This window comes from Musca vetustissima, unplaced genomic scaffold (assembly GCF_032173495.1).
Source record: "Musca vetustissima isolate MV318-11 ecotype Yass unplaced genomic scaffold, APGP_CSIRO_Mvet_v1 utg7685, whole genome shotgun sequence".
NCBI classification, from domain to species: Eukaryota; Metazoa; Arthropoda; class Insecta; order Diptera; family Muscidae; genus Musca; species Musca vetustissima.
Window position 1 is genome coordinate 335,296 of NW_026887687.1, and position 70,145 is coordinate 405,440.

Consider the following 70,145-nt stretch of genomic DNA (forward strand, 5'->3'; position numbering starts at 1 on the left):
TTTAAAGGCTACATATGTACCTATTAGTTAAAATTTATAAGAAACCAAAAATTAGAAAATAAAAAATTTTATAAGGCTTGAAAGCAAAAAGTGTTCAAAGGTGCCCCCCTCTCCCCTAAATTTTTTCCAGTAAAAAAATTGTCAATACTCAGTACAAAACTGCAAACATTTCTCTCTCAACTTACTCTCATTTATTGAACTTTTAAGTTATCAAACAAACCTATTGTATTTATTTTGGTTTATGTTTAGTTGCTTGCGGTTTTACTATAAATTTCGTTTTTTCTTTTTTGGGTTTAAGAACGGATGCTGTATTTTACTATATTCATTCAAAGGAATGTCAGTTGTTTCTCATACTTTGTGTCATATTGGCAAAATATTTCTGTTTTCAATTCTCACATTCATACATTCAGTGATTTCTTCGACAATGACTCACACTTTCATTGCCAAGAAACAGTACGATATGTGGCTGTAACGGCATTTGTTTTGAATTAATCTTATTTTTCATTTCCACTACTCCCTTCTCATATTATGGCTTTTGGGTCCGAATGATATTGTCCTACTGGCCCATCCCTTTGTTTATGTTCTTCCACAGTCACTTGAAATCAAAGTAATTACAGCAGCGAAACAAATCAGAAGAATATTGACCACAAAACAGTACAACCAGCTCTAAGCTACCTACCTATCTACAATCATAACCCGTTGTGTCGGCAAGTAAATCTTACCATTCAACCAGTCAGCCTGCAAGCCAGTCAGTCACCTAGCGAGACATTTATTCAGTCAAGCAAATCCAAAAGTCAAGATGTCTGCAACAACAAAACTTGTCTTACCAATTACCAATGTGGGTAAAAAGAAACAGACAACCGGACGGACACCACCACAACAACCACAAAAAGCACAATTGTCTCATTGTGCAGAATGGAGAAGCTAAAATAGTAATTCAGGCGGAGAATATTGAGCCCCCTGTTAAAGACGATCATACAAAACTACCAACTTTATTTACTCTCTTTCTCTCGCACTCACTTTTTATCTGTTGGATACTCTCGCGTCATATCACTATGGGTTATAGTGTAATAAGCACAAAAAACCTGAGTCAAGCCATTGAAGTGGTTTTAACTTCAGACTACACTCAAGAAAAAAACATTTTATATATTTTAGGATATCTCCCATATAACTCCTCTTTCATTAATTGACATGATATCAGATTAAAGGTCAATCATTGATGATCCATTCAATGGAAATAATTTTAATCATGTCCTCTTAGAGGCAAAATATAATATGTATGTTAATTTTAAGATTTTTTCACAGAAAAATCTCGCTCCGTTCCACTGGCTAAAATTTGACCGATCATCAAGAAAACAGAAACAAAATATAGTGTTCCAAGTCATATAGCCATATATCGATGGCGGTCGATATTCTAAAAGGTGAGTCTAGAAGCTATATTACTCGACGTTGCAAACACATGGGGCCAGGTATATAACTCTACTTCTTATATCTACCCTCTAATTTATAATACCCTAATGAAAAATTATTTATAAAATCAAGCGAATCTTTATATGGGAGCTATATCTAAACCTGAATCGATTTTCACGAAACTTAGCACACGTCATTCTAGACTTAATTCAGTACGCTATGCCAAAATTCGTGCAAATCGAATGATTTCAGGGACTTGTGTCAAATTTCATCCAAATCGGATTATAAATGCGACCTGTACTTTGTTTACAATTTAACATCAACAGATGGGCGGCATTAATCGACTCAGAAAGTGATTCTATGCATATTCTCAAAAGGAACCATGGGTCTAAAGACATAATTCCCTGTACCACAGTGTGGTGAAGGGTATAAAAACCAAGCTTATAAATCTGACAGTTATTCATAAAATTATAAAAAAAAACACAACATTGATAAAATATGCCCCTTATGACTGCCAGACCATGCCAAAAATGTCTCCAAAAATATTATTTAAGAAATGTTTACGCTTAAAGTTTGTTTGTTTTTTGTTAAGTTTTCACTTGAAATTCGTAATGAACAAAATATTTAGTTTGAACATAGATTTTTCTTTGAGTGTTCAATCACAACGGCCGATTGCCTACTGAATGAATGGCTTAAACTCGCATCTTTAGTTGATGGTTGAAGACCGCCGGTGACACTTGGTTAAAGCGCCAACCGAAAGAAAGACATCTTCGACAAATAACAAAACAACAACAACAATAAGAGACAAAAATATATATTTATTTTATTTTTTAATGATTGCCACATAAATTATAAGCTGGTTGAACAACAACAGCAGCAGCAGCAGTAAGAAAACAGCATAAGGGCGCTTCTGGCTGGGTGTGTGAGCGTCTCATTTGTGATTATTTTAGTACGTTTGTGTGTGTGTGTGCGCGCAAAACGCCAAATCTACCTCAAAAGTAAGTCTTGACTGGTAAAGAAATGTTAACGTCGTTTTTCAAATTAGATCACTATTTGCGCATGCGCAAACAACTTCCGCCATGGCGTTCAAAAAAAATTTGCAATAAATAAAGGAAACGAAGAAGCAGCCAAAGTGTATGACGCCTTTTGCGTGAGTTCCTCTTCGAAACGGAAAGTTAACTTTTACAAACAAACGAAGAAGAAGAAAAAAAAACGATTTGATTGACTTCTGTTGCCATTTTCAAATTTGCACTGCCAAACAACCAGTCCGCCACCGAACAAATAAACGAATATGTGTGATCCATTAATTAAACAAAAAAATTAAAAATAAAAAAAATTGTTTATGGACTAAATTTATTCCGGTTTTATTATTGCAAAGTTGTTCGCTCTGCTCGCTGTTGTCTTGGTTTTCTTGGAACATTTGTGTGAATTATTTTGTTTTCAATTCAAATCGTGTTGAGTTCAGTTCGAGCGTATTTCGAATTTTTCTGTGCACTGTGTATTAAACTCGTTTTGCTTTACATTACCACAACACGGCAGAGATCGATTAACGATATCCAAAGAAAGAATATCATATCATAGATGCAGTCGATCAATTAATTGAACTGTGAAATAGAAAAAAATATCAAAAGGCAATTAGTGAGCGCAAGTGAATGGGACAAGTGAACAGCAAGTGCTTCTAACCAAGGTGCCATGCATGCATACATTTATGATGTTTTTCCTTGCCACAAATTGAGGCCTTCGTAACTTCGTGTAACAAAACTTTCGTTTCGAACGGAAAAGTTTAGTGGTTACATTTCTCAACAAAGGCAATTTTGAAGTTATCCAACCAATGCTATGTGCGGGAGGTGGTGGTGGTGTTCAGCTATGCATTTAAATTAACCCCAACTTTATCGGTTGCTTGCATTCATTTTGAGTTAAATTTAAGTTTTGGAAACAATAAACCCGACGACGAACATATTTTAAAAGTTCTCGACTTTCAGTGGACAGTTTCGTGTTCGGAATTTATAATTGGGTATTTGTTGCTCTCTTCGTCATGTTTTCGAATAATTTCGATTTTGAAAAAATGGCACAAGTACCTTAAAAGTGATAGTAATGCCGTTGAAAATGAAGAAGAAGAAGAATGAAAATACCATCACAGATACACATATTCATCAAGTTTATGCGTTAACAAGAATGTGCAGTTATATTTGAAAGAAAAGTTGTAATAAGTTTTAAGGTTATTAGTTGTTGTTGTCGTTTTCAAAATCAATTGGAGTTTGTTATGCGTACAGTGGAATCTCAATAATGCATACCCTGATAAAGCCATACACCATAAAATCGAACAAAAATAATATTAATCAATATTTATTAATCCCAATGGAAACAGTGCATTCGACAAGTCAATAATAACTATAAAAAAACTACTTCAATCTACAATTATATTACAAGTTCTGGAACACGACTATTGTGGGGATCATTTGTTTCCTTCATTTTTTGCAATATTTTTCCATGAGAAAGTAAAAAAAAATAATAATAATAAACGATCACATCTAAAATTTTTTCTCTTCACAAAGCAAAACTCTCCGCAAACCCCTACCCAGTGATTTTCACATTACATGTTATCTTACATATATGAAATATTTATGTCATTGTACTTCAAATGCAATTTTATCTCCTTTCGTTTTCTAGACTTCTTATGTAAAAAATAAAATAACCAATTGCCCGGGGAATGCCCTCGTATATTTTGCTTTGCAGAACTTAGTTTCATGCCTGTTTTTAATTAAATATCAACGGGTGATCATTGTTGCAGTTTTAGTCGTACAAAAATATACTTTATATTTCAACGGAAGAGAGATTTTTTAAAACAATTCAAGCTCCCTTAAAATAATCTCGATTTGAATTTAAATTCTAGAAAATATTAATGTGAATTCATTTACAACATTATTTTAGGATAGTGGGTAAGTCCGGTCGGTTGCTGATGGGGGTTTTTTTTTGTTCTCTGCTTTGTTTTGTAAGAGTCAATTGTTAGTGCAATGCGTGAAAACAAAGAATTAATTAATCAATTGTTTATCAATTTAAATGAAAAACTGGGGAGAAAATCTCTTTATTCCGACAGCATTTTCTAATTAATAGATGTATGCCCATTACAAATGTGTTCCAGTTTATTATTATGACAAATTTAATTGCAATGACAAACATTATGACTGGACTCTTTGTCTAACTGAATAGAAACTGTAAAACAGCCTGTAATATTTTTACAAATTTTGTGTGACCAACTTCGGACTCAATCAAAATTTTGTAAAAACATAACGATGAACAATGCTTAGACTATGTCGGATATTCCATTGCCTTCATAATTCAATTCAGATTTTTAGTCTTTGTGAGAGTTTATTTTCAGACTTCATCTAGGTTTAGTCAACTATAACGACCACTTTAGGTCAATTCTCTTAATAGCAAATGTACACGTTTTCAAATGTACGTAACAGAAGAAGTGCACCAATAGGCTCAATCTTCGCACATAATCTAGGTTTGGTAAATTATTCTGTACCCCTTATAAGTCTAAGTCATTCAATTCCCATCGATATTAAAATTATGTTTTTTGTGGTTTCATTTTTATCACCTCTTTTTTTTTTGTGTTTTGAATTTTGATTCGTTGCAGATGACCCGACAACACATCTGCACAGGAAGCAGGTTGTTTTTAATACTTTTAGTGGTTTCCTCGGTTGGCGTAATGGAGACCAAAGCCAAAACCGGTAAGTGCAAAGAAAATACAAAAAAATGAAATTAATACATATATCGATAAGCAAAAAAAAAAAGAGTTTGCAACAAAAAACACCACACCCTTCACTACGAAGAGGAAGAAGACATGCAAATGCTCGAAGAAGAAACCCTTTTGCAGGCAAAATGAAAGCGAAGACAAACTATTAAATAACAAAAAGCTAACGGTTCTGTTTTCGTTTTTATTTCACAGGACCCATACATGGCAAGGTTGTGGTGTGCTATATATCAACATGGGCTGTTTACCGGCCTGGACATGGTGCCTATTCCCTAGATAATTTTGATCCCAGCCTTTGTACCCATGTGGTTTATGCCTTTGCTGGTTTGGATCCGGAGTTATCGGCCATAAAATCATTGGGTGAGTAACACTAGTTTTTAGAGAAATGTCTCAGGCCCACATTAATGTTTTTTATCCTTAGATCCCTGGCAGGATTTGAAGGAGGACTATGGTAAAGGTGGCTACGAACGTTTAACCGGCATGAAACGTACCCATCCCCATTTAAAGGTGACCCTGGCCATTGGCGGATGGAATGAAGGTTCTAAAAATTATTCACGCATGGTAGCCGATCCAGTGGCTCGTGGTAAATTCGTAAAACAGGTTACCTCATTTATAAGGCGTTATAATTTCGATGGTCTCGATTTGGATTGGGAATATCCAACACAGCGTGATGGTAATCCAGCTGATCGTGAAAATTTTGTTTTACTTTGTAAAGAGTTGCGCGAACAATTCCAACCGCATAATTTACTATTGACCTCGGCCATTGGTGCGGCGAAAAATGTTATCGATCAGGCCTATGATGTTCGCCAGATATCGCGCTATTTGGATTTCTTGCATATTATGTGTTACGATTATCACGGCAGTTGGGATCGTAAAGTTGGTTACAATGCGCCGCTGACAGCACCACAAGGCGATGCACTGAGTGTGGTGAGTATAGGAATTGAAGAAAAATGGGGTTCATTTGTTATTGGTGGAATTGAATTTATAGATGAAATCAAATTTATAGATCAAATTTTATGTCAAAAATCGCCATCCGATTTATTAATAAATACATGTTTTTGTATTCCACAGCAATATACCATTGATTACCTGCTGAAATTGGGTGCTCCACCAGAAAAAATTGTCATGGGTGTTCCATTCTATGGTCGAACTTTCAAAACTCCATTTGATGGCAATATTGATGATGATACCGATGGTACTGCCTTCCAAGGGCCCTATACCCGTGAAGACGGTTTCTTGGGTTACAACGAAATATGTCAAATATTGAAGAACAAAACGTCAGGTTGGACAACAATGTGGGACCCTGAAACATCGCAAGTGGTAGCCCGTTCCGAAAAGGATGTCTTCAATGGCCTGGTGCAAGTGGTGACTTTTGACAATTCTCGTTCCATTGCCAATAAAGTAAGATTTGCCATGGATCGCAATTTGGCCGGCGTAATGGTATGGTCCATTGACACCGATGATTTCCTCGGGGAGTGTGAAATCGAAGAAGACATCTATGAAGATTACCGGCATTTGAAACACTCTGGCTTACGTCTACCCACCAGATTGCACAACAATTATCCTTTGCTGCGAACCATTAACGAGGCCATGCCCTTGGCCATTGAGGAAATTAAAAATAAACATCATCATCACGATGATGATCATGACATGCACGGTCATGGCGGGGATCATGGACATCGTAATCACGACGATGATGCGGATGGCGATCATGTGGAGGACAATGAAATTCCTCATGGCAGTGTTGAGGATCGCAAGGGAGAGAGTAATTCCGCTCTGCGAAAATTACAAAATCCCTTTTTTGTTGCCGTTGTCTGGTGTTTGTTATGCATAGTTTTTAATTAATTATTGTCATTAAGATGTGTTCTGCTTCAATTAGATTTCTCAATCTAAAATTATTAAATTATGGAATTATCAAAATTAAATTGTGAGTCGCAGTCACAATTAAAGGACTCTATATTTTGCTGTTCTGAAATTTCATCAAAATTGTGCGTGAAGAGAAATAATAACCCATTTTTAGTTTTATTTAAGATAGAATGTAAAACAAAAGAAAAACATTGGCCTTAATTTCAAGTAAAATAAACAAATTAGATATAAAAAATTACGGTTCCGTATTTAATTCATGGAATAAATATATCACTTTATTTAACTTGAAAGCTTCTGACTTCAATGAAACAATGAGACGTTTATTTTGAAAATGGTTTAAGTCCATTTTTTCTTATGTTGAGATATTTAAGGGTTTGTGTTTGATAAAGTCGACTTTTCGATTTGTCAAAATCGATTTTCAACTTTTAACGACAAAATAAAATTCTGGAATGTGTAAATTTTGGTCAATTTGGACTTTGTGATAATAAACAAAGTAATTATGAAGAAAATAGAAAGTTGATCTTGAAAAGTCGACCTTGCGTTTTCTTCAAAGATCAAAAGTCGACTTTGACTTTAAGACTTTTTAGTACAAAAAGTCGATTAGTCGCAAGTCGATTTACTTATCCTTAATTTAAACACATCAAAGTGTCATATTGTAGGGCCAATACTTTTTTATATAATCGGCAAACTATATTTTTAAAACGTTGTTCTAGTGATCTTTTTAAAACATAGCTTTCTAAGTAAATTTTCACATAGTATATTACATATTTTTGAAATTATGAATGAATTTTAAAACAGCTGACCTTCTTAGCTTTCGTATGACATAACCTTTATGCAATACCCTTAGTAGTTCAAAAATTATGGCATTAAATCCATAAGCTTAAATTATTTATTTTCGCCATTTCAACCGACTGCATCAATATGAAGGAGTTGCCAGATCGAAACAAAATTGATCATGTGTTCATAACAGAGATAGAAATTTCCAAAACATATAAGTTTTTTTTAGTTATACCGCGCTTTTTGTGCTGGGTTAAGAACTTTCCGAACTGACTCCGTACTGTCAATCTTTAATAGGGATTATACTAGGCGATTTTTAAGACAAACTAATTCTATGTAGGAATAGAGTATCATTTAAACTTAAGGCTTAACCGTTGGATTTTTCGAAATATTTTAACACATTCGAAAGTTATTGGAATTTAACCAATGCCTTAATTTTTCCTAACGACCTCAGCGCAATCTATTGATGCAGTAGATTGAAATGGCGAAAATAACAAATGTAAGGCTATGTTTTTCGTGCCATAATTATTGATCTACTCCAGTTATTGTAATATAATTTGTGTCATACGAAATCTCAGTAGTCTAGCTATTTCGAAATCTATTCGTATTTCCATAGATATGAAATGTTGTATGTGAACATTTAGAAAAAATCATTTGAACTAATTTTTTAAAATAAAGTTTGCCGATTCTATAGCAAACTCCTTATTTATGTTAATCAAGCAATTGGTTCGAAAGAAACATTCTGTGGGAGAGAAAACCCTGTGTGGGAATTTTAATACCCGGATCTGCTTCCGCAAATAAATGTTATAAATGTGTATGACATTATGAGATCATACAGTTCATTATAATCAGCAATTTATTCGATTTGACTGAAGGCATGTCATCTCAAAAGTCTATTAAATGTCTATGTCAATTCCATAGCGTATACGACAAATATTATCAACTGGATTTGGGAACATGACGTATATGATATGGAATTGACATTTAAGATCGAGTGGATTTGGTAGTCTAAACGCGCTCTTAGCTGCAAACAACGGTATAACTCATCACGCCATTACTTAAAAACTTGACCTATGACGATTTCGGACTTTTTCGATTCGAAATATACTCACTAAGTCCTTTCGTCCACATACATACATATACAATTTTCCAACCTCAGCTCCGCTCTCTGGTTTTTGGTTACGTTTGCTTAATACCATCGATTTTCAAAAATCCCGCTTTATTCGTTTTAGCTTGTGCATAGAATTAATACAGCACCATGTTTAATTTTATAAATATTTGTGATTTTTTATTTCTTTATATTTTGTTGTTGTTGTTTTTCATTTTAAATATCAAACAATTTTTACTATATATTATTATATATGTATGTATATTAATATATGGTTATCTTGTAAAATGCATATCTGATTAATTTCTTATATATATTTTTTGTGTTTGTTTTTTTATTTAATTATTATAATTTTATCAACATTTAATAAACTTATTTATGTATGTATGCACACATTAAAGCCAACTTGTATGTATGTTCTAAAGGGTATTTATATACTTTTTTTGTTTGAGCCATAATACACTAAATAATATAAGACAATACTAGATTGTTTATTAAATTATTATTATTTTTGTTATTGTACGAGTACTGATATTATTATTATTTAACATAACTATATAAATATTTATAACATTTGCTTTTTCTGGATATTCTTAAATATGTATATGTATAGTCGGGTACATTATTTATTTATTTATATACGTAAAACGTCTATGCAATGGGAGGGAAGTGTTTGATGTTAGGGAATGGACGAATCGTATTTTATGTCATTATTTATAATAAATATAAACAATTTTATTAATATTAAAAAAATACATTATTTACTAATTAATAATTAAAAAGGATGGCGAACAATGTACGATTGGACTGATTTTTTTTCTGTCTGTGATATTTTTTATATAGTGGCAGTTTTTATGGTTGAGTAATTTTATATATGAGCGATTAGTTAGTTATGTAAATAAATGGAAGGATACTGTGAATAATATACACGATGATAATGCAAACTTAATTCAAGGCAAGATTTTACTTTATGAAGTGGTGAAGTCATGATGGACGTGACAGGAAAGTATTACTTTCTTAATTCATAAAAAAAGATTTTATTCTTTGGAAAATGTGAAATTTTTAGAACAATTTTGATAATGGAGAACATTTGCTGTGTTTATCACAGAACTTAGTTGTGTTGGTTAGGAAAATATTTTGAGGAAGAACATTTTAAATGTCTAACTTAAAAGTTCTAATAAACTTAGAATATGTCTCTACTTTTAGTGATTTTCAAATTTGAGTCCAGGGGAATTTATCGAACAAACCTTACCCCCGTCCTTACTCATTCTCATCAATCCGATTCCAGTTGCTTTCAAACAAAAACCTCATTTCATAAACGATTTCGATCACTTGTGCTATTATCCGACCATTCACGATCGCTATTATCCTTTCTGGATGGTTTTTGTGGAGTTCTTGGTTTATTACTTGCCGTAACACCTGGCCTGCTAACATTACGATTCACTGGCTGTTGTTGCTGTTGTATCGGCTGTTGATCATCAATAACTTCATAATGCGCTTCGGTAAGATTTTTCGTTGAACGACGGTGGGCTTCCAGACTTTGTGATTCCGATGAATACGGATATGTGGCAACAAAATTTGTCGGTGTAACTTGACCCTGATTGATGGTGGTGTCTGCCGCAAAATCATTCAACTGATTGTGCTTCTGACCACATGGTGTCATTGGTGAGAGATCAGTAAATTCAGTCTTTGCCTCTGATTCCACGGAACACATACTCTGACACGAAGGATCTTTTGGTATGTGTGCTTCCTTTTGGGGACCTCCCTGTATTTTCATGTTTTCCACAAATCCATCATTCGCATGCGGATTCTGGGGGAAAGGAAGTCGACTGCGAATTGAGTTCTCACGTGGCCCAAAACGTTGAGCCAAATAGTCCTCATTAGTACTGCTGCTGCTACAATTGCTATGCTGATGTTGGTGGTGGTGATGGGGGTGTGGATGCCCATGCGAATTGTGATTGCCATTGGGCGGAGGTATTAATGTTCTCTGTGATGCCCTGGTATCCTCATAATAGTGATCATTCTTCACCGACATATTACAGCAGCTACTGACATCGGCAAAATAGACTTCCGATTCGGTGGGATCACTATTTTCTCCCGCTTGTTGCTCCATTTGTTGTGCAGCAGTATTGGTTGATTCACAGCTATTTTGGAATCCTGAATTCTCAACGCCACATTTATTTAGCTGCTGTTGTTGTTGCTGCTGCTGTGGCTGACCCTGTTGTTGCACATCTTCACTCAAAAGTTGAGGTTCGTGATATTCCTGTTCCTCCTCGGCATTGCCGCACACAGCATTCGAGGAGAAGACCTGTTGCACATTTACCCGTTGAGCACTTTGGGAATTTGGACCAATACTTTTGTTGCCCGGATCCAAACGTTTCTTAATCTTACGTGTGGGCAAGGTATTGGAAAATCGATCACGTTCCCTTATGTTACTACCGCAATCGCTGTCCGAAGGTGTATTTTCATATTCCACTTTGGATTTGAAATTTCCCACACTACCGACAGTGGATGCACTCGATCTGGCAATGGAATTTTGTTGACAACAGTTTGATGCAGCCGGTTGTTCCATAAATCCGGCATTTGGTGGTTCTGTAATATTGGCATTGACGATGGGCCCACCCCCGGTTTGATTGCCATTTGTGGTATTGGCAGCATGGTGATGTGGTGGCTGTATGTATTGGTAATAACCTCTTCTGGCTGGACTATTTGGATCACTATAAGGTGGTGGTGGACCCCACACGCCATAGGGCAAATTACCAGATAACACATTAAACTGTTGTGGATTACCATTGGCCACCGGATTGACATCTTCGGCAATGGCATTGCCAGCCATAACATTGCTATTCGAAAAACCATATTGTGAATCAGGACTTGAGGGAGTTTGGCGAAAACGTGAATTAGGATCCGGTGAACTACGTTGCCACCAACGATTCCAACTCCAGCCACTACCTCTGCCACGGCCCGTGGTAATTTCATGACGTCGACAAGTGTTGGTCAAACCCATCAGATCATCACCCCCAGGATTGGGGGAATAGAAGTTTCCCGGCGGCTGTGTTGACCAAAAACGTGGTTCGCTGCTTTCGTCCCAGGGATAGGCGGCAGCTTGCAGCGGCACCTGTCTATGGGCATGACATTGTTCGCAGCAACGACAGCCGTGTGGTGCTGCCGCAGCAGCTATATTTTGTGGTGGCATTTGTGGACGGGTGTAGAGGGAACGACAACGCAGCTCCAATTGTTCCCAATACATTTTTTTGCGTTCATGACTGAAAGTCGAAGGGGGGAGATAAGTTATGGGACTGGATGGTGTTAGATTTTTGGACTTACCTTAGCAATTGATAGACCAGCATACAACTGAATACAGCTACCAATACACCGGCTACAGATAAACCAAATATTGCTCTTAAGCAGGAGTAGAGGGAACCATGAACGACCCCACAATCGGAGAGTGAATCGAATACTAAACGAACACCTTCTGTAACAAATAAAAAACCATATAAGAAGTTGTGTTGATTTTCATATAGATATACATTATTCTAGGGGTCTTCTATAGTTAAACGATAAGACTTCTGTAGATAGAGGACCTACTCTATATATAAAATGATTTGATAAATCCTCCATACACGTCAGTTGGAAAAAATATAGTCTACCCGTATGATATAAATGTAACACATTCTACAGGTTTTCTGTGTATATGTCATAACTTCTTCTGTATGGAGAGGACCCTCTATATAGAGTATATCATTTATTGGTATAGAAACATATTTATTTCCTCCATAGATTAGAAAATTCTATGGAAGAACATATCCTCCTACACCACTTTATCAAAAAATATAACATTTTCAAAAGAACTTCAGCAGTAGGAGTGTTATAGAAGTTTGTCACAAGGTGTATCAGCAGGACACAAAACGAATAATTCCAATCCCTACCTTTATCCACACGATCCACTTGAGATTCTATCATATCCGAGTAACAGGTGCACGTTCTTGTCTTTTGGGCATATTCACATTCTCGCAAGGCCTGCAGACGGCTCATGTGTAATACTGTGGTGGTGACGGTGACCAAAGCACATGTCAATGCCGAAATTAGGCCACAGGCTCCGGATAGTTTAATTAAATAGCTGTAACGATTACGTCGGCGAGCCAAGCTCATTACGCAGAGGCCGGTTAAAATTAACTGAAATTATAAAAAAGAAAATCACATATTCAAAAACGATAAATTAAAATTGAAAGTATCTCAAACTTACCAAAGTGGCGGGTACAAAGGTGGGTACAGTTTCGAAATTTCCCACCGTTATGGTGTACGAATGTAACAGGAAGTAAACGCCTAAAAACAATAGGCCCAATATACAGGAGAAACCACCGCAAACCAAACACCAGACCACATATTTTTTGATCACCATACCAGGACGACCACGAGCACCTGCGAAAGGGATAAAAACAAACAGACACAAAGGATATTGTTATTATAATTGATTTTTTCGCTCTTCAGGCTCAAAATGTCAAAGGTCTAACTTAGTGGATAACCGCCATGTACTGCTGCATCACGTACTAGACCCCTGTGATGGGCATTTGGCTGCTGTGGCATCCATTGGCAGGTGGTAGGTGGTGGCATGCTGTATTGCATGAATTGCATTACAGGATAACCATGCATTTTGTTGTAAATGTCAAGGATGCTGTTGGCCACGTAAATACAACAAACAAAAAAGAATGGCTCACGGTTTAGGGGTTTCTATTTTTATTTATTTCTGAACAGGTTTCAACACTTTCGTATTCTTATCGCCGTTTTCAATAATTCTTTCACAGTAGTGGCCCTTTCATTTCTATTTTTTTAGTTTCTGATTTTTTCTAATTTTTTCCATTTGCACTTTATTTGTATCTATCCTTCTGATGGTTCTGTCATGGAATTTTGCCTTCGTTTCAAGTGAAGCTATAACAAATTCCTTCACTACTCTCTAACATTTGATATCCCTTCATCCCCCATCTCTTCGCTTTATCTGCCATCACATCACTATCATCCCTTGACTTTAGAGGAGCTTTCGAAGCCAGTCAGTCAGCTAGACAGTATGTGGTTGTTGGCCTTTAACTGCTACCCACACACCGACTTGACGACTTCGTAAGCTCTGTGGCCTGTGTCGCCAGTTAACATAATAATTTATTGGAAAGCTTTATGGAGAATATTAACATAACTTTTGCTTTGCACGCGCAGTGCTGTAGGGCGCATGTACGGAAGCAGGGTTTGAATAACTACATAGAGGAATAGAGGTATTTCAGACAAAATGGGAGTTCTTAAAGCGAGTAATTGTAATGGATGTGTTTTGATTCTTATTCATGAAACTTGACCTGACTGACCATGTAAGGTGTTAATCAGAAGCAGTTGTGTTTCCCAAATAGACCCAAGATATTCAAATGTTTTTAAAAAAATTACTTCGAAAATGATCAGGAATATAGAAATATATAAACAAAAATTCGTTCAGTGAATAAGATAGAGATATAATCCGGATACTTTGAAAGAAGTTTATTTTTTCTTTAATGTACTAAAATATTATGGGGTTTAGAAAATATATCTTTGTATGCAATCACTGCACAGTTCGTACCAAAAGATCTGATGAAAAAAGTTCAGGTAACGTGGAAGTTACCGACTTTAAAATCTATTAATATGGGGGTTTCACAATTGAGATAAATATTAATTTAAAAATCCTAATATTTCATAGATAGATTATTTGTTAAAATTTGCTACGATATATTCTGAATACCCAACATTAAAAAATACCCATACATTTTGGAACATGATATCCTTTCATGAGGATTATTTTTGGCCTGGGGTACGATTTTCTCTAAGACCCTATACGGTATACCTATATAATATAAATTTTCCCGTCAGTCACTCTCACTTACCATTCAATGATCCCGTTGCCGTTTTTGGTCTCGGTGGTGGTCTTGGTGGTAATGGCGGTCTCAAATCGGAATTACCACCCGGTACACCATTCGTCTCTTTCAGACATGCCTCGGTTATGGCCTCAGCATCACCATCACAATAAATATCTATGTTATTGGCATTGTGATAATTCAAATCATCCGCTATGGAGGAACTTTTATGGGGCAGGCCGCAAGATTTCCTTTTTTTTAATTAACAAATAAAAAATACATATATAAATTGAAGTTCGTTATCATTTGATTTCACAATAGACCGACAGACTGATGATAGTCTGGACAGTCTGACAAACATACTTATTTTTATTGCGTTCACAACGCTTCACAGTGCTGCTGTTATTATCCGATTCACTGACAGTAATCTCATCGGCGGTCAGCATAGCTTCGGATAAAACGAATTGTTGTTTCATTTGATCTTTGCGATTGGGCGATGATGTTGAGGTAAGATCTTCGTTGTCAGTTGATGTGGCTTTGCCCGCTTCACCCCCGCCGCCACCGACGACGCCACATGTACACTCCAAATCACAGTCACAGCTGGAGGCCTGCGATTTGAGTATTTTCGGTGAACTATCCAAGAGATTCTCTTGAAGGGATTCTGTCATTTTGAGGGCCTGATATGAATGATTGAGCAATGAAGTTTCCGATTGAGATTTCTGTGGCAAATCGGAATTGTTGGGCGGTTCGGAACTACTATTACTGCCACTGGCCTGCCGATGTACAATCACCGCTGCATCAATGCTATTCTGATGGGAATGCAGTCCTCGCTGGGAGTTCTGGGCTTTGTTGGTGGAATGTTGGAAGTTTTGTGACAATTGCTGTTGTTGTTGTTGCAGCATCTGCTGCTGTTGTTGTTGCTGCTGCATTGCGGTGCCGCAGGAACAGCTACATTGGCAGGTGGGTTGCAAAATGGGATTTGCATATTGATTGATGGCAGGCTGCTGATAGTATTGAATGTAGTGGTATTGGTGCGAGGGGGGATAGATGACATTTTCCACAGTGCTGCTGGCCAGTGATGGATTGAGGGAGGCCCTTTTCATGGCATTTGTGGGTACATTCATGGGTTTCCGTTCTGCTATTGAATTTTCCACTTCCATGTTGTAACAACGTCCATGAACTCGTTGCGTTTTTTGTGTGTCCGTTTAATTTTTGTTCTTTCCTTCTTTTTAATTTTTGTTTGATTAATACAATTTTAACACGCACATTTACACTTGCCCATACATATTTATGAAGTTTTTTTTTTGAAAATTAATGGAAATTTGTAATTTCCTCAGTAACAATGAACCTATCCAAAGAACGTTGAAGATGCAACATTTCCTGGAGTTGTTACATCGTTACGTTACGTTTTTTATATAAAAATTCAAAATCTTTGTAAATCTTGGGAGTTAAGTAGTGCACATTTGTTGTTGTTGTGGTGGTGGTTTGGCTTAGCTGATTGGTTGGGGTTCTTTTGTCGACAACTCCAGGCATTAACGGCTATGAAGAGCCAACATCAGAGGCTGTTGTTAAACCGGTTTCAAGCAGCTCCCTTTGGAAACCCGAACGCTTGTTGAGGAAATTATTTTTAAATAAATTTTACAATAAATCCATGGGAACACTTAATGAAATTCATTTTTACATATTTTTTTATTTAAACAAATTGAGTGATATTCACGGTCAGATTTCACACAAACAAATTTAGTTGTTTTTTCTTGTTTTTGGTTTTATTTTTTAATTGACCACCATTATGCGATCTTCAGCAATCTTCACCAATTTTATTAATCATTTGTCATGAGCATTTATTCCTTCTTTCTTCATTCATTTTTGTCGGCGTTGTTGTTGTATTTTTAATTTAGTTTGCTGAGGCTTGTTTGTTTCACTCCATTTATTTGGTTTAATTTTTTTTTATTTTTGTTGTATCTGCTTTTTAATCTTCTTGATCTTGTTGTTTCATCCAGAAGATACTTATTTTTGTTGTTGCTGGTTCGAAGTATCCAAAACCCAACAACTCTGCGGACGCTGTGATGTGATAAAAACAAAAGAAATAAACGCGTTTCGTTCGCCCGTTGGTGGGTCTGTTTGTTTGTTTCACCGAAGAAAAAAAATTATTGTTGAATTGAAATGAAAAATGAAGAACCGCCGCTGCCGAACAAATATACCGCGCTATGTCAACACAAACACACAACTCTTGAGCAACTGGTTCGTTCCCTAACTAACCAAATATTACACCTAACCGACGTAATCGTTTGCTCACTGACTCACTCCCAGTCCAGTCAAACATTCTTAAGATACAAAGAAGATTTCCAAACTGATCACCATGGTTTACTCTCTCTCCCTATGGTAACTTCTCTCTGGGAGGAAATTGAGCAACATGACCCAGGTTACTCTTTGTTATAAATTCTTTGCACAATTCTCTTAAAGGCCAATTTCGATTATTGAGAACTGAGAGTTAAGCATTTTATGGCTTAATGACATTACGAGGCTCGTATGAAACGGTGGGTGATTAGTGTGGTAATATGTACGCCATAACACCTGTTCGGAGGGCAGGTAGGTGGGAATAGAAGATTAAAAGTTTATGATTATATTTTGGGTATCATATTAGCAATTTACAAGAAAAATTAACATCTTCGTTAAACTGAAATCACCCTAATAATTCGTTAGATAAATTAATTGTGAATAATAATAAAATTGTTCCGATATAATGTTCAAAAGAATAGAATTATCATTATATGGCGGGAGTATGAGATATGTCGTTGACATTTAAATTCATATCTGAATATTTAGTCATTTAACCACCGATACATGTCACCAATATTATATGGGGTGTACAATGTTGGGACCAAATCGGACTCCCCATTCTTTATACCCTTCACCACATTGTGGTACAGGGTATTATGTTTGTAGCATGCAAAAAGAAACGAGATATACACATGGTTCCTTTTGAGAATATGCATAGACTCACTTTTTAAGCCGATTTATGCATGTCCTTCCGTCCGTCTGTCTGTCCATGTCAAATTTTAAACAAAGTACATGTCGCATTTTTGATTAGATTTTGGATGACATTTGGGACAGCTCATTTAATTGGCCCAAGGACGAACCCTATTGAAATTTGGAAAAATCTGTTCAGATTTAGATATAGCTCCCATATATATTTTCGTCCGATATATGGTAAATGGTGCACCAAAGTACCTATATGTTACCTATTAGCACGAAATTACGCACAGCGTACTGAATTGAGTCTAGAATGACATGTGACATGACAACAGATTTAGATATATATCCCATATATATTTTGGTCCGATTTTCGGTAAATAGCGCACCAAAGTCCCAATACTTCGATTTGCACGAAATTTGGCAGAGCGTACTGAATTGAGTCTAGAATGACATGTGCCAAGTATCGAGAAAATCGGTTGAGATTTAGATATAGCTCCCATTATATTTTCGTCCGATTTAATAGAAATGGTGCATCAAAGTCCCTATATATATTCTTCGATTTGCACGAAATTATAATTCCCATACCCCCCTCGTTGTAATTGTATATTTCATTCATTGGGCCACAGAGAAGAACAACTCAAATGTTTATCAAAGGTGGAGCATGAAAACCATAGTAGAAGAAATAATGAAAAGAAAACTGATCTCTTCTTTCTCTGTTCCGGTTTCTTTTGTGTGATTTACTCACTGACTTTGGCTACAGGGCCAGCATCAATGCATTCCTTTATATTGTCTTTGGTGAGCATTTTCTGGGACTACACCGTGTGTGCATTTGTCTAATCTAATTTAAGGTAAAGGTTGTTGTTGCTATTTTACGGTAACCATGAAAGAGGATCTCCTACGAAGCAGGTAACTAATAATTCAGCAGAAGTCCTTTTCTTTCATCCCAGTAATTCTTTGCCGCCGAATAAACGGCACACCAACAAAACTGAAAGTCTGCTTTGTTTCGTATAAATTTTAGACAACTCCTACTACTTCGAATGTGAATTGATTTTTTAGTCTCCTTTTGGGAATATTTTCTGGTTTTGGGTTTTTTGGATTACCTGTGTGTATGTGAAGTACACACACTAACAGGTATGGGTATCCCTTTTAAAATCGAAAAATTCTGTTTTATTTTTTCAAAATGTAAATTATGTTTATGTTGTATTTTTCATGTTGTTGTTAGAATGTTTCAATTTTGTAATTCTACAAAATCCAGCAAAATGAGACAACCATCTGTATTCCAGTAATGTTGGTACTCCTTTTAATTGCATTAAGGTCTTGCATACTGATATGAATATGGTTAAGGCATTCTGATCCCTATGTCACCACCAACTAGGGCTAATCACATTAATGTAAATTTAAAATACATTTTAACCCATTTTAAAAGTCTGTAAAGTGTTCAACGAACAAATCACAGCACATAAATTTGTTCTTATCCCCTACTCCGATACGTGATTAAGATTGTGACATATGACCAAATATCGGTTAAGGTATTTCTTTAAAAAAAAATGCAGAGAGTCATGGAAAAGAATAAGACTTTTTCTTAACCTCCCTCACACCGGCATTTTTCAGTATTTTAAATAACACAGTGGGTGTTAATTTGTACACATCGGTGAAGATATGTATGGAAATGTTTATGTTTAATGATTTGAATTTAATAATGAAATAAGTAAAACAGTTGTTTCAAATCACGATACCTCAAATGAGTACGCGTGTGGTTTTAAACGGAGAACATTGGCACATGAAAGTTGATTTTCAAAATTAAGATAGTACTTAAAAAATTGAGTGAAAATTTCAAAATCTCTCAAAGAATTCAAAGAAAACATCTTATAATCGAACTATATTTGATATTTGAGTAAAGTTACAAGGTGGTCGTTACAGATCCATACAGGTTTTCGTCCTCCGGCGCTTATAAAATTAGAATATGTGTTGCCTTCCTTCTCCGAATGCAAAATTTGCCAATTTTAAACCCAAAAGTCTAAGTCCATTTGAACAGCTAAATATTGACCTATTACCATGCAAAGGGAGATGCGTGCAATATTTCGTGATGTTCGGGTCATAATTGCGGGTCTAGAGTGACCAGAAAAAAAGGCGTAAATAAAGTATTTGGTCAATGGTGGTCTTCATTGGTCTATAACTGTGGCATATACCTCGTTTACAAAATATAAAGGACAGATCGACTCAGCTAGTCGGTATACTAAAAGGAGGACCTAGAACAGGCAGAGAGCTGACCTCTTTTACACACATATTACTCCCAAAGAGAACACGCGTGCGATGTTTTGCCTGATTCGGGTCTAGAACCAATATTTCGCTACGTTACAAACGTTTGGACTATGGAAGTTATAATATTGTTGTGTAGGGTATAAAAATCCACGTCGATGTGTGGTTCCTGAAAACATATTTTTTAAAACCCCACTCACCTTTGTGGTCCCTGGTGTTTTCTAAAGAATCAGCGCCTATGTGTGATTCACGGAAAGAAACGATGCCTATGTATTTGTTATTAACAAATACTTTTTTTTAAATGTGGTCCCTGAAAAAACTATAGTTTTAACTCATCGCATATATGTAGCCCCTTAAAAATGCAAAAGTTGCATAAAAGAGTTGCATGTATAACCCCGGCTTACGAAGCTGAAAGCACACAGTTTGTCAATAAGTAAATTTTTCAAACTACCTATTTTGAAAGCCTGGTATTTTTGAGGAATTGCCTGATTTCATTCATCATTCATTCCTAGTGTTAATTTTGTTATTATGTACTTAAAAAAGAGTGTTTTGAATAATATCGGGCGAACAAATTCTAACCTATGGCGGAATAGCTTCAGTTTGGCATTTGTTTGTCAAGATGTGATTTGTTTTTTTTTTTTAATTTAAAATTTTATTTTCAGTCGTATATTTTTTAAGCTATCGTTTATCATATTGACCGATTATCACGAAAAGATTAGCAATGTCCGGGTCATAATTGTGACCTCTAGAGCGACCAGAAAAACATACCAAAATTAAGCTGTCCAAAATTGCCCAATACCATAGAGGTCTTCTTTGGCCCGACACGAACTTCCATGCAAATTTGGTCCTTAACTGTGGCCTGCAATGTTTTTACAATGGACAGACAGGCTCACATGAATAGGTCGACTCAGTTAGTTCAGATATGAAGATCGGTATACTAAATGGTGGGTCTAGGACCCATATTTCGCTGCGTTACAAAATCTAGGGGCCAGACAAAATATATACGCAGAAGAAAATGTTAATGAACCGCCGTAACACATGTAAGACAAAAATGACTAAGAATTTCGGTTCCATTGAAAACCGGCCACCGCCACCAAACACACTCCAAAGATGTTTTTTCACTCTCTCTGGCTAGAAACCAGTATTTAAGGTTTTTATGAATACGTTCATAAAATGCAGAAATCCGGGCATTGCAAACACTTTCTGTAAACTGTTCATATAATATACGAATTATTTTTTTCTGTATAGTTGTGTATAATAAAGGCCGTATTGGCATTAAATAAATATTATCATATATTACAAAATAAAATCCACAACATTCTCAATCATAAAAATACAATTTTATTTAAACAACAAAATTTGTTAGGTTTTTTTCTTTTAACTATATAATAATTTCTAATTTGTATTTATATTTGTATTTATTTTTTTTTTTTTTTTCAGTAAGCATTTATTTGTATCAACTTAAAATTTGTGTGTTCAGATAATTGTTATGGATAAATTCTAAGAGTTTCATAAATGAGAGAAGCCATAACAAATCTCCAGGCTATTGAATATCTATGTATTTAGTCCAGTTTGGTTTATATTAAATTCTGGTTTCAAATCACAACTCCTCGAATAGCTAATAAAAATAATATAACAGAAAAACATGTGCTATTTTTTTAAAATTGTGTTAAGATTTTTTGGATTTTTGTAAATTTTCAAATTCAATAAAACTTGAGCCATTTAATTTGTGTTGATAGTTTACTTTTGCTTGGTATCAGAATAAATCTGCTAAAATTGAATTTTATAATAACTACTTAGAACATAAAACTACAGCTAAAAAAACGTTGAAATACCGTTAGAACATTTTCAGTTAGAAAATAAATACAATGTAGTAGTATGTAGTTTTGTTTTGAGTATTTTATAGTGTGGAGTTTCTAGTAGAGTAGATTTTTCAAATATTTGTGTTGGCCAATAGATTGCTAGCAAAAATTCTACGAAATATTTTATCGACTAAGCTACAAATAATACTTTTACATTAAATAATACGTTGGAATCAATTGCTTTGAAAATATATATATTTAAGTTCGAATACTGATTTAAGCACATACCATGAAAATTCCAATATCAATTAAAAAATCCATTAATAAAAGGTAAATTTTTGGAACCTAAACATATTTGCATTTAGAATTTTGGCCTATATAATATAGGGTCTTGAACGCCTTTGTTATCCTGTAACAAGTGATTCCAATATTTTAAATAAAATATATTTTATTATAAAAAAATCATATCTCCAAATTTTGTTTAGATCTATTTTGTAATCGATAAAACGCATTCTAGTTTTGGGCGCTGAGCTGTGCTGTTACCACCTATCAAACAATCGTTAGTGTCAATAACTCGTTTTGGCCCTCTTTTTAAGAGGGCGAAATTCATAATTTTGGCAAACAATTATTTTTGTTATTAATGACTATAAGTTTTGTAGTTGTTTGTATTTACTTTTTTTAACATAAGGTCATAATTCATATAAATATGTGTATGTATGAACATTAAGGTGTTCCAAAAATATATGTTATAGGATATTACAAACATCTAAAAATGTATATAAGTATAATAGGTTCTCTGCATAAAAGACTCCATGCTTTTGATGTTAGTATTTTGTTTTCGGTATAGAAAAATGGGTGAGAGAGAACATATGAAAACATCTCCAAATATAACCCATATTCTGACTTGGTCCACACATGAGTCGTTTATTATGATAGTGGTTAAGACCATTTTTGGTTGTAGAAAAATTTACAAAACATATTACGTTATTTATTCTATCATGTTTAAGAGCACAAGTCCACAAACAAAATTAATATCACTTAACAATATTTTTGAAACAAATCAAACGACTCATGTAATGGCCCCAACCTTTCCGAAATATGTTAAAGGTCCTTCTAAGCGTTCTCTTGAATCTTCCAAACTGATGGTCAAAAAGTTGAAATTCAATTCCAAAATTCTAAATTAAATATAAAGTTTCAATAAAAAACTATTTCCAAAACACCCTTATGTTAATGTTTCTCATCTTTTCTGCTAAATAATGGTATTGAATTTATGAAATTGTTTTACTTTTTATTTCCTCATTTTTTCAATGTGTATTTGTTTTCATCTTCATCTACTTATGTCTTGGGTTTCTTTATTTTTTTAGTTTTGCATTAAATAATCAATCATACTTAGCTAATATAATAATATAAATATATATTTATATATAGTATGCATATTTTATTCATTTATATTTACATATACAATTCACCACCATAATTATTTTACGGCAGAAGGGGATTGTTAAAAGCTAAAAAAATACTGTTTAATTTTTTTATTTATAATTAATTTTTTTTTCTTTTGGATGTCTTTGAGAGTTGCTTTATTTTTTCGTTTTTGTCTTTGATAAATTCATTGGACGTAAAATTCATGTAAAATAATTTAATTCCTTAAATTTGTTTAAATTGCATTTTAAATTTGTGTGTCTAATTAGTTTGTTGTTGTTTTTTTGTAAATTTTAATTGGCATTTATATCTTCACAATGTTGTGACGTTGGCTGCGGATTTTGACGATCGTGCTTCGGCTGCAGATGTGTATTGCAATCTGTCACCAGTTGACTCCAATTGGCATTGATTTTCACTGTTTCCAGATCTTTAAGCAACTGTTGTAGCTCTGGATTATCACTAATCAATTGTGGTGAACTTGTCTCCAAAAGTTTGGAAATGTTTTCCAGCTGATTGGCATAGATTCGTAAACGTTCATTTAAGCTGTCATTGTTACTGCTATTAGTGTTGTCATTTTGATTTGTTAGCTGTAAAAGAGAAAGAAAATAGATGGCATAAGGAAAAGAAATATATAAGTAAGGGGGTGTTCTAAGTTTATATTTCTGAACCAATTCAAATCGAACTTAACGCATGGTCTTTTATATTATTCTGATTGTTGTATGTGGCAAATTTCATATATATATATATATATAGTTGAAGAGAAAACACGTAGCGCAAGGTCTATTAAAAAGGTCATTCAGGAGGACCAGTTGAATATTAACTGCTTCTCAAGTTTGCGGTCAAAATGCATTATTGTGAATTGAATTCTATTATGCACACCTAAACACACTAAAACAGCTGACTATCGCTGGCTGGGCGACCTTATTAATAGATCTTAAAGTAGGTCTTAAGTTTATAAGAAAATTTTAAAGATCTATTATTAAGGCTATACGGCAATTGAAAATCAGCTGTTTTTTCGCAAGTCTAGTGTCAAAAATGTGTCATTTGTTTACGTTTTCACAATGGAAGTCAATTCACAATAATGGATTTTGACAGCAAACTTGCATTGAAACAGCTGATATCCAGACCAGCTGGTTGACCTTATTTATAGGCCTTGAACTTTTTAGTCTTTAAACAACCATTGCATGTGTATATGGTCTATATTAGACTTGATTTGACTTGATATATGCATCTAACCCGATTAAACCATCAGGAAGTCTTCTACAGAACTACGGTCTGTACATATACAACTTTTCATATTACTTTTCTATATATAAGCTCTTGCATAGGGTTTTTTAAGATAGAAAGCCTTCCAGAGGAATGTATAAATTCCAATAAATTTCAAAGTTAGTAGAACTTCTAGAGGTCGTCTTGTGATAGTGAACCTTTCTTAAAAAAAGAAGTCCTTTATGAGATATTCTATAGTTAGCGGAACATATTTTCTCTCCACAATACAAATCCACAATATCTTATATGATTTGAATATTTTCGAAAATTCTTCAGCTATGGAAGTATACATTTTCAATACATTTTTAATTCCAACATTATTAAATATATTTTTCCGAAAAAAAATATATTTTCCAATACTTACATTTATTTGTAAAATATTTCGCATAAATTGCTGAACACGATTATCCTTTAGCTGGCCATCGGATTGCCACATTTTCAATAAATTCAAAATGCCACCGATGTCGTCCTGATTATCGACAATTTCACTGCTCAGATTTAAATTCAAACCAGGAAACGGTGGCATTTCAGTGCTTGGCGATAATTTGCGATAATTAATGCACAGCGTACTCAGATTGCAAATATCCTCGGTTAGGCGCTGCACATCCATATTTTTGGAGGGAGTTTTTTCATTTTATTAAAATTTTCAATTTTTGTTTGGAGGGTAATTAATAATTTTTTAAAAAACGTAATTACAGGTATTTAATTCAGAAGTAGTTTAACTACGACCATATGTAAATTTATTTTTTTGATTTTTGTTAAAATGGTTATGATTATGTTGATGATTCGTGAAGAGGAGATTTCACTGGTGATTTTTATTTATTTATTTTTTTTTTTTTTTTTTTGATTTATTTATTTAATGAGAAAAATGTTTTCTTCGTCTATTTATGAACGTTTGGTTGGTTGTTGGTTTGTTAGGGTTGTGAAGGTGTTTTCGGTTATTTAGATGTGATGTAAGTAGGAAGAAGAAAAGAAAAAAAACAATTCAAAACAAACAAAAGTTATGGTTATTGGACCAAAACCGAACAAAATATAAATATGAGAATAAATGTGAGTTTTAATGAAATGCATGGTGTTCGGTTTAGCGGGTTGAAAAAGATGGCGATGATGGTAGTGGTGATATGATTTTCATGGTTGATGATTAATTATTGATTTTTATGGATGTCGAAGATGGTTGTGATGATGGTAGTGTGGTATGGTATTCATTCGATATATTTTTGTTTGAAAATTATGAAGGAATCAAAATTAATGTGTTTATAGTTGGTGTAGGTTCGTTCGACCGCTCGTTCATTCATTGGTTTCACAGTTGGAAAAATGCAAACATTCCATGGATTTTGTATTTGTACGATGCGTGTTGGTGATGAGGATGATGATAATGATTATGATGCCGGTGATGATGATGATAATAATTTTATGAACATGAAGAGGGATTTTTGTGATGATGATTAGTTATTAGTTGTTGCTCTTTTCAATTGGTAATGTTGCTGCCTTAACTAGTTTCAACTACTGCGTTATAAAGTTTTTAACTAATTTTAGCTATTTTTTGTTGAAATACAAAACATCCAGAATACAGTAACAAAATACATCATTACATTACATTAAATTACATTTCGACAAAAGTTTTTTTTTTAAGGGAAAAAACACAAGCAAATTAAATTATGCCAAAAATAAATTCAATTCAGAAATAAATCAAAAATGTTAGGAAAGGGCCAAAGTCGGGCAGAGTCAAATCTAAAATCTAAATTTGAACATCGTAATATTTCATCCAAACTTAGTTTATGTACGAAAATTAAAAATATCAGTCCACTTCTTGCAGCTTCAAGGGTTCTCTTTTGATATAAAATGTGTTTTGTAAGAAAATTGCTTAGAAAACATTCTAATAATTCTCGACATTATTTTTTAGCAAAATGTACCTAATTACGATGGGATATTCAAATGTATTTTACCACACAGACAATCATTGAGTTTAAAGCTGCTTATAATCGTTTAAATCCTCCAAAAATTGTGAAAGATAACTCATGGAGTGGACCGACGGGCACCATCTTCAAACTTGAAATATTACGATGTGCAAAGTTTGGATGGAATCGGTGCGACCCAGCAAGCATATACAAAACGACTACATATTGTCTTGATGGGGTATAAAACCAATATTTCGATAAGGCAGTATTTTGCCGTCGCAAAGTATATATACCCTCATTAGCCACAAGGCTGAGGATATAAATATTTCGTTTTTGTAACAGAACAAATTAAATATTTAACAACAACGTGTGTATATAGAAAATATTTTTGAAATACTAAAAACATCCATATATAAATAAAACTAAATTAAAAGACATTAAAAATAATGGAGAAATTATAATTGTTTTTTATTTCCAAAAAGAAAATATGTTGGTAATATTTTTAAAGATATATTTAATGTAGGTATGTGCATAAAAATATAAATAAAGTATATAAATATAATAATATACAAATATATAAAAGCAAATATGAATTTCATTAAAAGACAAAAAAATGATTGAAAGAAATTAAATTTGCTGGATTACATTAACTAAAAGGAAATGGTAAGTGTCGTTTGTATGCATATGTGTGGTTTGTATGTATTTTGGAAATATTTATGTATATTTTATATATATGTTATGTACGTATATACGATTATTGTAAAAAACGAGAAGTGCAATTTATAACTGAATTGAGACCAAAATGTGAGGGTGTTTGTTTTAATGGAAAATGTAGTCATTGTTTTTTTTTCAATTTTGAATTATATAATAATTCCGAATTAATTGTACAGATCCAAAGCATTCAGATTCAGATTTTAAAATAAAATTATAATCTATATTAATTTATGTTACGATTATCAATTTATATAGGCGACATTTTAAAGAATATAGTCTTGGAAACTTCTTCGATAAAATCTAACCAGAAATGTATATTTTTAGCAAGTATAAAACTTGTATAAAGGACATTATAAATATACGAATAATTTGATAATCTAACATTAAATTATTATACAAAATTTTATTTTTTAATCTAAATATGAATTTCAGTATATATTGAAATGTAAATCCCAAATGCCTTTGAATTACTTTCACAAAAACAATGACAACATTTTCCCATTTAAAAAGTACATATTATGTGCCTAAAACAAAAAATACAATTTATAGTCTTAAAAAGAAAAAAGAAAAAACAATAATTATGTTTTTTTTTTTTTAATTTTACAATAATTTGTCATTTTAAATACTTTAAAATAAAACAATAATAACAAAAAATAAATTCACACTTTTTTCTCTGTGTGATGTCTCATAAAAGGGCGAGGAAAGTTTTACTCAGTCGTCACTAAACTAATTATTAGTTACTTAATATTTATAAAAAAAAAATACAAAACAAGTTTCTTTTTTTAATTTTCTTTGTTTGTGTGCGGGTATGTTCGTGTGTTTATGTGTTTTGGAAAAAATACTTAAAAGTATGAAACAAAAATACAAACAAGCATTTCTACAAATTATGAAAAGTTGCATTTTGTTTTGTCGATCATTAGTTTTTTCTTATTTTTGTAGTTAAAATCTTACATCGATTTCATTACGGTGACGTTGAATTTCAGCTTTGGTATTGGATAAATCATTATTTTTCAACATCAGTTCCTGGGTGGCATCCATTAGCTCATCTTGCAGTTTCACATTGACATCTTGCAGATCTTTGATTTTCTCGAGCATATCTTCTTTGCTTTGTTGTAGTTTATTTCTAAAATAAAATGAGAATTAGTAAGAAATAAAAATGAATTAAAAATTATTTACAACTTACTTATCCACAATCAATTGCTGTATACAATTATCATTATCCAATTGTATGAGCCGTAGGACCTTTAACAGCTTCGTTATTAAATTATCAACTTCAATAACTTGATCGACCACAGCCTGGGTAGCTGAATACTCAACTAATGAAGGCATTTCGGCAACGGAATCATGGCAACTAAGTTCTTCGGTGCAACTGTTATCACTGTAATTTTGAAATAACAAAATAAATTAGAAATTTCTCAAAGTCGATATCAAATGTCCGAATTACTTACTTCAATTGCAAATTCATTTTATTACTATTCAGAGCACTAACTTGTGACTCCATGTTCTGACGATTGACAATGGCCTGTGACAGATTGTGCAACGAATCGTCACCAGTGGTGCTGATGTTCATCAATTCCGAGGGTATATCGATTTGTGATATCATACCCGTGCACGAGGAAACCATATTGTGTGAATGTGAATCGGGCATATTGACATCCTCCAGGACATTGTCCATCATTAGGCAGGGTTCAGTTTCGGAATCCAGCATTTCTGTGGAATCTGAATCATCTGCAAGGCAAAATAGATTTTATATTAATTTTGATTGTTATAAGTTTCTTGATTTTTACAAGTGTTAGACAATTTAAGTTTTGTAAAAAAATAAATCCCTCCTTACCACCATTGTGATCGCCATGTGCCTGATGCTGCTGTGATTGTTGACTACTACTGTTGTTGTTATTGTTATGACCATTGATATTGTGATGCTGTGATCCGTTGCTACTACTGTGACGTTTATTCTGTCTAACCAATAGACGTTTACCCGAATGCGTTGTGGCATTTCGTATGGCACTGATGACAGCCGCAATGAACGACTGATTCCTTTGTGGCGACAATGAGCCATCACTGGCCGAATTCAATTGGAATTGTGTATTGGATGTTTGTGCAAATTGTAATGTTTGTGGATGTTGGATGACATCATGGCCGTTGAGCGTCAGTTTCAATGAACTCGTTTCCAAATCTAGGGATGGTTCACCGCTGGCATTAACATTCGTTGAGGCATCAGCCTGGAAACCAATATCCTGGAAATAAAAATAAACAATACGATTAGTATTTAATTTATTTCGAACATTGTGTGTATTTAATATTCAACAAGCCAAAGAAATTTTTTAAATGCTATGTTTTCGATTTTTATTTTACAAACAAAACTACGCCAATTTTTGGTAATTCCCATTATAATGCTGGAGACTGTAGATAATATCTGATGATGATTTATACTATATATAACATTATTATTTTAATGATGTACATATGTAGGAAATTAGGTGTGATTGGTGAGGGCCATGCAAATTTATTAGAAAAAAAAAAACGATTTGATTTTACATCTTCGAATCCGTTCTAATTTCAAGCTTACAATAAATTCGCTTTTGCTCTTGCTTTAGAAACATTAAAACAAACAACATGAGAAAACATTTGCCACCCACCCCTCTCAAACTCAATGTACAGTGTCAGTGTAAGACTTGTTCATCTTCACTGCTGCTTAGGTGCTGCAAATATATTATATATTGTTTTATGGGATAAGTTTAAGAGTTATTATAACAAAAATTATATATGAAGTTAATTTTTTTTTTTGGTTGAAATTTACGGAAAATAAAAGCTATTCGTAACGATGTCTATATTTCAATACGATTAAAATAACATTACTGTAATATAATTAAGTTGAAGTGAGAAGGTTGGGAAGAGACATGTTCAAATTTTAAAGCTCAACATAATGTTACAATGTCTGCCCCAACAGTTTTGAGGAGACATTGGTCTAGAGAAGAAAGGTCAGCAATTTTAATTTCAATCTGCAGAGGGCTTTGAACAGCCAAAGTGGTGTCTCAATTCCAATATTTTGTAGTAAATGTTCCAAAAATGTTATTTTCCCAGCAATATCTAATGAAGTATTGTAAACTGGAGATTGATTACATGACTTAAATATATTTTAAGGAAAGAAACTTTAATATCCCACACCATGAGGAAAAGCTATAACAGGAAAAAACCTAGTTAAGTTCGACAATTCTTCTATTCTATAAAATATAGTTGCTGTCAACAAAGATATATATTTACATGTGTTTCTGAAGGTTTCATTCCTTCGAATAACCTGAGATTATTTATTTAAAACATTAACTATTATCATTCATATATGTTGAAAACATATTCTCAAAATCCAAATGTACATCTCTATTCACCCTTTAAAATATTATTTAAAATCTAAGGTTATAGCCCTGCTAATAGACAAATATACCGCTTTTAAAACTACCAATCATTCTAAAATTAACACGACCACAATAGACGTACATACAACTTATAACAGAAATCTCGGGTTTACATTCTTTATCGATTTACATAGGATAAAATGAGTATTTCAAAAGAGTAATAATCTCTCTTTTACATGGTGTATGTATTATAAAAACTATTACATTTTTAAATAATTATAAAAAAAATTCTAAATTTTTTCCAATTCTTCCAAAACCAACCTCCAAATCCTGTTCGGATATATTATATGAAAATACTAATTGTTCGACCAAATTATCGAGACGGGCATGTAGGCCAGATAAAGCCGCTGTGGCGCCGGAAACGGAAGCATTTTGTTGCATGGCCAGCTCTTTAGACTTGGACTCCATGGCTGCAAATTTAGTTTGAAGCATGCGATTTTCTTGTCTGAAATGAAGAATCGAAAAAAAGTGAATCGATTAAACCCATTTTCCATCAACAACCCATCTAATCGGTAATCCTACCTTCTTTGTTCATTAAGTCTCACCAAGTGACGGCATTCATCGCGCAACACTTTAATCTGTTCATCTTTACTGGCCATCTGTTGCTTACACTGTTGGTATTCATTTTCCAAATCCTTGAGAGCATCACACATGGCCGCCTTTTCATGTTGGAGGAAATCTTGCAACTCGTTGGATTCCTGTTCCAGAGCGGTCTTCTCTTGGAGCAGACATTCTTGTTGCATAATGGAACGTTCCATTTCGGCCTGTAGGGAACGACATAGCTTGCGCAGTTGGCCCACTTCCTGTTGACGTTCCAACAATTCGTGTCCACTCAGCTGAATTTGAGACTCCAACATAAGCAAACTGTCTTGGTTGTTCTCACCCTCGTCGGAGGTGGGTGTGCTGACATCCAACATTTTTCCATTACCAGCAACTCGAGCCAAATTTAACAGGCCCATAACACGTTCCGTGTTCAGATGCAATTCCCTCTGCATGGCAAGTTTTTCATCACGTTCACGTTTGAGCTTGGAACTCAGCTCCTGTTCACGTTGGGCCAAGTGACGTACCTCATCGCGCAGACGTTCCAATTCTTGATCCCTTATATCGACTTGACTTCCCTCGTCTTTTTGTTCAACACTGTCGACTGGACGGGCCGTCGATGCCACTCCAGCAAACGCCTTTTCCAAATCGGAACTGGTCAATGCAGTCTGCGAAGATGTCTCGTGATAAATTCTAGTTTTGCATACTGGCTGTGGAAGTTTCTTCGAACTGGAGGCTGTCTGTTTGGCCAATGTCAGGGAAGCTGTCATGGATTTGTTTTGTGTTGGTGTACTGCTGTTGGAGTAGGCCGTTGTGGACAGACTCTTGCGGGAAGTCATAATCACCGAGGATGTCATCCGTGATTCACGGGTTATGGAGCTGCTTCGTGAATTACGTCCAGTCAAGTCTTCCACTGACTTTTGTTTACGCCTCCGCGGCATAGTACTGTAGGGACTGGAGGCACTTGATTTTATTTCCATACTGGCCATCATGCTGGAACGCATTTTTAGTGAACCCAAATCGGGAGTAACCGACAAACCTCTTCTGCTCTGGTTGGCGCGAGTGGAACCCACGCCTGGCCAACGGCCGTCATCGGGCGTACAGGGCGTGCGTGCCCTGCTCAAGGAGGGTGTACGCTGGATCAATCGTTGCATGCTCATTGAGGTAGTACGACTTAACTGGCTGGGTAAGGTATCTGGTTTTTGAGGCTTTGTCGAGGGTGTCGAAGTACGTGACTGACCATTGCTGCTGTTCGCGGCCGATTGCCGATAAGGAGTCAAGCAACTGGAATTTGTTGTTTTCGAATTAACTTTTTCGTTTAAACGCTCGCGCATCTGCTGGCTGGTACCGTGGCTAGGACGTGGCAAGGATGCGGCTCTTTTCAAACCACTGGAACGTGTCTTTGACGGTGTCGAGGCATTGGCACTGGACGAATTTAGCGATCCCTCTTTTGTGGCAGATTTTGCGGAACTCTTCATTGAAAGGCTTTCATGCATCGACGGCTCAAACATGGCCACTTTCTTCTTAACATTATTGTGATTAGGCACACGGCGTACTGCCATACTGGTGGGACCAGCCACCGAACTACTCTCACTGCCGTTCTCACTGCAACACTCGTAGCTGTTCAACGAGGAACGGCCATTTAGGTTCGTCGTTGTAGTCGTGGTTGTCGCGGCCACCATGACACCGTGCTGACCCTGTTTCATGTCGTAAACATCGGAACTGCAGCTGATCATACTCGAGTTGCAAGACAAATTGACACCGACTGGTTCATCTAGGCCACCCTGGCTGCTGGCATAGCCACCGCTTTGGCTGCTCAGAGCCCTCTGCAGAGTGACATTAACATTGCTGGCAATTTCAACGCCACTGTCACTTCCATCGCAATAATTGTGGTGGTGCGGATTGTTGTGATTTAGGTTTAGATGCAGCGACGCGACATCGGCATCAACATCAGCATCGACGTCCTCATTGTCGACAACATCTAGGCTATGCAGTTGCAGGCCATTCATTTTGTTGCCCAAGATGTCCTCATAGATGGCGGCACAGGAACTGTCCAATTTAAGACTTTCATGGCCGTAGTGATCGGCGGATGTGGTGGCATCGTTGAGAAGTAGTTTTGAGTCCAAACTGTGACAATCGCGTTCGTCTTGTGTGAAAAGTATGGCAGACATGGTGTGTTGCGACAGTTGTTGTCCGGTCTTGTGAATTGTTGTGTGTTGAAGAAAGAATTTTCGAAGCGAGGAGAGGTTTACGATTTTCTCTGGATCAATTAATATGCATTGTTTTGGAAATTTGTGTTTTTCTGATCTGCAAAATAAAGGAAATTGAAATTAGAGATTTGTTTGGAATTGCTGGTAATTGTTAGAAATTAATTGAAAGATTTTAATCATTAACAAAGTATGTTAAGTTTTGAATTTTAGTTTTGCCTCTTTTATTGATAACAGCCTGAAATTTTAATATATAGCTGACCTATTGTTGATAGCTGCCCTTTAGAAAATGGGATGTATATTGAGTATGTCTGAATATCTTGTTTTTTATCTGAAAAGCGATCTCGGCAGATGGTCTCCTATTTAGGGAAGACCTCCAAAACAATTTAGGTTTGTTGTATGAGTTTTCTATAAAATCAATTAAAAAATATCGTCCTATGTGTGTAGATGACTTCTGAATGGACATATGTCAATAAGAGAATTGTGTAACATCATCTATGCATCGAAGAACATTAAAAGGTCTCCAGTATATAGAAGGCATCTAAATGGTATTCTGCATGAATAGGATTTTCTCTATAAAATACCTCTTCCACATAACCGAAATTCTTGTCTTCTGTCTAGGGAAGTCTTTTGCAAGGCTTTCTAGAATAGCCTTCCATTTCAAACTACAAACATATTTCTTTTGGTGTACCCCCAGCATTTTCCGCGTGTGATTGCATTGCTCAACGAACGCATTTTGCGGATGTATTGTTACCCCCACCGAATGCAATCAACACAGCAAGAAGAAATGTAGGAAACCAGCAAGCTGGCAGCAGGCAGTCAGGCCGGCATTTGCAATAAAACCAGAAACCTATAACACAAATACATGATCTGTTTTTATTATTATTAGAGGCAACCACGCACTTTTTGTGCAACAACAAAATTCGCCGTTGGTAGGAGCAGGCGATTGCGAAGCATATGTTTTATTCATAGAAACAAATTTATTTTCTTTTCCTTTTTTGCAAATTGTTTTTCGAGTCATCAGCATTGCGACCACCACCGCCGTCATCATCATCAGCACCACCACATGTTAGCACGAAAATACCAGAGAAACGACTTCTCTAATTCTGCAAATAGAATTTATAATTTCGACGAAATCTTTATAAAAATGAACGGGAAGAGAGTGCTGAGTTAGGAAAACATTTCAAAATTTGCAATAAAAATGCATTTAACAAATTCTTGGCCTCCCGTCCACACGGGCCTTGGTGAATGTTGTTTAGATTTTACGGTCAAGTTGGGAAGTTGCGGCGATGAGTTGCCTGCTGGCTCGGCATGTTTTCACAATTATGCTGCCGATGCCCAAGATGATGAATTTTGAAAGAATACCCCACATTGAAAAAAATAAACATTTATAAACCAAAAACAAAAAATTGAAAGGAAAAACAAAATTAGAGTACAAACAATGACCGCAAAATGTAGGGCCTAAAGTTAAATAAATAATAATGACAAATGTAAACAGAACCCAAAATCACACCCGACACACAGATGCTCTACAAAACAGGCGGAATATGCAGCAACAACATCAGAAACTAATGATTGTCGTTGTTCGGTTTCTTTATGTCATTTTTGTGTTAGTTGGCGGCATTTCGAAAAGGCATTTGCATTTTTTTTTTTTTTTTTTTTTTTTTTTGTAGTAAATATTTTTATGCAATTTTGTGGTTTGCATTCGGAGGTGGTTTAATTTTTTTAATGACTAAATATATTTTTTATTGCCAAAAATAGAAATATATATTTCACTTGTAATTCATAACAATTCATTTCAAATTCATTCATATTCTTACCAAAAAAAAAATTTTGAATTTAAAATTAAATGAATTACAAATCAAATGTTATGAATTTCAAATGGAATGCTTTGAATTTCAAATCAAATGTTATGAATTTCAAATGTAATGTTTTGAATTTCAACTCAAATGTTATAAATTTTAAATGGAATGTTTTGAATTTCAAATAAATTTGCTCCTACAGATTACAGAAGATCTCTGCGAGATTTTCAGTTCATAACAAACCCTTAGATAATTCGCGGTCTATAAAATGCATCTGGATGTATTGGCCTTTATCGATTTACAGATAATCTCTAGAAGGTTTTCTATCTATACAAGATCTTTATATAGTTTTGTACCTGTGGAAAGTTCCCAGACGCATAGAAGTGTGTCTTTGTTGGCCATACATGGTCATCTGAAAAAATATTTTATATATTAGCAGACTACAAACATGTCTGTGGTCGACGTCAGGATGATTTTCTGTGGGAAACTCTGGTAACGGTTTCCTTCTGCATATGTAATATATAATGCGGAATACTTAAAGATGGTCTTCATTACGTAGATTAGCATGGACCTTCATCTACAAGATTATATATGAATGATATGTACTTGTAGCTGATCTCTGTATAATTTGCATACTGAAGTCCATTGTAAGGTATTTAGAAAACAGTTTATCTACAAAAGACCTCTGGACTTATCTTTGGTGTGTAAAGAAATTCTATAGATCAATATAGCACAAATTTGGTCAAGGTATTTTAAAGCCTCTGCGATTGGAAAATTAAGGTAGAACATTTAAAATACAATAGTATAAAAAAGTCCACTGAAATACCCAAAATTATAAGGGCTATGTCGGGGCAAGACCTATATTAAACATTTTAGAGTCCGCAAATATCCAAGAACCCGAAATGCCAAATTTGTGCCACATCGGTTGTAAAGAGCAACTAGAACCTTTACAACATTTTTAAAACTCACTAATATATTTGGGGTTTGGAGTACTCATTGTTTTTTTTTTTTTTTTTTTTGGTTTGTATTGGGTGTGTTTTCAAATCCTGATATTATTTAGTTACATTTTTGCCACAACTGTTATGGTCCCACTGTCAGTCCAATTTTCGTGTGTATGTATGAGTATGTATACCCACTAACCAGGCGACAAACAATTGCAATTCGATTTGGTTAAATATGACAGATGGTGTTTGTGGTAAATTACCAAATCAACGAAAATACGGCGTATGGCCAAAATGAACTTACTTACAGCATTTTGGGCACACATACTTACATACATTTTTATTTAATATATTATTTGTGTTTATATGCTACATCATCACCATCATCATCATTATTGCCATGATGATTATTCGTGTAAAGTACAACAAATACAATTAACTTAAATTCAAATCTAATTTTTATGTTTAGACACAACAGCAAAAACATTGAACAACAACAAAAACAACAACACCGAAATCAGCACATCAAGGTATACAAAGGCATAAAACCGAAAACAAATGAAACGGAATCAGGTTGTTTAATGAATTGAGTTCATGTCAAGATTAGGTTTTTTTATTCTTCTCCATATGGCTGTAAGTAGATATACATATATAATAGCTATACATATGTGAGTGTGTGTATATCATGCAATCGCACAGAATTAGCTGTGATTTTTTCAATAAGACCACCATCAGTAAAAACAGCAATAACGACATTAACAATGGATGGATGGCATCGTTAGTTAAAGAGCCTCACAACACAATGGCAGATTTATTTTTTTCTTTCATCGTCATCTTCTTCTTTAGTTCCCACTCTTTTTTGTTAATAATTAATTAATTATTTATACGACCGAAATTTGTCAATATCTACTTAAAAAACTAATTGAAATTCAAAACAATACTACAATTATTATTTTGAACAATGACACATAGCATGCAAAGGCTAAGATCCCCCACAACAACAATGCATTTGTTGTTGTGCTACACCAAAACTCCCCTTTCGCTAATTCATTGGAAAATAAGTGGAAAATGTGGGTGGTTTTTGTTGGATTTGATTTCCATTGGAGTTGTAGGTGTGTTGCAGGTGGGTTTTGGTTGAAGTTTCCCTCCCCAGCTGGCGACTTTCTTTTTGTGTGTGTGGTCGTTCATCACACACGTGAATTCGTTTGTTTTTGTTTTGGGGGAGAGGAGTAAATTAGTTTGACTGCTGACGTTGTTTTTGTTTTGTGTTAATTTGTGGCATATTTGGGACAAATGTCATGCATTCCTAGTTGTTGTTGTTGTTGGAATTCATTTAACTTTTACTATTGCGTTTTGTGGGAGAATGGCGCCCAACAAAAAAATTTGTGTTGTATATTTATGTGCATACAATGTTAAAATGGATTATGTCAAATGACGTGATGTTAGTCACTAATGAAAAAAAGGCCTCGAAACCAAAAAGGGAGAAATCTCCGAAGAATATAGAAATCAAAGAGTTCGTGATTTGTATTTTACAGATTTAATTATTTAAAAAAAATGAAAAGTTATAATTGAGGAAGGTAAGCATTGTAAGTTCCAATATATTAAAATGCTAAAAGTTATATTTCTTGAATAGTATATTTTGAAGAATAATAACACTGTAGCACATTTTTCAACTTCAAAATCTGGAACCAATCGCGAACGACAAAATCTGAATGCTTTCGATGGTGGAAGATATTATTAGTTAATGCTTTTGTTTTAGCCAGGTTTTAAGTTTTTCGACTCGGGTGGATAATACGTAGGCGTTATTATGTGCACTACTCGAAATATTGATTTTTCACTCATCAGCAATGTTTTACCACTTAATAAGATCTACAAATTTTCCCTTGTATGGTATGTTTCACACTATAAAAAATGAAAAGAAAAAATACAAGAATAAATTTGGCTTTGGAAGAGCTGATTATAATAATTGTTTATAATTTTTTTCTTTTAGTCTGAAATTCTGCTATGAGACCTCGAAAATATTAAATTCCAGACCCAGTTTTACATATTTTTTAGCAAAGTGATTGTCACAATAAATATAAATAACGGAATTCCCCATTATGAGGGAGTTATAAAATACATTTGATAAAACCACAACAACATCGAACGAGTCATTTTTAGCGACATAATATTTTATTTTCCTAAGAAACGCACTCTTCAAAATATTTACTGATTATTTTGTTGCATTTATGTAGCAGTATTTGTTGTTGTTGTTCTTGTGACTATTTGCTTATCACATAAGCGGGAATTGGCACTCTCTCTTTTTTTATTTATTTTTATGTTCTTTATGTTTTATATCTTGACAAAATAAAAAGAAAACAACAAAACAAAAATGTGAACACCCGGGAGTGAATATCCATGAACTTGAAAGTCGTCATGTGGAGTACCGATGGCGATATGGCAGTTGCGCGAGTTGTTTGATGATGTTGTTGCAGCAGACTTGTTTGGCGTGGCTGAATCAATTTCTATACACACGCCGCGTTTAGTGAAGGCTGGATTTTGCAACAACACAAACAACTTCACTACCATGATATGAAAGAAGAAAACTACAACCAAAACATCCAGTAAGTGTTGTATCTCTGTAAGTGGCAGCCAGTTGTAAAAGCCGGTTGAGACGACCGACCCACTTTAAAATTCTATGTCTGCCACAGCCACAGATGTTGAGTACACACAGCCAACAATTGCTCTCTCTTTGTCAGCATGTTGTCCGTCTATCAGCCAGTCAGTCAGTCATGTAACAAATGTGAAAAAAGTTTATATATTGACGCGACGACACGCTAGACCCATAAACCTACGAACGAAGAACATTCACTCGATTTATATATTTTTTGTGTAACTGACTGGCTGACTGACAGACGAAAAGTAAGAGCAGTGTTTAAAATGCATAAATCTTTAAGCCCTACTCAATTGTTGTCACATTGTGCATACATACGGATGGATATACATGACATTTTGCTACCTATTCATACATATATATATATATATATATATATATTACGCATTCATTGCGAGAAAGCTAAGTGACACAGTGTTACGAGATGTATATATAATTTGATATAATGCTGAATAGCATTTATGACTAGCTCAATCGTATTTTCATAAAATTGAAAATATTGGAAAACTAAATTATCCATTTTTGCATTTTTTGAAAACTTAATTTCGATTCATAGCGATTTTTGAAATTATTCAGTAAAGCTAGGTCAATATTTTTAACTGAATTGTGTTGAGATTCTGCTTTTTGAAAAAGGCTGTACTAATACCATTTCAAAACTAAAAATATATCCTATTGAGCTAAAATAAATTGTGCATTAATGTTTTTGATGAGCTGATTTAGAGATCACATTTAGAAAACAAAATTCGACCAGTTAAATTTTGGCTTTCTTTTAATGAAAATTTAATTCAGCCAGCTGAATGTATGCTATCTTCTAGAGTTGGGCAATCTAGTTCACGTAGCGGATCGATCATTTCCTTTGAATCTCTCTCTTTTATAGTGCTTTTTTTCGCTCACATAATTCCGTGTTGATTTGTTAGTAGAAGAAAAAATTGAAAATTGTGCAAAAATGAAATGGAGCTACAGAATTCAACTGTATAAAATATTTTTTTACTATCTTCTTTTAAAATTGCATTCAGGTAGATACGAATCAATAATTTTCTTATGATAAATATAATTCAGCATCGTGAATTATTTTTTTCATATACTTAAGATTATATTCATTTATTTAAGATTATTTTTATTTACCTATAATACTATTAAAAATTAAAGTTTTACCTTCTTCTCTCACATTTTGTGTGAACTCACAACACTGTGCCTATTTTACTTTTTGCGTCCTACTAATGTATGTGTGAAAAGTGTCTGCGGGGTCAGTTAGGCTAAGTTTTGAACTAAATTACTGGGCTATATTGTTGATCTTATACATTGCTACGTAAGTATGTATTAATGTATATAGTTGCATATATATGTACATATATTGGCATGACATACAATTGTATAGGTAAATATTTACAGACCACTATTTTCATACTTTTTTCCAACAACAATTAATAATATTTTCTCTTTCTCCAGACTCGTTTCCGTTTGGATGTTATTTTTTGTATGGTTCCTCAGAAACTGAACATGTGTCTTCAAATCGATTTCTTGGATCCACATGTGCTCCCCAGCCGCCTATGCCGCGAATGCGCGCTTGACACCAACCAAACAAATGTCGGCCATGCAAAACGAAAACAAGGACGGAAATTGTCATCTCTCCGCCTGTGTGTGTGGATATGTATGAGTGTTTTTTTTAATAACATTTAATTAAACTTTTATTTAATGGAAGTTTCATTATAAACACTCAAGAAATAACAACGAAAAATGGACGACTAAGGAAGTCCTCTTCACACGAGAGATTTTTCCCACGAAATGAAAAAGGGTTTCGAACTAAAATTGCAGTAAACAGTAAACATTGAAGATTTATAAATATTTAGGAAATCTTCTTTTAATTAAAATAAAATCCAGATATTAAAACAGTAAACAAAAAAAAGAAACGCATTTGTCTGAAAATTGAATTTTTATCCGAGTCCTAAACAAAAAGTGGCGACAAGTTCCCGTTTGGACACTTTTCGAAATGTTTGAGTTTCGTTTTATATGCAATTAAATAATTTTCCATGCTTTTCATTTTATAGCATAAATAAATGATGAGCACAAGACAAAAAAACTTCAAAGAAAATTGCTTCCCCCCTTCTTCTTGAGTTATGACCAGTTTTTTTTTTACTTTTAATATCACATAGACAATTTGTTGTTATTTTCCCCTGTATTTTCTTCTTCTAAGTGCAAATGTATGCATGCGTACGTACACATACATACATAGAGAAGGAAAAACGTAAAATTAATATTTATTTAGTTTTGTGCTGCCTCTGCTTCTGCCACCGCTACAGCATAAAAGGCGGAAATGAATATTTTCCTAATAAACTTTGAAACATATGCAACTTTAAATGCAATGAGAAAGAATAACCAACCGGCTGACGAGTAGGCTGATTGGCTGGCTGGCTCGCTCGCTAACTCACTGCATTGCACATCGTAAATCACCATAAAGTTCAGAAATTCAAATGACTATTAAAGGAGTACATACATAAATATGCATGTATGTAGGGGTATATATGGAATGCTTAGAATCGAAATACAGTGGCCAGTTATGTCCATGTCTTTTATCAATTATGTAATGAAGATTGATGGGTGGGAAGGGATAATTTATAAAGTCACAGATGGGAAAGTAGGGGTAAAAATCGACGATTTTCCGGTAAGCAAGTTAATTGAAGTTAATTTTGTATATCTTCAGCCTTCAGGCTAACTTCAAAGTCGACTTTTCAAGATCGACTTTCGATTTTCTTCATAAATACTTCATTTATTAGTACAAAGCCGAAATTGCCCAAAAATTTCACATTCCATTAATTTATTTCATCTGTTGATAACAGATAAGAAAATTAAATTTTTAGTTGATTTTGCTTTAGTTGGTAAAAGTTTAAAATCGATTTTAAGCAGGTTTGACAAAATCGAAAGACCAAATAGTCGACTTTTTAGTCAAACGCAAAAATCGACTTTTTGGTCAGAGGCGAAAATTGAAAAGTCTAACAGTCGATTTTTGCGAATGGACGAATGGCAAAAGGTGGCCTTTGTTAGGCGTTCTAAATATGACATCCTTTAAAGATATTTATGAATGCTTTGAATGTCTAAAAGTTGAGCTCCAACAAAACTCCACAAAAACCTGATCTTATCCAAATTATGTAGAAACTTTTTATATTATGTCTCGAAAGAAATTAAAATCTAAATGTTGTTGGTCGAGCATCCTTCACTGATGCTTACAATAAAAAAAAAAAAAAACAAGAAAAAAATAAACTTACCCAATATCTGATGACCAATTAATTGATGTAGTATAAAGTCATAGTCAGATCGTTTGATCTCTAGTATATTAGGAGATTATCTGAAAATAGAAAAATAAATAAATTATTAGGTGAGGTTAAAAAAAATAAATTAAATTAAATCTTAAACACCGAATATACCATTTAGACAGAATCTGATTTTTCAATATTGAAAAAAAGGAAGTCTTTTTATTCCAACATTTTAATTTATCTTTAAAAAAAGTGAGGTTAACGGAAATTATTTTTTCAATATAAAATTGTAATGAGGCATTTAAGGGCAATATCGTATAAGTGAAGCTGCAGTATTAAAGATGTGTGTCTGTGTATGGGTTTTAATTAACATTTCATTACCTTGACTGTAATTAATTTAAAACAGGAGTACCTTTTATAAAAAGTTTTGTATTATTACAGTTGTTACGGCAGGTAATAATAATTTGAATCAATAAACTTGACCTCAGAATGAGTTTACAAAAGTATAATAACCTTGAAATTAAAGATACCATAAATGTCAACAAAATGTTAATAATACTTACAATTGTTTATTAATTATTATTATTTTACGTTTTTAAACATTAAAAAAATCATACAGAAGTTTCAAATAATATAAACCAAAACTACTTTGATTCGTTTTATTCCAACAACAACATTTTTCATTTGAAATCTTCACTAAACAAAAATATTGAAAATAAATGTCTAAATAATCCACACATAACCCCAAAAAATCGCAACTTCTAGTTCATACTTCCCACGATTACAGCCCACTGTCGATAATAGAGTACAACGTAACAAGCGAAGCCAACGCAAATTCGTGTTTCTTTTTTCTGCAATTCACAATTCTACTCTATTAACACCACAGCCAACCCAGCATTTGGGGAGCAGCATATCAGACAGTTGCTGCCTCATGCGGCACATTGCACTGCAGTTTGTTGTGGCTGCCGCTGCTGCTAATTATGGAACAACCAACAAGTGTATGTGGCGGATGGGTGATTGCCTTGCCTGCCTGCCTGCCAGCCAGCTTGGGAATGGTGCACATGAATGGGAATGGGTGATGGATGTTGCACGACCACGTTCATAAATGGCAACAACGGTCAATCCCTCTTTTTTGTTGCATAGCAGCCGTATGTTGGGGATCTATGCTGTAAATTCTAAGGCTTGTTTGTTTGCTGTTTTCTTGTTTTTGTTTCTTTGATTATATTTTAGTTAGGCGGAAAATCATTTGATTTTCCAAATTGCATTCACTCAGACAGAAATGAATAATAATAACAATCACAACTACAACAACAAAAATTGAAGTTAATAAAATTGACGACCAAAGCAAACAATTTACAATTTAGTTGCCATTAAACTTTTAAATGGAATGATTGAGTTTTTTTATGATTGAAAAGGCCAATTTTTGAGGGAGCAGTATCCACAACATGTATTTATGTTCTGCAACTGGTAAATAAAGATCAAAAGTAGGCAATTGTAGCAGACTATCAAAAGGGAATCATTACAGGCTATCTAAAGAGAATATTTAGAGACGAATTGAAGGGAGTCCCAATATATGAGCTTTGTAGTGAAGCTTTATAGAGAGCTTAGATCAGTCCCATTAGACGAGTTGAAAAACGAGCTGAAATGAGTCTTTATAAAGCAGCTGAAGGTTGTCACTATAAAGGAACTGTACTGTAGAAAGACTATATAGAGAAGCTAAAGGTATTCTCCATATCTGTGCTATAGGAAATGACTACAGACGAAAAGTTAGTCTTCGTAGGTTGAATGAAGTCTCTAGGGAGTCTCAATAGATATACTGAAGATTAGAGTCTCTTAGGCGACCTGATTATGGAAGTGACATAGACGATCTTCTAGATATTATGAGGTTCTTGGACGAATTGAAGAATAGTCTTTATAGACGAGTTGAATGAGGGATATTACTTTATTTTTATTTTATCTGGAAGGAGCATTTTGAAAAGCTTCTAATATGAAATAGTGGCGGTGAAGAAAATACTCCAGAACCAATAAGAGATGACGGTATAGAGTGCAAACCACCTAGCCAAGATGAGGTCAGAATATCGGATTGGTTACCAGACGAACTATTCAAGACTGGTGGTCAGATTCTGATGAGGAGCATGCATCAGCTGATCAGTATTGGAATTGAAATAATTAGAACCTCAGCATCCTGTGTTCCGTGTACAAAAAAAGAGACACGACGATATGTGCTAACTATAGAGGAATAAATCTTCTTCTCATCACATATAAAGTGCTATCCAGCGTGCTGTGTGAACGACTGAAGCAAATGGTCAATTAAATTATTGGACCATACCAATGCAGCTTCACACCTGGCAAATCTACCATTCACCAGATTTTCACTCTGCGCCAAATCCTTGAAAAGACTCACGAAAAACACATCGACACATTCCACCTATTCGTCGAATACAATGTCTGCGTCGTAAAAGACCTATCGGAGGCAAGATTAGCAGTTAATGTCGTAAAAGACCTATCGGAGGCCTTTAATACGGAACGAGGATTCGGACAAGGTGACAGTTCGTCGTGTGAGCTGTTTAACATTCTGCTGGAAAAAATCATACGAGAGCAAACAGAAATAGCACTCTGTACCCCAAACAACACATGTTACTCGCCTGCGCCGATGACCTCGATATAATAAGTCGAACATTGCGAGCGGTAACTGCCACCTTTGAACAAATTGGAAAGGAGTCTGCAATGTGGGACTGACAGTAAATGGCGAGCAGACCAAGCAGATGGTATCAATGCTCAAGACGTCCAGTGGACTCATACTAACTGTGGAACTAGAACGAGGTAGCCAAAGATACCTTGGTGTCGCCATAAATAAAACTAATGACATCAGTTTTGAAATTCGGAGAGAGATAGTGTTGGCCATATTTTTTTATCGTAAAAAAATTCCATTGTAATATTCCCTTTATTGGAAAAAGTCTGAACCCATTGTGCAGCAAAAATACATAGATATCTCTGAACAACATATATATTTTTTATTTTTTATTTAAAGTTAATGCCATTTAAATGTTACACTTTGGCATTTTCCCCTTGATATATTTTTTTGTTGGTTTATAGTGTGGTTTTAATTTAATGTTCGTTCGTTTTTTTCACTTTTGCTTTAATTTTGTTATGTGTTTAGATTTGAATTTAGAGACAAGCGAATGGATGGACGGACGGACAGACAGACAGAGAAACTAATGCTACGACAAACGACAAAAAACGGTGAACAAATAAAACCCCAGAAAATAAAACGAAAATTACTTTGCACTGCATTTTCCTTCTTGAATGTTCCGTATTTGGAAGGAGTGGGTAACACGGATGGTGTTAGAGTAGTGGTAATCTCTTGGCAATATAGGTTGCCATTATTATTACTGGCTCAGCTGTGTGGCGGCTATGACCAATTTTGGTTTTCCTCATTTTGTTGATGTGTGTGTGTGTGTTTTATTTCAATTTCATTTGTTGTTGTTGTTGATTTTCATGTAGTTTTTCAATTTAATTTAATTACAATAAATGAAACAATGTCTATTTGAACAATCCAAAAAACAAGCAAACAAAAAATTATGTGGGTAGGCCCATAATAGATGGATGGATGAATGGATCATTTTGTGCAACATGCAACAAGTTGTAAACTAATCAACACTTTATTATTGTGGAGGTGGAGAGAACGGAAAACATAATTTTAAGGTTTTCCCCCACTACGTTTTTATGAATATATAAAAATGCAGGGCATTATGTAATTGAATCTAACCATAAAAATAACAAACAATTAAAATAAATTGTTGGACATTTGATTTTTAAGTGGATTTTAATATTAATTTTATAAATATAAAAACATATAAAGGGAATATGATAACAATGTAAAAATTTATTTAAAAAATAAATTAAAGTGTTTACACGCTTTTCTATAAAAAAAAAATATATATCATAGACATTTAAACCATATTTTATATAGAATTCGGATTATTAAAAAATCATTGATGCATTTGCAGACGCACTAAAAATTTATAAAATTAAATCTTTAATATCATAAATTGTATCTAAATTGTATTGAGTACTTATATGTATTCAGAAATTGAATTTGGAAATAAGGAAGATGGGATTCTCATATTTATTAAGTAAATCACACATTCCAATGGTCCATGTCTTATAGAAAAACTCAAATGCCTTAATAATTGAGAAAAATCAAAGGCTTCGCACTTTTTTTTAAATAAAAATATGCATATGGCCTCTTTTTTAATTTAAAAAACAAGGACCTTAAATACTAATATATTATTAAATCAGAGGAGAATACATTGCGATGTGGTTATTGGGCTATCATAAATTAGCACTTTGTTGATTAAATCTTCAGCGATAAATATAATTTCCCACCATTTTTAAATCCCTATCCTCACACAATTTTCACATTTACATAAATATTTCTTTTCACAATTCCTTTGGATTGGTTGCGTGTTTATTTTGCAATTAATAATAAATAAAAAATCCAATTTCCACAAATCGACATGATGGATATCACGCAAAATCAAAACAAAAATGTTTCCATGGTTAGTGGAACGATTTAGTGTTACACGAAATTTAGAGATAACAAAATCCCCTACCTCCCCTTCCCCAAAACAAAAACTCCGCAACAAGAACAACATTTCGAGTTAAATTTCATATTTAAAAAATTCTCACAAATATATTTTTGACATGTAAATGATTTGTGTGACCAAACATAATCCAATGTAATATATTAACCCAAAAACACAGTTGTCATCAAATATTATTAATTGTGTTTGGGTGGGGGTGCGGAGAATTGCATATTTGGGCCAATATGGTATTAATATGCCAACTTCCCGCGTCATGACAATTTAAGACTTAATAATGTTTTTTTGTTAACCACATAATACTATTACAACAAATTAAATAATATTAAATTAGCTACCAACAACAAGACCTCTTAATATTATTACAATATACTGTACACTAAATGAATGGCAATGAATTTGAGATTGTCCATGTTAGACTTTTTCTCTATTTGCAATATATAAGAACGTTTAATATTCTATATATATAGACTCTTCTCTTCCATATATCTTCTATCTTCTTCCTTCTATATATAAAAGAGTTCTCTCGTCTATATACACCACTTATGCCATGAAACGACTTATTCTCTATCTTGGCAGAAGTTCTCGCTCCACCAACTTTCCGTAAAATATATCTGAATATATATCTATATTAGGTGTGCTCAAAAAATACAGGCTCGGGGATTAACTGAGAACGCAGAGAACGAGCTTATTAACGCATATAAACAAGGACAACCATGCATTAGCAGCAATAATATATATACTCTCTGAAGAAAAACTAGCTAGAAAAACTTCTCTAGCTCTGTCTTATCTATATTCTATTTGTGTTTTTATCGGAAAATCCTCTTGAAAGTTTTCGACCTCTGATAGACTTTGAATCTAAAGAGGACCTTTGACAGTTATTTTAATTATTTTGTGTTAATTTCATTTCATATTTCCGAACACTGTGTCCCCGTCTCAAATAGTTATATTTATTTTGCAGATTATTTGTTGTTTTGTCTAACACCAGTACAGCACTAGGAGCCAATGCGGATAACTATCAAGATTTCAAGCATGACCATAGTGATATTAAATAGCAGCAAGTATTAAGTACACTTCTACTACGTTTTTCATCTTATTCTTTTTCGCCGTTGTCGTCTTTTTTCACTACAAAATTCTGTAGAGCTGTAAACTATTCGGTATTTTGCCTTGTATTCAGCAGCTACTTAGATTTCATGAACTAAATTTTCATTAGTTGTTTTATTATTTTCTTTTAAGTTTTTATTTCATACAAAAGAGAACAATAATAAAAATAACAACAACAAAATATAATATGAGCTGTTTACCGAACTGATGTTTGTCTAATTTTACACCTTGGTCCAGACCGGGCCAAGTTGTACTCTGGAGCATACTTGTTCTATATATCGCGACTAATTAAAAAGCCAACACCATGTATGGTGAACGGAGAATGGCTGAATGCTTTGATGTGTATTGGTGTCTGTATGTGTGTTATGGGCCAGTCAGCCCCTTCTGTCGGCAAATTGTCTGGGAGTCAGTCCGTCAAAATACAATTGTTTTGCATGTGTTTATGCTCCCAAGTATCTTTGTGTGTGTGTATTTTGGTGTTAAGGTGTTTCATTTCTTAGCTTTTGTTTTGGTTTCTATTTCTTTACAGCAACTAGGAATGCACATTGGTAGCGATGGCGATGGCTGCGGGGTCAGCGGCAACGGCTTTCACAATACCCCACAAAATAGTTGCTTTGCTTGGATACCCCTACGACGTAGACGTTGCTCTGCTGGGTATTGCATGTGGTGCGAGTTTTTGCTATTGTTTTGGATACTTGGCCACATTCGTTGTGAGCTTGTATTTTATTGTAATTTTTCTTTCAATTATTTTGTTGCTATATTTTCTGCCTAATAAAAAAACGACTATTGCGAAAATGAAAATCATTTCAAATATTTGGCCAATTTATTAACAATCTCAAGCAATTGAAAGGTAATATAGAGCCATTGTTAGGTTACACTTCATCATCATCATCATACGGCAAAACTCATCATCACCCTGCTAACAATGTGGGAGAGTGCAAAATAATTGAATTATTTTTAATTGAAATTGTAACAATATACAATATATTTTGTTGAAATTATTGCAATATAACTCTTTTTAGGAAAACTAAATTAAGACATTACAAAAGCTAAAATTAGTGAAGCTTGTAACATCGATTGAAATACCAAACAAGCATTTTTTGTTAAAATAGTTCATACAAAATGTGGTTACACCTTATTTTGTGTTAATATGTAGCAACAAATGTTATATCCAAATAAATGTGTAGCTGAATTGTGTTTTTTTTTTCACAGCATAACTTACATTTAGAATATGCAAATGAAGTTTTCCTTTAGAAAATCGATATTCAGCTGAGCTGAATTCAGACTTTTATAAACAGCTGTGCTGAACTGAACTTTTATTAATTCGGCTGTGCTGAATTCAGAATTTTGTTCAAAACAGTATTAATTCAGCTAGGCTAAATTCGCTTTTTTGTTGAAAAATATTAACTCAGCTTAGCCGAATTAAGGTCCTTTTAAAATGTGTGGCTAGCTAAATAGGTTAATACGTTATTCAGCGGAATATTAACTATTTTTTTATTTTCTAGTAAAAAATCGCAATTTAGCTTTACTGAATAGTACATTTCGTATAAAAAAAACTCCCTCATATACCTCCCCTATAATTAAGATAAATATATACTCTAACCCCCTCTTGGTAATTTAAGCCATTTACCTTACAATTTGTCTGGCTTGACACAGAGCCATTATGGTGACAATAACCCTATTAGTAATATGATATTTTTTCTGTTGTTGTTGTCATTATTTTTGTTTAAACTAAATGCTACTGCCAAGAGCATTCATTTCTTCGTCTTCGTATTGGAAACAAATAGAGAAAAAACATTGAGCCAATATTGTTTGATTTGCTTGACAGTTTTTGATGTATTTATCTAACATCATCAAACCCCAACTCTCCCCTCACACACACACATACATACACTAGCAAAGGTCAGTTTACTTATGTGGTTTTGGCAGAAGTATTGAATGGAAATTACATGGGTGGGCTGTGATTGTGTGTGTGTGTATGTGTAATGTAATAATGTGTTCAACGAACTCCCATCAACAAACAGATTTTTTTTTGTAATTTTGTTATTGTTGTTGTTTTTTATATTTTTTAAAATGTCATTGAAACTTTTATGCATGAAAAGTATTTGAATTTAAGGTCTGCAATTGCCATAAATTTAGTTAAAAAAAAATTTTGGAAAACTTAAACAATTTCTTGGCATTACAACCGTAAATGGTATTAAGTAATTAATTGAAATCATTCCAAAATAAAAAAAGAAATAAAAACTGAAGACATTTTCTCTTGGCTGGGTAAATAGTTTTACAACAAAACCTCCCACATTTATCGGGCAATCTTAACCCTTGGAGTCACAGAAATTTTAGAGAAATTTTTAAATTATTCATTGGCCTAGAAATTATTAATTAATATGAGAGAACTGAGATTATAATAAAAAAACGCAATTCAGCTACGCTGAATTAAATAGTTGACGGTAAATATTGTACCAGCTCATAATTATATTTACTATTTTAGAAAAATACTGCAATTCAGCTCATCTAAATTAGAATTCAACGCTGTCGAATACTCGATCACATTGAAAATTTAAAGTTTCAATTTATAAAGCATAAATATTGAAATGTTGTAGTCTAACTAAATAGAGGAATTATGAAAAAATGTGTATGTTGCATCCATGCTGAATGGATGCAACATACACATTTTTAAGCATATAATAATCAAATTGGACACATATTAAACAATCTAAAACTAACTGACATATACATTTAGCGTTAATTTAACGCTGCTGAATAAGTTATTTTCGAAAAATATGAATGTGTTACTTATATAAATTAAATTCAACATCGACCTCCTGCTAATCTAAATTGTGGCTTAACTCGGTTTAATTTATATTTCATAAGAGTTATCCAGTTTCAATTATAGAAATTATATTAAGCATGAATTCAGCTTTGCTGAATCTCAGGAAAACTTTAATACGGTTAAATTAAAATGATCTTGTTAGGAAAAGTAGTAATTCAGCGGTGTTGGATTTGTCAATTTATAATGTTTTAAGTGAAAATTTGAAATTCAACAGGGTCGAATTAAAATAACTTTATTGAATTAATTTCAATTTTTCAATTGAATTCTAGGACAATTCAGCTTCTCACATAGTATTTCTACTATTCAGCACAACTTTCCTACGAACAAAATATCAGCAATGAGATTTTAAAAACTTGTACTTAGCTACACTTTCTTTACTGTCTCCCCAGTGGCCACCCTCCTCACCACTGCAAGGGTTAATTTTATTTTAGTTGTATTTCTTTTTTCTATTATTACCCTACAGAATAATAAGACTCTTGATAATTGCGCTGGGTATTTAGAATTGATACGTCACACTATGACTTTTGGTATTTAGCGTAGCTTGTTTTACGCCAGTCAGACAACCAGCCATTCGGCTAAGCAGCCGGTAGTGGTAATGAAGCGTAAAGTTCTTTAGCCTTACGGGACACATGATTTGCAGAGACAGTTGTTTATTTATTTTTTTAGACCTCAACTCAACTGTGTGACTTTACAAATATTTTTTTGCTGAAGTTTGTTTTATAACCTTCCTTCTGATTTGTGGCAGCCAAGCGGTTTAGTTTGCAGTGGAGTTTTAAAGTTTTACTGTTACACACCTCTGGAAGTTAGTCAGTCAGTCAATCATCAGCCATATTTTTGTTGGTCAACAAAAAAACTTTCAATGAAAGCAGGAAATCAAATGAAAAATAACAACAACAAAACCAACAAACTTTATAAACAATTTTCGAAGCATTAATTGGCTTTTTACGGCTTGATTGAGTATTAAATGCAACCAGGTTTACCAAAAGCGTTAATATTAGAGGTTTGTCATACGGACCAAAACTTACACGCGCACACACACACTCATATAGATATACTCGTACATACTAAATAGACCATAAAGTTAATCCTATAAATTTTAGACAAAAAATAAACAAAGATAGACAAAAGTCAATCAGTCTGTCATATTTTATGTGAATTAAATTTTTAATATGGCTTATATTTTCAGAGAGCGATAGCGAAAGAGAAGAGATATAATGAAGGCATATTTTTGAGTAAATGTGGTAAACATGACATTTACAGTGTTTGTGTAGACAGATTTGTTTGTTTTCCTTTTTAAAGTTTACAACAACATAATATTGTTTGGATAAAATCTATTGAATTGATTTAATGACTTTATAATAAATAGGAAATTTGAAATATAGAGGAAAAATAAATCTACACATATTTTACTATTTGCTAAAAAAGAGAAAATGGCAGTTCTTCATAAAATTCGCAATGCTATATGGGGTAGTCAAAGGTACAACAAATAATAAGATCAATATTTGCTAAACAATTTTGAGCGCATAGCGAGATAATACGAGATTTCTGAAATTACATCATTTATGGATCACATTACCTGGATTGTTTTTACATAAAGCGTCTCACGATATTTTCCACAATATTTACCCTAGAAAGAAGATTAGGAAAGTAAAATATTAGTAAAGTTTTTAAAAAGGAATAAAATTAATAATTAAGTATAACAAATAAATAATAATGTTTAACCTATGTGTATCTGTAAAAAATCAGTTCCATCTCCTGACCTCAAAATATTATCAAATGAGACAAAGTTCGACTTATGATGGAATATATTATATTTCATTATTATACACTTCACTGTGGTACAGGGTATTATGTCTTTGTACACGTGTTTGTAACAGGCAAAAAGAAACGAGATAGACCCACAGTTCTTGTTGAGAATATGCATAGATTCACTTTCTGAGTCGATATAATGGTAAATTGTAAATAAAGTACAGGTCGCATTTATAATCCGATTTGGATGAAATTTGGTGCATCTCATTTATCTGACCCAAGGACGAACACTTTTGAAATTGGTGAAAATCGGTTCAGATTTAGATATAGCTTCCATATATATTTTCGTCCGATTTTATGTAAATGGTGCACCAAAGTCACTATATTTCTTTCGATTTACACGAAATTTGGCATAGCGTACTGAATTGAGTCTAGAATGGTGTAGGAAAAGTTTTAAGAAATTCGGTTCAGATTTTCATATTTACACGAAATTTCGCATAGCATACTGAATTGAGTCAAAAATGATGTATGCTAAATTTCGTGAAGTTCGGTTCAGATTTAGATATAGTTCCCATATATATTTACACCCGATTTTATGTAAATTGTGGACAAAAAGTCCCTATATTTCTTTCGATTTGCATGCAATTTGTCATAGCATAATAAATTGTGTCTAATAAGATATCTGCTAAGTTTTGTAAATGTCGGTTCAGATTTAGATATAGCTCCCATATATATTTTCGTCCGATTTTATGTAAATGGTACAACAAAGCCCCTATATATTTCTTTCGAATTGCACGAAATTTGGCATAGCGTACTAAATTGAGTCTAGAATGATGTCTGCTAAGTTTCGCGAAATTCGATTCAGATTTAGATAGAGATCTCATATATATTTCGTCCGATTTTATGTAAATGGTGTACAAAAGTCCTTATATTTCTCCGATTCGCACGAAATTTTGCATAGGATACTGAATTGAGTATAGAGGCATTCTTGGACATATCTTCCACCAATATTTATTCGATATTGCATAAACAACTGGTCTTTAAAACGGGTTGTTTTCATTAGAACCCGCAAAAATTGTGAAATTGTGTAAGTCCTATAAATGAACCGACAAAAACACCCTTACTGGTTTTAGAAAAATCAAAAAGCTTTCATTTACTTCCCAAATGTTACCACTATTTCACATGTTTCTCGTTTTAGATGATTTATCATTTTTTTTGTTCACTCACTAAATTATTTACGCAAAATCACTTTTCACATTTCAAGTCGAAATTGTTCCCAAGGGTGATATATGCGAAATGAAAGTGCTAAAAATTTGCAAAAAACAGAGGTGTTAAAAACCCAACAACATTTCAGTAATTGTTTTAGCACTTTTTTTTAGATTTTGCAACAGATTGAAATGTGTCCTTAATTTGAGTAATTACATACATACACACATCCATCGCACACATACACAATTTAAAAGGAAACCCTATAAAACATAAAAGATACGTACGCATTTAATGTGTAAATGTGTGTGTAATTTTTATAAAAAAAATCTTATTGTTTTTAGTTTTCTATGGCACAAATTGCCAACCACATTTATTTTCCATAGCCCTGATGAGTTACGGCTTGTATTGAGGGCTGTGTGAACAAACTTGGAGATATAGATTTTCGCCCTTTCATTTGTTCGATATTTCAATTTGAATGAAATAAATCTGCAATGTTTATAATCGATAAATATAACGGTTAAGCAATTGTAATTCAATCCTTTGATAGATATACGATCTTCGAAGGTATTCATGTTCCACAAACCACTGACAGACATGGCATGCAATGAAGACCATGTTATTTAAAAGGGTGAAGAAAATTTTTAAGACTATATTCATAGTTTTTGTTTTGCGCTAGATGAAATATTTCTTGTACCGTAGGTACATTGAAAAAAAAGTGATGGGACTGGTGGAGCAACTTTGTAATATATACAATTTAAGAAGGGCTCCACATCAACGAAGCTAATTCAGTTTTAATGTACGAGGAGTTAAAAACAAACTTTGCTAGTTATTTCTTTTCTCTCAGTGTATTTATTGCATGCACTCCTCTCAATACAAATAATATAAGTTAATGGGCAAGCATAGTTAATGTTGCGAATTGCAGGGAAGATTACACACATTACATATTTGCTTCCCCATTTTTGTTGTGTTTTGTTTTTTGTCTTATTGTCGTCATTATCATCATCAACGAACGCCATGAACGGATATCGAATTACCAAGACAAGACTGCAAAATGTTGATGCATGGCAACATCTTCTCTCATAAAAAGATATCCTTCTCTTGTGGGTTTTTTCTACATTACACAGACCATTGCCTTAATTGCTAGAGAAATTAAACCACAAATGCGTTTATGAGTTGAAGTAGCTTAAAAAAATTATATACTCGTATTTATGTACGTATTCTTCGTATGGTTTGGATAGTTGCATGCATGGATACATCGATGATGATTGTATTAATCACCCTCCTATTGCAAATAATAATCTCAAGCTATAAACATAATACCGGCATATATAACCGCATTATAGTTTCTTTTACTACACGTTTCTTGTTTTTTGTTTTTCTTCTTTTTCCATCTTTGCGAGTAAAACATTGAAGTGTGAATCATAATGTGAGTTATAAATTGCTCGATTTGTTTTTCTTAAACGATGGAAATTATTACACGCCATTCAGAGGAGGGAGAGTGTTGATAAAGGTAAAGTGAGACGTAGATATCTGAATAAATGGGAATTACATTGTGCAACATAAAAATGGAAACCTTATATTGTTTCTTATTTTATAGAAATAAACCATTATGATGGATTTCCAGATTTTCAGAATTTTTTTCTTGGAGCAAACAGCAATTTTTTTCTAAACTTCGTATATACAAAAAAGGAGTCAAATAATGGGCCTGTATTGAAAAAGAAATATTCTACATCCTAAAGAACCTGAAATGCCAAACTGTGTTTAGAATCTTAAAAATATTGCAGAGCGGCCGGATCAGAGCAAACGTTCACCTCTATAAACTTCATCTATGAGGGCTTTTTTGAAAGAAGTTTGAATTTGTTACCAAATGACAGAATGTATTATTCTCTGTGACCAAATAATAAATATTTTCTGTAAAGAAAATGATAATTTCATCCCAATTACATATTCCTCCATTATCTAAAGACTTCATGTGTATCCAATATTCATAAAAAGATGACAGTGTCAAGTACATCTGAGATAAACAATTTTGATAAGAACAGAAGTAAAATAGCATGGAAATAAACAAAACAAAAAAACAAGTACAGCTAATAATACGTAATTACTGTAATTCGGTTATAAGATTTGCCGGTCGGATTGTAATTAACACTACAAAGGGGATGGAGTTGTGGCAATGACAACAAATCAGATCTTCTTGAATAGAAATTATTGTTTTAGGTTTTTTAGTAAAATCCAAAAACATTTAATATGGTCATGCTAATGAATATATGAACAAGATCTAAAATATGTGTTTGTTTACTTTAGAAATTTTATCTAATTTTGTTATATATTATTATTTTTAAGTATAATATATCATTGAAATGAAATAACACCGAAATCTTGTTTTAAAAATGTGCAACAAATTTATCATTTAATCGAATATCTTATTTTTTCTTGTTTGGTTTAAAACAAATTAAAATACACAAATAATTTTGTATTTTTATAATTAAGTTTTTGTTCTTTAATATCAATGTCAATGTTGAAGTCATTATTCTTTGCCGGTGAACAGGAAACAAAACGATAAATCATAGATGATGTTTCTTCTAACTCGAATGTATGACAGCTAACTGGAAGATGCCGAAATTAATCACCTGTGCTTCTGTGTTTTTCATTTCATGTTTTGTAATAAAATATTTAATTTATTGATATGTATTAATAAATATGATTGTCATTAATTCTACATTACATTACAAAATAATGTTAATATTTATAGAAGGATTAAAAAAAAATATATATATTTTTTATTACAACATTAAAAAAAGTGAATACCACTTTTATTCCAAGGTATATATAGTATATATTGCAGAATCTGTAAAAATTGAAAATCAGAGCGAACCTTGTGTATCGTCCACTAAATTATATCCCAAGAATGGATCGAACCCGTGGAACCTTTATAAGATACCCCGAAATGTCATATTTCATCCACTAAGGTTAGAATCTTTAATGTACCAAAAATGGTGTTTGAAATTCTACAAAAATCGACTGAAAAAATATTGAAAACCAGATATATATTTTTTTCCATTCAGGGCGCAGGACACGGAAAATCGCATCCAAATATTTACACACTTCTTTATCCGATCCAACCAATTGTCAAAGCCTTTATTTCACTTCGATCGAGACATGTTGAAAACATGGATTTTGAACCCGATGAAAATTGTTTTTTTTTTTTGCCTTGATATGTGGGATAAACGTCTGTTGTCCTAATCTAACTTTCTGCGGTTCTATATTCTGAGCCTGGCAATATTTCGCAATATTTGCACCCTCTTGACCGATTATAGGACAACAGCTCCACTTTCTAACTCTTGCATATTTTCCACATCTTGTTTTCCCGAGGTGAATATTTACGCCATAAAATAGAAAATTAGTCACTTTATGTTTTGGTTTATTTGACCCTCGGAATATTGACTTCACTCATTATCTAAAAAAACGTTCTAAGTATCCCCTCGCCGTGTAAAATATGTGATGTTCTGCATATAATAATGACCTATAGAGCGCTAGAAAATCTGACAAAAATAAAGTTTTCGGTCTGGGTCCATTTGACCCGCTAAGTATTGGCCGATCTTCATTAAAACAGTCAGGCTTATACTTTGGCCAGATTCCATTCTTGGTGTTTTATTTATTTATTTTTTTTAGTATATATGTTTTGAGTATATATTTCCCGCATAATTTGACAGAAGTTCTTTACATTAAAATTTTTCTTTTGGTTTTTAATATTTTTCTTTTTAGTTCAATTTTCATAGATTATCAATCATGTGTTTTAATGCTTCACTTAGGTTCATGCTCTACAAACGTTTGAATTAGTATCCCACGTAACATTATGACCGCAATATTGCAGCTTTTCTTTGTGCCTACAACCCCCTCCCATAACCCGCCACTAGGCATTTAATTTTAATCTATGTAGATTTCAATGCACGAATTGACTACTATTTCTGATTACAATTCCAAATCATTTCACATTGACATACATATTTGTTTCCAGCACATTGTGGTCGTGCAGTTTTATGCTTCAATTTATTTATTTTTGTTCGGCAGTTGTTTGGATTGCGGGCCGGCTGGCTCAGTGCTTAACATTTATTTGCCTGTTTTTATCATTTTTTTGATTCTTGCTGTTTGTTCTCCTTTAATTTTCGTTATTATTTTTTCACATTTTTGCACTGGTTAGGAGGGTTTGCTTATCTTTTAGTATCCAACAACAAGAACAACAACAGCAATAATAGCTGAATGAATGGTTCGGTGCTAATCAAAAAATAATCGCGAAAATAAAGAGGTTCAGCCAGTGGTTTGTATGGGGATGGCATGTATAGGGGCTTCAGTACCTTTTTATGTTTACGACAATAATGGGTACATTTTTGAAATGAAAAAAAAATCGGGCAATTAAAGAAATTTCGGTTTGTTAACTATGAGTACGTTCACATACACAAAAAATGGCGAATTGTTTTTAAATCTATAAAGGACAAAATTGATTTATATGTTCTCTCTCTTACATATTATGAGACAGAACATATAAAAATATAATAAATTATATTTTTTTATAAAACTATTAAGTTTTATAATTAAATATTAATATCCAAATCTCTGCATTTATCTGGTTGAGTGACATTTTCGACATACCATCCCCAGATAACTTTTTAAATTTCGCTAAAAAAATATTAATTGAAAACACGTTTTTGATAGGCCACACAATTGCTAAGTGCAACGCACCACTCAGCTGGAATCGCATAATTATAAGAACAACAAATACAAATGTTTTGTGCCGTGGGATAGGTGGGTGACACATTTGCATTGTCTAGGCAAAGTTGAATATATTTTTTATTGCAGTTCAAGGATATATTGTTTGAAATTGTAAATAACCGCTCTACTGATATATAATTTATTTGAAAATATGCAGCAATTGGAATTATTGGATTTTGTTAAAGGTGAGAGATAAACATCATCTTGAAAGTATTTTGAAGGCATTTGTTGTTATATTTTTTAATTTTTTACATCTTTTGATTATGTTAACTATATTGTTATCAATATATTGAAGTACATCGTGTTAGAAACTAACTCCAATATGTTTTTTTTTAATTCTTATCAAATTTGCAAAAATTTAACCTGTTAAATTTCTAAATAAGCGAATTTGTGACGTTTAATATTTGAAGTGACACATTTCGAATAGATAAGATGGATTTCATAGAAAATGTTTTGAATCAAAAGCAGTAATAATATTTTCGATGACTTATGGTAGACAATGATACTGAACAGCTGAGCAGTTATCGAGAAATTGCATTTGAATTAAAAATTTTTAGAAATCCATTCCGAATGATTTTAAATTTAAGTTGACTTAAATTTTTTCGGTTGAAAAAATTGCCAAAAACGTTGGCGGATCCTTTATCAGGGGGCTATACTAAAACATGGACCTATATACCCCATTTTCAAACATCATAGGATGTTTGTTATTATCTATCTTTAATAATGAGAGCTCTATCTTAATTTCAACTGTGGACGGACAGACAAAAACTCAATTAGGAGGTATGGGGGCTCGCGTTAAAAATTGATCCACACTGATTGAGTTTAGGTAGACAGATGTGTCACTCAACCAAAACTCAACGTAAAAAATTACAGCCAATTCGCTTGAAAAATATGCCAAAAATCCCTAAAATACTGATAATTTGACAGTTCCGTTATCAGGGGCTATAAATAAACATTGATATGACCCATTTTCAATACCAAACATCCTATAATGTTTCTTATTATCTATTTTTAACACTAGAATGACTGGAATTTTGTAAATACCTATATTGCCTAAAATCGGTCAAAATGATCTCATTCTGAAAGAATTTTTACTAAGTAAAGGAATTTTTTTAACTTTTTTTAATATTTTTATATTACTTACAATCATACAACACGTTGTTATTATTTGTTTTCGGTGGGAGGGCTTTCGAGTGTCCCTCCCGATTTGTCTGTTCGTTTGTGTTGCTAGAGTAGCAAACGGTTTTCGATTTAATATTTCACAAGAGGTCAAAATGACCGATTTTAGGCAATATAGGTATAGCACATGTGAATACGGGGAATGAAAGAGTTCCCCCCTACTATGATTAATAAACGTAGTTCTATGCAACAAAAAGTCACAAATTTTAACAGGCTGTGTCAAAATATACACAATTGTTTCGAAATGTTGCAGATTTATTGCGTGCCTAACATTTGGTTTCCCTTCCTACCAAAACATCGGCGGATTATAATCGATTATTTTCCTAATATTATAAAATTAGTATTCGAATAAACTGAATATGTTCCAGTCAAAATTCCACTGCAAGAGATTAAAGTTTTCGTATTTTCCAAAATTCCCTGAAATATAACAAAAATTTTAAATTGTACTGTGTATGGATGTAATCTCATAAAGCCTATTCAATGTCATAAACTAGTATTTCTGTGCTGAACATGGTGATTACTTTAGAATTGTGGCCAGACTAAAATTAAATACCTGCTTAAGCGAATAATTTTGTGGATTAAGGAAATTCCAAGTTGAAGACTGTAAAATAAATTTGAAGCAGACGATTAAAATAATAGTATTCTGAAGTCCAGGTAAAAATAGTTTTAGTTACTCCTGTGGGGTTTTATGCTTTTTTTCTTGAATCGCGGATATTGAAATAAAAATTCACAATTTTTATAACAGATGATTTTTTTATAAAAAGTAGAATATCAACTTTGCCAGATATGTGTGGCAAATTAAAAACACAAAATGCTAACCTTCCCAAGATAATAAAACAGACAACAAAATCTGTTAAAATCTGTCACCTTTTTTTGGTTTGTTCGAAATATTAACAATAGGAAATTAAAAATTAGAAACATAAAAATCCGCACACATTTAGCATTGAAGTTAAATAAAGATATAAAATCTATTTTATGAATAAAACATTTCTATGCTAATGACAATATTTTGTACGGTTCGGTTGGTGAACAACAAAAAACTAAATACCGAACAGTTAATGTAAAATGATATTTTTTCACGGCTTGGGTAGTCTTTTGTTTTTGTATTTGACTGACATAAAAATAAATGTGTGAATTTTAACAATAATAAATCTTAGCTAAACTATATTGTTTTTTATTTGTAAATTGGTGTATTGAACTAGTTTCCATAGAAAAAAAGTAGATTCTGTATTATTTTAGTTTTAAGACAATGGCACTTTGTTTTTTGCACCTGGAGTAATTCTCAAAGAATTGCAACAAAAAGACCGAAACATATGTCATTTGTTATTTGTCATTTTAAAAAACAAAAAATATTCTCTCTTTAATGTTAATACAATAGATTCAAATATTAAATATACAAATTTGTACACCTTTGCCGTATTTTTGTTAGATAAGCAATAAACGAGTACAAATAATGATATTTTCCAATTACCCGCCGTTTTTATTAAATGCGATACTGATCAAATCATTTAATAGACTTAAGTCACATTTTAGGAGTTTCGTTCTATAGATTCTTTTTTTCCATCAGAAGATTTGTAAGACTATACTCTGAGAACACAGACTGTGAAAGTATGACCACTTTATTTGTAATTTCGAAAATACATAAAATGGGGCGGGACCTTATAGTGGGCTATGAAAAAACATGGATTTATAAAATTATGTATTTCAACCTTTAAACCCCCAAATGCAAAAAAAAATCAACTGAAAATAAACATTTCGAAAAAACAGCTTCATTGTGTTTTCAGCAACAAACTTGTAAATATGTGCTATAAATTTCGGCATCTTATAGTGTAGATCGTTAAAATAAGTATATTTCATTAGTTCGATTATCTTCCAGTATGAAAATCCAGCTATTCTATTACCACAATATTTGATAATGATACAAAATTGATAATTTTTTTCTATTTACACAAAGAAAATAGAAAGAACGATTTTCCGATAATTAACAATTATTACACTTCAAATAACAAATCTACACTATTCCAAGTTCCATTACCAGTGGCTCCCTACTTAATGCGTTATCACACTAAACATGACCAAATCCCCAGACAATACTGCATTATTTCATCATTTTTTTATAAATATATAAATAAACAATAGCTATCAAGGCTTTTTTGGGTTACTCAAGTAAAGGTCAACTTTAAAAATGAATAATAGACAAATATTTATCAAAAACACCGAAATCAAACTCCAAGACATTACAGTTTCCTCCTCCGAACTTAACCCGGGCTGCTACCAAGAAATCGAATCTTAACCCCATCACCAAACATGGCAATAAGGCTGAAAAAAGTGTTTGATTACCACAGCCGAAATACAATGAAAATTAATTGACTTGTCTGCAGACGACGACAACAGCAAAAACAACAACAATAACGCGCTATGATAAGTAGACCTCGGATTTTGCATATTTGCATATTTTTTAATAATGAAGATATCGAAATTCTGATTGGACACAAATTCGTTTCAAAGGATTTAGAATTATTTGAAGGGTTCATATTTTTTAATTTTTTGCATATTTGCATATTTTGCATATGCACGAGATATGCAAAAAATATGCAAAATATGCAAAAAATATGCAAAATATGCAAAAAATATGCAAAATATGCAAAATATATGCAAAATATGCAAAAAATATGCAAAATATGCAAAATATATGCAAAATATGCAAAAAATATGCAAAATATGCTAGGTCGATATGCAATAAATATGCAAAATATATGCATAAAATATGCAAAATATAGGCCAAATATGCAAAAATATGCAAAATATATGCTAAAATATGCAAAAATATGCAAAATATGCAAAATATGCAAAATATGCAAACATATGCAAAATATGCAAAAATATGCAAAATATATGCACAATATGCAAACATATGCAAAATATGCAAAAATATGCAAAATATGCAAAATATGCAAAAATATGCATAATATGCAAAAATATGCAAACATATGCAAAATATATGCAAAATATGCAAAATATATGCAAAATATGCAAACATATGCAAAATATGCAAACATATGCAAAAATATGCAAAATATGCAAAAATATGCAAAATATGCAAACATATGCAAAATATGCACAATATGCAAACATATGCAAAATATGCAAATATATGCAAAATATGCAAAAATATGCATAATATGCAAAAATATGCAAACATATGCAAAATATATGCAAAATATGCAAAATATATGCAAAATATATGCAAAATATATGCAAAATATGCAAACATATGCAAAATATGCCAAATATGCAAAATATATGCAAAATATATGCAAAATATGCAAAAAATATGCAAAATATATGCACAATATGCAAAATATGCAAAAATATGCATAATATGCAAACATATGCAAAATATATGCAAAATATGTAAAATATATGCAAAATATATGCAAAATATGCAAACATATGCAAACATATGCAAACATATGCAAAATATGCAAAAATATGCCAAATATGCAAAATATATGCAAAATATGCCAAAAATATGCAAAATATATGCAAAATATGCTAGGTCGATATGTAATAAATATGCAAAATATGCAAACATATGCAAAATATATGCAAAATATGCAAAAAAATATGCACGGTGTGCTAGGTCGATATGCGAGAAATATGCAAAAAATATGAAAAATATTGGCAAAAATATGCAAAATATGAGCAACATATTTCACATATGCAATTATTTTAATAAAAAAAAAAAAAGATTTTTCATTGTAGTTTTCGAATTTGTGTGCTTTCTTTATTTTTAACCTATAGAAATCTAATTTTGTATGTATGCGTTTCATGGTTCAACTGTTAGATTTTTGGGGCATTATGAAAAATTTGCTAAATATATGTATAAAACATGCAAACATATTTAACCGTTATATGGCGATATACTAAAACGTGGACCGATATATCCCATTTCCAATACCAAACATCCTAGGAGTAATAATAATATATGTGCAAAATTTCAAAGTTCTATCTTTAATAGTGCGACCTAGCATACCGTGCATATTTTTGCATATTTTGCATATTTTGCATATTTTGCATATGTTTGCATATTTTTGCATATTTTGCATATGTTTGCATATTTTGCATATTTTGCATATTTTTGCATATTTTGCATATGTTTGCATATTTTGCATATGTTTTGCATATTTTGCATATGTTTGCATATTTTTGCATATTTTGCATATGTTTGCATATGTTTGCATATTTTTGCATATTTTGCATATGTTTGCATATTTTGCATATATTTTGCATATTTTTGCATATTTTGCATATTTTTGCATATTTTGCATATGTTTGCATATTTTGCATATTTTGCATATTTTTGCATATTTTGCATATTTTTGCATATTTTGCATAGTTTTGCATATTTTTCATATTTTTGCATATCGACAATGCATATTTTGTATATTTTTTGCATATATTTAACGCATATCGACCTAGCATACCGTGCATATTTTTTGCATATTTTTGCATATTTTGCATATTTTTTGCATATTTTGCATATTTTTGCATATTTTGCATATGTTTGCATATTTTGCATATATTTTGCATATGTTTGCATATTTTGCATATGTTTGCATATTTTTGCATATTTTGCATATATTTTGCATATTTTTGCATATTTTGCATATGTTTGCATATGTTTGCATATGTTTGCATATTTTGCATATGTTTGCATATTTTGCATATATTTTGCATATTTTTGCATATTTTGCATATGTTTGCATATTTTGCATATATTTTGCATATTTTTGCATATTTTGCATATGTTTGCATATTTTGCATATTTTGCATATGTTTGCATATTTTGCATATTTTGCATATATTTTGCATATTTTTGCATATTTTGCATATGTTTGCATATTTTGCATATGTTTTGCATATTTTGCATATTTTTGCATATTTTGCATTTTTTTTGCATATTTTGCATATGTTTGCATATTTTGCATATGTTTGCATATTTTTGCATATTTTGCATATGTTTGCATATTTTGCATATATTTTGCATATTTTTGCATATTTTGCATATGTTTGCATATGTTTGCATATTTTGCATATATTTTGCATATTTTGCATATTTTTGCATATTTTGCATATGTTTGCATATTTTGCATATTTTGCATATTTTTGCATATTTTGCATATTTTGCATATTTTTGCATATTTTGCATAGTTTTGCATATTTTTCATATTTTTGCATATCGACAATGCATATTTTGTATATTTTTTGCATATATTTAACGCATATCGACCTAGCATACCGTGCATATTTTTTGCATATTTTGCATATTTTTGCATATTTTGCATATTTTTTGCATATTTTGCATATTTTTTGCATATTTTGCATATTTTTTGCATATTTTGCATATTTTTGCATATTTTGCATATTTTTTGCATATTTTGCATATTTTTTGCATATATTTTGCATATTTTTTGCATATATTTTGCATATTTTTTGCATATTTTTTGCATATTTTTGACATGACCCCAAATATCGATCAATTAAAGCATGAAACGCCTAAATACAAAATTTGAGTCCAATCGGATAAAGCATAAAAAATATGCAAAAATCCGAGGTCTAATGATAAGATATAAACAGACGAACATATTGCTACTGGAGTATAGATACGAACTCAACTCCACTTTTGCACTCCCACCTCTGCAGCAACTCTCCCTCGTTTGTTCTCATAACAAATAATAATTTCTGTTGTCGTTGATGTTGTTGGAGAAAATAGGGAGACAAATAAATAGACAATAACAACAAAAATAAGAAAAATTTATAAATTGGGGATGAATTTGGGAATGAAGCAGAGCAAAATATGGGCAGGTGGATGTATGGAAGGATGTATAGACACATCAAAAATTACATATACAGCGCCACTGTGTCGCTCTGGAAAACCGGGGATTATCCGAATAGAAATTCACATTTTTATTGACTGCAACTGTCCATCCTATGCACTGCCAAATGCATCCACTCATTCATTCATCCATCGTGTGTCAACGTCCTTCGGGAAATTTGTCGATTTTATTGGATTTTCGTTTTCGTCTCAGTTCTTTGACAGTGTATTGATGGCATACCACCCTTAATATCAGAACAGAGGTTACTTGTATATGGATGTATGTATGTATTAACGATTGTGGTGATGGGTTTTTTCCAAATCTCTTTTATTACGACATACTGACACGTTCTGCATGTCTAAAAAAGGCAGGAAGGATGCTGTGCCAGTGCCAGCTTTTAAAATATTCCCTCTTTGTGTGTGTGTGTGGATAAATAAATGAGGGTCGTTCATTCCTTTGTCATTCATTATGAACGGCAAATATGTGCGATTTTTTCTTGTTCTTTAAACCGCCATGGCAAAAACAACAACACTACATGTCATTTTTATGTTGTTATAACATTAAAACAATTATCGCAGACAAACACATTCACACATACGCTAACACTTGTGGGCACATGCACATATCCTACTTTAAAAAAATCCCTATGGCCTATGTGCCTGGGACTACATACAGGCTCAATGACAGGCTCGGCTGGCTGACGGACAGACAGACTGGCCGACAGCCAGTTAGGCCACACAGCATAATAGTCAACGTTACTTGAACACGCACCAGGGTTTTTGGAATTCAATTTTCAAGAGGGTTAACGTTTTGAGAGCAAAAAAGGCTGAAACTAAACAAAGGAGCACATAACACTGACAGCTGCTCGTAAACATGTCAGGGCATGAATAAGACTGTTGCTGTTGATCCTGAACTTGATCCTGTTTATTTTCATCACATAACACACATACACAGAGACATACTCAAGTCTGAACCTTGCTTCTATGGGCATTTGTTTTAAATTACTTCATTTTTTTAGTCCTTCGTTTGTATTCAACTATTCATTGCAAATATTCAGATTCTTACTTTATTTTCTTTGAATTTGTTATTCTTCTTTGGCTTTGTTATTGTTACACACACGCATACACGGGCATGAGATGGGTCTTCCTTTTTGTTTTCCTTTTTCGGGTGTCAATGTTATGCTGCTACTGCTAGGCTTTTTTCGTTGATTTTCTTCTTCTTCGTCGTCGTTGCCGTTTAAGTCAGGCAACACTCATACACACGCACACACAAACAAAATCTCTTTCTCTCTTGGGGGAAAAATCAATTTTCGCTTAGAATAATTTTGCACTTCTTTGACTTTTATTTTTTTCTTTATATTTCTTTTCTTTTTTCTCAAATAAACCACACAAATTATCAATTCACAATTTAATTACAAATACTTGATGTGTTTCTACCAGACTTTAAACTTCTTCACTGCATTTCCGCAAAAAAACAAAACATTTAAGTTAAACAGCAATTCTTTTGCTTTGCCTTTTCTTATTCTTCCTTTGCTAATTTTGTTTCCGTTTTCCGTACGTATCGAAAAAGTCGCGCGGCTTCGACCAACTTCGTCTCACTACTAAAACAAACCACTGAAGCAGCAATGCTGCCTACCCAAAATGAACGGCAAATGCGAATGAGCGTATACAAGGGAATGTGAATCTCTCTCCAAAAACAAAAACAACACACACACAACCAGAGATGGCAAACACGGCAATGGTACGTATTAAAATAAATAGTACATTTTTACCCAACCCAAATGGGATTTTGTAATAAACTTGTGAGAGTTTTACATGGAAAAATAGAGACAGGTAGTTTTTGGGGTTTAGTGGTAGGATTAGTTAAAAACTAACATCTGGTTTATGACCCCATTCAGGCAAAAATCGATTTAGTAATTATTTTAGATTACCAAAACTAATGTTCCTCAAAAGAATAAAATGCAAATGATTGGAATTGAAATACGCACCACAAAAGATCAGGCGAAATAAAAGGCTGGGCATTTTCGAAAGAAAATTTCTTTGCATTACACTTTATTTAATATATATATATTTTTTTTATTTTTTAGAATATTCAAGGAAGATCTGTTAAAACGTTAGATTTTTAAAAAACATTTTGAAATGCCCAATCAGAGCGTGAATGCCTTTTCAAGAACTTTTAGAAGGAGAATTTTATAAGAAGTATTTCTGCAAAGGCTGTCTGATTTGGGATTTTTTAAAGAATACATTTCAAAAAATCTATGACACTTTTGATCAAGATTTTTTTAAATATATTCCCGAAAAAAATATAATACCGCAACCAAAGATAATGACATTTTAAACAATATTCGAAAGAGTTCAATGAAGGGTAATTAATTTTTATAAGAATATTGACTATTCTGACTATTTGAGTGCCAATTGACAGAAAATTATTATTACAAGGTATGAAAGAGCGGGGCTTATTTAGAGAATATATTTTAGAGAACTGTAGAACGTAGACTTTTAATAAATATATTTTTTTATTCTTTAAAGATTTTTTTCGACATTGGTTTGAGCGTAGATCTCTTAAAACACCTTTTTTGAAAGTCTATAGTGGATTTTAGAAGAATATTTATATAAGAGCCTTTAGTTTTTAATATATATATATATATATATATATACTTCGAGGACTGTTGGAGGTTATTAATGAATATTTTTCGATGATTTTTAGTGCCTAGATTTTTTAATGGTTATTACTGATGTAGGAGGTTACTAATGAATATTTTTCGATAGTTTTTAGTGCCTAGATTTTTTATGGATATTTTTTCGATGATAGTTAGAGCGTAGAATTTTTAATGAATATTTTTTCGATGATGTTTAGACCGTAAATTCGTTAATGAATATTTTTCGATGATATTTAGAGCGTAGATTTTCTTAATGAATATTTTTCCATCATCTTTAGATCGTAGATTTTTTAATGAATATTTTTCCATCATCTTTAGATCGTAGATTTTTTAATGAACATTTTTTCGATTATCTTTAGAGAGTAGATTTTTTGATGAATATTTTTTTATCATCTTTAGATCGTAGATTTTTTAATGAACATTTTTTCGATTATCTTTAGAGAGTACATTTTTTTAATTATTATCTTTCGAAGAAGATAAACAAGAGATATGTTAAATAACATTTTTTCAAAGACTGAATGAGCGTCGATTTTTATTTCTTCAAAACTGATAACGTAGCCTTTTTAAGAAGACATTTTTGAACGAGCTGTAAGGGCAAAGATTTTTTAACGAATACCTATATTCTCCATAATTTTTAAGAGCATATATTTTTTAAACAATTTTTTCGACAGATCGTATTTTTTTAAAGAAAATTAATATATATATAGATTTTTAAACGGTCAGAGCTATATTTAAATATTTATTTGAGAACTATGGAACGGAAAGCATTTTTTAAAGGTCTAAAAAGAGCGTGGATTTTTCAACAGATTTCTTTACTAATTTGTAATATACTGTAGCCTACCTACCCTGTATGATTGTACCACGGAATTAACATAATTAAACTAATACTGAAAAATCCCTCTTTGTTGGCAATACCGCACTCATATTTAATTGAATACACTTTTTTTCAACTCTGGTAATGCCGTACATATTGTTATCCGATACTTCTTGCATGCAATACTATATGAATGATGCGAGTGTGTGCGTGTGTGATTTCAAAGTCATTGGGCTAATGTTAATGTTTCGTTTAGCCAACCCCAACTGGAAGGTTGGCATCTTCTGTAATCGTGCTTCTGCGAGGTTGGATTGTGGGATGGTCTGAGGCTGGGGGTTCTGTGTGGTGGATTTCCTCATGTTGACGGAACGTCCGCACTAAGCTTGCCGTCAATATGGGTGCCATGGAGGAGTCCGAGGCATTCAGGTTGGCTAAGGAGGGGTGTACCGGGCCAGGGGTGAAAACCAGCAGCCAAGAGTCCCCGCGGTAAGCAGTAGTGGGATAGCGTACCGGAGTGAGGTGCCGTCGCCAGCCCAGCCAATATGATTGGACCACATTCTTTTTGTTACGGAATTGTTTTTTTAATTATTATTAATAATTAACACATTTTTGAAAAATAATAATGTTTACCTTGCACGGAGACGGACTCGAGTTCAAATCCCAGTAAAGGCAAATGCAATTATATTTTTTAAATAAACTTTATATATTTTTTTTAAATTGGAAAAAATATTCGAAAATCCAATAATTCGGTTTATGGTATTATTAAATAATTAATTGCTAAAGATACGACATTTACTTAATTATTGATCTCAGTGTATGTAAACTATTTTTTATTTTTTATGAAAAATTCGTCTGAGAAAATGTTTCCCTTCGCTACTCCTCTTGAGAGCCTTTAAAAAACATCGCCATTAAGACCATTATACAAAAAATAAATTCTAAATTCTACTATTTATTTTAGAACTCTAATTAAAGATCTGAAAAACATTTTGCTTAAAAATTAATTTGCCTCCGCTGGGATTTGAACTCGAGTCCATGTGTAGCAACCGTATTACCATTGAACGGCGTTGTGGGTACGAGATTAACAAAATTTGTGGTAAAACTGATAAATTAATTAGGGCTGTGAAGTAGACCCATAGAGGGGATTATTGAAACGAGCTCAATGTATTGAAAACATTTGTGAAAAAGTTATTAAATCTTGATTTTCGAATATTTTTTCCAATTAAAAAAAAATAGAATTGTATTTGCCTTCACTGGGATTTGAACTCGAGTCCGTCCGTGCAAGGTTAGTATTATTTCAAAAATTTGTTAATTATTAATAATAATTAAAAAAGCAATTCCATAACAAAAAGAATGTGGTCCAATCATATTGGCTGGGCTGGCGACGGCACCTCACTCCGGTACGCTATCCCACTACTGCTT

The 70,145-nt window shown here is 32.9% G+C and overlaps 3 protein-coding genes across 3 annotated transcripts; 1 reads left to right on the top strand and 2 right to left on the bottom strand.

Annotated features, from left to right (window-relative positions):
• Positions 1–2,360: 2,360 nt before the first annotated feature.
• On the top strand, positions 2,361–7,022 carry LOC133335385 (probable chitinase 2). The gene is made up of 5 exons (XM_061543663.1): positions 2,361–2,408; positions 5,051–5,144; positions 5,363–5,527; positions 5,589–6,094; positions 6,239–7,022. The coding sequence occupies exons 2-5, from the start codon at positions 5,051–5,053 to the stop codon at positions 7,010–7,012; spliced, it is 1,539 nt and encodes a 512-aa protein (XP_061399647.1). The 5' UTR covers positions 2,361–2,408; the 3' UTR covers positions 7,013–7,022.
• A 3,208-nt stretch (positions 7,023–10,230) lies between these two features.
• On the bottom strand, positions 10,231–15,945 carry LOC133335356 (uncharacterized). Its single transcript, XM_061543637.1, has 7 exons — positions 15,738–15,945; positions 15,149–15,629; positions 14,816–15,036; positions 13,165–13,340; positions 12,848–13,094; positions 12,246–12,393; positions 10,231–12,184 (listed from the first exon to the last, which is right to left on the bottom strand). The coding sequence occupies exons 1-7, from the start codon at positions 15,943–15,945 to the stop codon at positions 10,231–10,233; spliced, it is 3,435 nt and encodes a 1,144-aa protein (XP_061399621.1).
• A 7,592-nt stretch (positions 15,946–23,537) lies between these two features.
• LOC133335357 (putative leucine-rich repeat-containing protein DDB_G0290503) lies at positions 23,538–49,299 on the bottom strand. The gene is made up of 9 exons (XM_061543638.1): positions 49,268–49,299; positions 31,058–33,382; positions 30,797–30,980; positions 28,957–29,359; positions 28,571–28,850; positions 28,306–28,500; positions 28,074–28,245; positions 24,875–25,108; positions 23,538–23,831 (listed from the first exon to the last, which is right to left on the bottom strand). Exons 1-9 carry the CDS (start codon positions 49,297–49,299, stop codon positions 23,538–23,540), a joined length of 4,119 nt encoding a protein of 1,372 aa, XP_061399622.1.
• Positions 49,300–70,145: the final 20,846 nt, after the last annotated feature.

Bases quoted from the DNA above. Each gene is read 5' to 3' on its own strand.
- LOC133335385 (XM_061543663.1), top strand. From the start codon at position 5,051: ATGACCCGACAACACATCTGCACAGGAAGCAGGTTGTTTTTAATACTT. The intron at 5,145-5,362 runs GTAAGTGCAAAG...TTTATTTCACAG, and splicing joins GGAGACCAAAGCCAAAACCG to GACCCATACATGGCAAGGTT. The intron at 6,095-6,238 runs GTGAGTATAGGA...TGTATTCCACAG, and splicing joins AAGGCGATGCACTGAGTGTG to CAATATACCATTGATTACCT.
- LOC133335356 (XM_061543637.1), bottom strand. From the start codon at position 15,945: ATGGAAGTGGAAAATTCAATAGCAGAACGGAAACCCATGAATGTACCC. The intron at 13,341-14,815 runs GTAAGTGAGAGT...TCCCTTTCGCAG, and splicing joins GGCAACGGGATCATTGAATG to GTGCTCGTGGTCGTCCTGGT. The intron at 12,394-12,847 runs GTAGGGATTGGA...TATTTGTTACAG, and splicing joins AGTGGATCGTGTGGATAAAG to AAGGTGTTCGTTTAGTATTC.
- LOC133335357 (XM_061543638.1), bottom strand. From the start codon at position 49,299: ATGGCTCTGTGTCAAGCCAGACAAATTGTAAG. The intron at 28,851-28,956 runs GTAAGGAGGGAT...TTTGCCTTGCAG, and splicing joins ACATGGCGATCACAATGGTG to ATGATTCAGATTCCACAGAA. The intron at 23,832-24,874 runs GTAAGTATTGGA...TCTCTTTTACAG, and splicing joins GAAATATTTTACAAATAAAT to CTAACAAATCAAAATGACAA.